General features: G+C 36.4%; 2 protein-coding genes across 2 annotated transcripts; both read right to left on the bottom strand.

Moving 5' to 3' along the window:
- Positions 1 to 758: 758 nt before the first annotated feature.
- LOC100454057 (DDB1- and CUL4-associated factor 12-like protein 2) lies at positions 759 to 2902 on the bottom strand. The gene is made up of 2 exons (XM_024240935.2): positions 1780 to 2902; positions 759 to 1699 (listed from the first exon to the last, which is right to left on the bottom strand). The coding sequence occupies exon 1, from the start codon at positions 2794 to 2796 to the stop codon at positions 1810 to 1812; it is 987 nt and encodes a 328-aa protein (XP_024096703.1). The 5' UTR covers positions 2797 to 2902; the 3' UTR covers positions 759 to 1699; positions 1780 to 1809.
- On the bottom strand, positions 759 to 56399 carry LOC129052834 (uncharacterized). The gene is made up of 2 exons (XM_054544193.1): positions 56295 to 56399; positions 759 to 3752 (listed from the first exon to the last, which is right to left on the bottom strand). Exons 1-2 carry the CDS (start codon positions 56397 to 56399, stop codon positions 3117 to 3119), a joined length of 741 nt encoding a protein of 246 aa, XP_054400168.1. The 3' UTR covers positions 759 to 3116.
- Positions 56400 to 72089: the final 15690 nt, after the last annotated feature.

The raw sequence follows: 72089 nt of genomic DNA on the forward strand, positions 1-72089 counted from the left end.
CATGCAATAAAATTAAGTAGATAAGTATAAGAAAAAATCACTAAGATTTTGTGATTAAAAAGGCACAGATACGTACAGTATATTATTTGTATAAAAATTCCATACACACATACATGTGTTCTTGTATATATATAGACTAAATCTAAATGTGTATATGCAAAAAATATACTGGTGCTAATCTATGGGCTGGAAACTAGAGACCCTGGGGTTTGAGATTTACTTTTAACTGTATACTTTTTATACTGTATGGTTTTTTGATCATGTGCTTGTATTAAAATTATTTTAAATTGGCATAAAACAAAACACAAATAAAGACCAAGTGGTAAGTCTTAATATATGTAGTTCAATATATAAGAAATAGCTGCACATATAAAATGATATATATCTATGCTTTCTCCTCACATGAGAAGTAACATATACAAACAGATATACAAATATATTGTATATGTAAGTAGTTATAAGTACATGTATATTTGTATAAATGAAAAATGGTTTGTTCAGTTAACTTTAAGAAAACACCTAGCCATCCTAACTTACACCAAGTATATTTTCATAACGTATTCAAGATGTTTAATCTTTTAACTTATAAGCATGTTTCATTTTCAAAAAGAGATGTACAAAGTAATGTCTGCATAGCTAATGCTTCAGATTCAGCTTCTGTCCCGGAAAGTTTTGACTTTGATAAATACGTTCTCAGGAAGACAAATGAAAAAAGAAAGCATATATTTAAGTATTAAGAACTTAAGTCTGCCACTTAATTGCTAAGATGATGAACACATTTTATTTATTTTTCTGCAACACATCACATACTGGATCCAGAATTATCCATGTATACAGTAATAAAAAATCAACAACACCTACTCTGAGCACAACTGCCACAACTGGCTTTTCACTGTAAATAGCTACCTGAATTTAAAGAGCTGTTTACCCCATATACCCCCAAAAATACCTCCCTGATTGCCCTACCACATATATAGACCAGAATTGAGTAGTTCTGAAAATCTGTAGCATAGAAAAGCAGGCCATAATACAGCGGCTTTAAATAAGAACACGGAGGGCCTGAGGATAGTAAAGTTTTACTGAATAACCAAAATTGTTGATTAATAGTATGAACAACATTGTAAGATTTCTAACTAACAGAACATATTTTTAAAGCATTTTACACATCAACACTATACAAACAACAGACATTGAGTTTCCAACATCCAAATGAATCACGCCCTAGAATGGTGTGTGCCACACTCTAGAATGGTGGCAATCTAAAACCTGAACTGCATTTTCTAATTAGAGTAAGGCTATAAATGATGGGTAGTTCCTCAAAACAACCCCAAAGATGCTTTGTAGCTCACATTTCCCCAAAACACCACACATCTAACATGTGTAGAAGATCTGAACACTATTGCAATATTGATAAAACTAACGTACTGAATAGTAGTGAAGACTATGACTACATCAACCTAAAGAAGGAGGGTATGTGAATCACCGAAAGACAGAACACAATTAAGGTTTAGCCAAAACTCTTTGAATAAGAAGGCAAAAACATACTGCTGTTGGGAAACGTGAATGAGAGTTTTAAAGCCAAAGTTTTGACTGCCGAAAGGACCACTTGTGCTCTCTCACTCCCACTGGCTTGCTCCCGCTCTCTCTCTTTCTTTCTCTGCCTAATACACGAAGCACACGTAAGTTGGACTGGTTCCACCTGGAAGACAAAAGCCACACAAAGTTAAAAGCACAAATGCAGCATGAAGAAGGAAAGTCAGGCGGAACTGAAAGGTAAACCTGTGCATTTTGAGAACAAGGCGTCCATCCTTAACTCCAGAGGCCTGCGTAGTTCCCATGGAGGCCTGAAGGGAGAGGCCCCCCAGCCACAAAGAGCTTCATCTCCGGCCAGTTGTAGCAGTGGGTGTAGAGCGCATTGGGGAACTCTTCCATGCCACCAAAGTAGTTCACCCAGACGTCATCCTGGTTGAGCCAGCCTCTGCCACAGGCAAGCTTGAGCTTCCTCCCTGCGGGCCCCGGCATGGAGTCCAGGCTGGCAGAGGCCCTCTCCTCCAGGAACTTCTGGGCGCGGATGTCATAGAAGAGCAGGGAGCCATGGCCGGTGCCCACAGTGATGATGTGCTGGTAGAAGCTCAGCGACCGCACGCCTGTGCCACCCTCTCGAGAGCACAGGGGTCGGATGTTCTGCTGGCGCTGGCGCGGATCCAGGAAGGAGACGTGGGACTGGGAGCCCACAGCGTACAAGGATAACTCATCACAGTAGGTCAGGCACACATTCTCTCGGCAGTAGGGCAGCCTGATGGACAGGAGCCTGGATAGCGTGCTGCGGGCTTTCCACAGGTGGAAGTAGCCGTCCAAGGACACCGCTCCCAGCTCCTGGTTCTTGCCGCTGAAGGCCAGGGCCCGCACCTTGCGGTTGCTGGGGTTGGTGCTGGCCCTGGGGATGGCCTCCACATCCTTCGGACGGATGTGGGCATATACGGGGAGACCCACCTCGCTGTGCCAGGCAATGCTGCCATTAAACATGTCCGGGTCCATCCGCCACAGAGCCACGGTGCCATCGCGGGAGCCGCTCACGGCTACGGTGTCACTCAGCCAGGCGACGGCGAAGATCCAGTCCTTGTGGCCATGGCGGTCGCCCAGGCACAGGGGGTCCAGGGTGGGCAGCTGGTAGATGGCCAGGCTGTTGGGGTTTTCGCCGCCGGTGGCCAGAAGCGTCTTGGAGGGATTCAGCTCAATGGCATGGATGCCGCAGCCCTGTTGGGCCTGGGCCAGCCCGGCCTCCTTGTCCCGCATGAGGGGGATGCGCGTGATGTGGCCTGACTGCACGTCCACCACAAACAGCGTATTACACTTGGTGCCGCACACCACCTGCCTGGCGTTCAGCCACTGTGACGCGAACACCTTGTTGAGGGTGCCCAGGTCCAGCTGGCGCTCCGTCAGCAGCTCGGGCAGCCTCTGGACGGCGTAGCCCCGCAGCTCGCCCTCGAAGCCCTGGAGCCCGGCTGGGCCCCGCGCTCCTACCTCCCGGCCCTTCAGATAGTGCACCAGCCTGCGACGCGTCGCCGGCCGCTTCTGCTTCTTGGGTAGCAGAGGCCCCTCTCCGTCCGCCGCCGCTAAACCCTGCGACGACGAGCTCCCGGCTCCTGCCTCGACCGCGGGCGCTTTCCGTTTCCTGCTACCTGTTTGCTGCTGGGCCGTGGTGGGCGGCGGGCGATCTGCGGCAGCGGCGGCGGCGGCGGCGGCGGCGGCGGCCGCGGCCCGGCGGCGGTGGCGGCGCGTGGCACCCGTGTTGGCCGTGGCGGCGGTGGTGGGGATGGCTGCGCTTCCGCGTCAGCCGAGAGCTCAGGATCTCTAAGACCAAGAAGCTGGTGCGATCGCGGGCGCCCAGACTTCAGTCTGAGGCTCGGCGGCGGCGGCGGCGGCGGCGGCAGCGGTGGACCTGGCCAGAGATGCGCGGCCTGACGTAGCAGAGCCCGGCCGAAGCGCGGCGGCAAGGGCGGCAGTGGCGGTGCAGAGCTAGGCGAGAGCGGGAAGAGTGTCTGTCTGGATGGCTGCGGGAGCGAAGTCAGTGTCGGGGGAGGACGACGCTGGGGCCCGAGTGTGAAGGGCGGAGGCAGTGGGAGGAGCTGCTGGGCTGGCGTGGGGTGCCTGCCGGGTAGCGGAGGCCGCGCGGGGTGGAGGCTGGAAGGGGGCGGAGGGGAGAAGGGGGTAGCGGAGCTGCAGGGGCAGAGTCGCGGAGGGCCAGCACCCTAGGTCCCCAGTATCAGACACGCGTTGTTTCGCTATCCTCAGGACAACGGCTAACTACCCTTCTTAAAATCCCTACTTCAGTAAAATCTGAAACCTAAGATATAATCAAGCACGGGGCTAGAAGGAGGCCGAGCCACGGTCTGCCTGGAGAAACCAGTGTGCTCTTGGTGTAATCTTGGGACACCCTTCGCTTAGATTATACACTGAACTTGGCAAGGGATCGGGTGCGGGGATGGGGGGTGGGGTTCAGCAGCGTCAGGGAGACCTCTACCCTCATGTCAGACCTGCAGCTTCTCCAGTTTCAGCTCGTGGGTTGATGTCTTAAACAGTTTCCACCAAATAATTTTTTTCCCCTTCTCAAACTGGTCTTTGAGCACCTGAATCCCTGAGGGATGCGTTCCAAATGCAGTTCCCTAGGCCCTGCTTTCCACCCGGGTGGTATCAGGGACCCTTTAGTCAGAAAGCAGCCTCAGGAGCATCCAGGGCTGCAGTGATGATAGGGGTGGAGACATGGGGGAGAGGGGTGAAGAGAAGGGTTTTTCTCTAAGGCATTGAGTTCTTTCGAACTCAGCCCAGGGCGGGTGGAGTGAAGGGGAAGAGGTCCAGGAGAGGGGTACCTCCCTCTCTCCTGGGACGGAAAGGTCAGCCCAAACCTTCAGTCATAGGAATCTTGGCAGAGCCCTGTCTTGGTGTGGGGGCCCCCTTGGGCATTGGTATAGTACTCAGAGGAATGCACAGGATTTCCACAGGCACAGATGATAAAGAACTTTGCAAAATGACTAAATGGCAAAATCGTGAGAGTGTGGATATTCAAAGCATGAGTTTGGCAGTCTGAGAAGTTACATGATCCACACCTGCTCTAAAGCTTTAGGGCACTCAATCCTAAAGCAAGCCGCCAATTCCACAGTAATACATTGCACTGAAATGCTGGTGGCTGATACCAGGTCTGCACAGGCCCCAATCGTCCTCCACAAAAAAAGCCTTTGTTAAGCGTGTTTGCAGAAGTCAGGTGGTGAGTTAACTGTCCTTGATCAGAGATCATGAAAACTACTTTGTTGCTGTTTCTCCTCCATTCTCCCTGCTCTTTTTACAAACTCATCTCAAGCCCAGAAACTCCAAGTGCACCATGGATCCTTCACATCACTCCAGTCCAACTGTTGCACCTTAGTGCCCATCCCCCCCTTCTCTGCCTCAATATTCCTATCCGTGTTTAGTGCTGTATCAAGAGGAGGGTGAGGGTGACGGATTGGGAGTAACCTGACAATGAAAAAAATGCTGACGATTTCATAATTGGAAGTGACATTACTAGAGAAAAACTGATCACAAGTTTCTTTAACCTAACCTATCTTAAGGCTTTCTTTTCTTTTCTAAAAAATCTTAACTTAGAAAACTTGATATTATATAAGACTTCATGGCATATTTTTTACTGTTGCGGTAAATAAAATAGGCTCAAAATCTTAGGCTATTATCAGACTAGTTGGTCATATATAACATATGTATAACAAATTGGCTGAAATATGTATGTGTGTGTATATATGGTTTATATATATTATATATATATGTGTATGTATATATGGGTTTTTCTCCACATAAACATTTTTTTAATTTGTGCAAATATATGGAGTACATGAGGAATTTTGTTACATGTATATATGCCTAGTGATCAGGTCAGAGTATTTAGGGTGTCCATCACCAGTGTACAATACATTTCTGTTAAGTATAGTCACCCTTTCCTGCTATCCAACATTGAGTTTATTCCTTCAGTCTTATTGTATGCCTGTACCCTTTAACCCTTTCTCTTCATCCTCCCCTCTCTCCACTACCCTTCCCAGTTTCCATTATCTATCTTTCCACTCTCTACCTGCATATGATCACATTTTTTAGCTCCCATATATAAGTGAAAATATGGAATATTTGTCTTTTTGTGACTAGCTTATTTCACTTAAGATAATGATTTACAGTTTCATCCATGTTGCTGCAAATGACATGATTTCTTTCTTTTATGGTTGAGTAGTATTACATTATGCATAAATGCCACATTTGTAAAAGTAAATAATGCTTATAACAGCTATTATTTATTGAAAACTTATTCATATCATGGGCTGGAGGAATGTGTTAAACGCTTCAAATGCTAAATACTTTATGTACATTTGGCATCACAATAACTTTATAAGGTAGGTTCTATTTTTATTGCCCTGTTTTAAAATGAAGGAAATTGAGGCTCAGTAAAGGTAGTGACTCCCCCATTGTCACACAGCTAGTAAGTGATAAAGTCAAGATGTGAATCTCTGTGTGACTCTAATATTTTCATGACTTAAGACTACTTTATATTATTCAACAAACTTTTTTTGTTTCCTTCTCTTAAAAATCATGTAAACTACCTCTATTGTTGAAATTTTATATGCAATGTCTTCTGCGCTTCTTAAAGATAACTGGAAGTGATAAATAAATAAATACTGAATGCAAATGATGTACAACATTGTCCATATGATATTTAAAGGCAAATATATAATCTCTGGGACCTATTTTTTACACATTTCTTTTAATTAATACTTATGAGGTGCAGTAATATGTATTCACAAGTTTTTTTATGTTTGGTAAAAACATCCACATAAATCTCCACTTTTTGTTAATATAAATATGTAATATTTAAATATAATAATATGTTTGTAGGGAGTGGTCAGATTACTATCATGTATTGATAAATGACTTAGGTTAAGTTCCTCTGGAATATTATACCTGAAACACATTTCTTTTATGCTAGGCTTTCAAATTTCTCTAAGCTCTTTAAAGCTGTACAAACAACTTCCAGACCAAAGGCAAGATATATTGAGAGATGTACAGTTTTGTATATGAACTTGCAATTTTGAACTTCCTTTGCATCTGGTTACTTCCATGTTCAGGAAAATACAATATCTGCTAATATATAACATCATAAATACTGCATTTATTGTTGAAACAGTAGCTGCAATGGCATGTGATAAAAATGTCAGGTATCTGCATAGTTTTCTGAGTGTTGGGATCCCAGTGAGGTACTTCTGTTACCTCTGAGGGCTGCTGTCTATGTGAGTATGAATATCTTGTCAGTCCTTACTGAGATATTGCTGTGTTTATTATAGGTTTTTGCTTTGTATTAGACTAGCCTGTCTCCCTACCCTAGATTCCCCTCCATTGAATAGGGTCTTATATGAATGGCTTCAGTGCACTGTCCCATGCTGTTCTCTAATTACTTAATGTGTTTAAATTTTGTTATCCCAATCAGATTGTAAGCTCCTCAAAAGGTTACATGTTTCCTACTTATTTTGCACCATCACACTGTCCTAGGTAAGTAGTAAATGGTTTATAAAAACTTGGGATTGACTTGTTGATAAGTAAGGAGAACTAAAAGAAAGAAAAGAAATTGAAATATCCAACAAGTAGAAGATATTTTGAAATTAAATTACTTGAAGTGGAGAAAGTGAGGGACTTGAATTGTAATAATGCCACATAACTTGTTTGAATTTACATAGATATCTATGCAGACCTATTTTGACCTACATATCTGTATATACATAATTTCAAACAAGTTATGTTGTCTTATTATCTATATTTATTTATTTACATTTATATTTATATTTATATATGTTTCCTTGAACCATTGGATGATTTCATCAACTGTGTCTGTCCACTTTTCTAATCTATGAATGAAAAAATGAGATGTCTAGCCAATAACCAAAATAGATTACCAATTAAAAATTAAGGCAGAATATTTGTTACTTCCCTGTGGTATCATGAATATAAACTTGTTTCTAAATGTGTTTAAAATTATTTTTAAAGTGTTAGATTTTATGTCCAAAACTAAAATAGTCTCAGGAAAAAGATACGGAAAGTTGAGAAAAAGGTGGGGCAATAGTAAGACGGGTGGATCAGTAACAAGTCTGTTTGAATAAATTCTAAAAGTGGCTTTTATATAATCTACAGAAAAATAGATGTTACAAATAAGGCCTTACAAATTGGAGCATATTTTCAGATATAGAGGCATTTGTGTTCAGAAATGTGATCATATAGTCATTTCCAATATGTTGTATATAGATATGAAACAAAGATGCCCTTAAAAGTATATTGTGACATCTTTCTCACATTTGTATGTATAGCCTTTGCATTTTCTTTATCAGCAAGTATAAATATAAGACACTGAAAAAAGAAATATAGTTAATTAAGCTTGTTTTAAAATAACATGCGATAATGTTATGGTTACTTATACCAGACACAAGACAAAATATTCTTGAATTATTAAATTGAATAAATTTTCCCTTAATCTCTAATTATAACACAGTCATAACATTTTCAAGTTGTGACCTTCTCAAGTCTCTTAAGATAAGCAGCTATGAACCTGGTTTGTAGTCAGATTATTCTTCCAAACTTCATGATGCAGAAAGTGATATAGATGACTCAGCAAGTTGTTTCGCCCTATGATGGCACAATTAAAGGCATATGCTGTCAGATGGGGTAAGATAGGAAAGACTTATCACATTATTACATTTACTATAAACAGAATTAGAGGAAAGGAGGCAATTTTGACCACATGACCTCTTCTATGCCCTACTCCTCTCCATATTTTCTAAGAGGAAGGAGTGTGTCAGAGTCCAAGCTTGGGCTTTGTTTTATGAGAGGGTATATTCAATGCTAGTTATATGTTTTGTGGGAGACACTACAGTATAGTGGTTACGTGAATCGGCTCTGGAGCCAGATAACATATTTTGAATTCTGGTTCTAGGGCTTGCTGGCCTTGGAACTGGGCCAGTTATAATATTCCCTTTGCAATTATTCCCAGATTTTTTAAATGGGGATAATAATAGCACTTATTCCATGGGGTTTTGTTTTGATGGCTAAATGAGTTAATACATATATAACAATAAGTTGGATTCCTAGGTATTTTATTCTCTTTGAAGCAATTGTGAATGGGAGTTCACTCATGATTTGGCTCTCTGTTTGTCTGTTGTTGGTGTATAAGAATGCTTGTGATTTTTGTACTGGAGAGGATGTGGAGAAATAGGAACACTTTTACACTGTTGGTGGGACTGTAAACTAGTTCAACCCTTGTGGAAGTCAGTGTGGCGATTCCTCAGGGATCTAGAACTAGAAATTCCATTTGACCCAGCCATCCCATTACTGGGTATATACCCAAAGGACTATAAATCATGCTGCTATAAAGACACATGCACACGTATGTTTATTGCGGCATTATTCACAATAGCAAAGACTTGGAACCAACCCAAATGTCCAACAATGATAGACTGGATTAAGAAAATGTGGCACATATACACCATGGAATACTATGCAGCCATAAAAAATGATGAGTTCATGTCCTTTGTAGGGACATGGATGAAATTGGAAATCATCATTCTCAGTAAACTATCGCAAGAACAAAAAACCAAACACCGCATATTCTCACTCATAGGTGGGAATTGAACAATGAGAACACATGGACACAGGAAGGGGAACATCACACTCTGGGGACTGTTGTGGGGTGGGAGGAGCGGGGAGGGATAGCATTGGGAGATACACCTAATGCTAGATGACGAGTTAGTGGGTGCAGCGCACCAGCATGGCACATGTATACATATGTAACTAACCTGCACATTGTGCACATGTACCCTAAAACCTAAAGTATAATAATAATAATAAATAAATAAATAAAAACAATAAGAATAGTGCCTGGCAGATTATAAAGCACTTAATACATTTCTTAAAACTACCTTCCCTCCTTTCCACTACTTAACTTTACAAAGACAACTTGGTAGCAATGCTAATAGGGTTTTGTGAGTGTCCACTGTATTGTGAAACACATATAAACACCATTATGAAAACTGGCACACATGGGGATAAATTATTTGTAGTAAGAGCTACTTGTCTATTCACATACAGCTCATCAATGTCTATTTTGTTGCCAACCTAAAGATGAATATTAGTATGGGAAGAATGTATTGTAAGAATAACTTTACCGCATGCTAGTAGATCACCAAGTGGAAGTTGTAAGGTTTATTTTTTGAAGCAGCCAGACTTGTGTTCCTTTTGCAAATAATTGTCGATATAAATATGTACCCAAAACAAAGAACTGATATTTTCTTAGATTTAGAGCATTTCTTATCAGTTGATACTTGTGAAATTGGATAGACTGAAAATAGGCCATAGATAATGCTCCGATATTAGCTAGGTACATAAAAGAAGACCTGGAGGGAGATTATGTCCATAAAATTGATTGAGAAATCATTCTATTCCATGCTCTGAAATGTTTTAACCAGATATATATGCCTAGTTGCTATTTTCCCAACTTTCAATACCATCTTACTCCTAGCTTTAAATGCATAATATATGCCAAGCCATCTCAATTTTGTATCTCTATCCCAAACCTGTTTGTTCAGCTTCCTACCTTGACATCTTGGCTACAAAAACAGAACTTCAAATTCAGACTGTATAAGCTCAAGTTATTGATTTCAGCCCCCATATACTTGAGCTTATATAGTTCCCTGTTTTAATGAATAGTATCGCCATCCATCCAGCTGTACAAACTGGAGTCCTAGCAAGTATCCTTGACACACATTTCTTATCTTCAGGTTCAATATTCCATCTTCTACCATTTCTCAAATTCATTTAATTCTCAGTATTTCCACAGTTACTATCCTCTCCCAAGCCACCTTCATAAGTGATTTTCCTAAAACTACTCTTTTCCTCCTCCATTCAATTATCCAGGCTGTACCCAGAGTAATGCTTACAAAATACAGATCTGCCCATGTCACTAAAATGATTTTAAAAAGATAATGTTTTCCTGTTGTCTTAGGATAAAGACCAAAATCCTCAATGCAGCCTACCAGGCCCAGCATGATATGTGACTTATGTTCTACAGCCACATGTCAATTTTTTCTCGTTACTTTTTTGATCCAGCCACACTGGCCCTTTTTCATTTCCTCACTGATGTGAAGTAACTTCATGCCTCAAATCCCTTTTGCATGCTGTTCTCTCTGCATGAAATGCTTTCTCCCTGTAGGTGTTTCCACCTTTTGCCCCCACAACCTCCCGCCACCCACAGATATCTTAGCTTGTTAACTCCTTATCCTTCAGATTTTAGGTCAAGTATCACTTTCTTAGGGAAACACTTCTTGACCACCCAGAATACATCAGATCTCTGTTCCCCCTATTATGCATGGGAGGATTCTCATAATGTTATTTAATGGCATTTATCAGAAAGGAAATTTCACAGTTATTCCTGTGATTCTTTGTTTAATGTCTATATCCACCAAACGTTTGAACAAACACTCCCTGAGGGCAAAAGTGATGTCCATTGTGCCCACTACTTATCTCCAGTGTCTAGCATGCCATAGAAATACTCAATTGATATTTGCTGAATAATTACTGAATGAAATTTTAAGGACCCTGATTTTTTGTTCAAGTGGTACATCAAAACTCTTTACACTATTTGACAAACAACTCTTAATTTAACACCGGTTGAAAAGGATAATTTTGCTCCCTTACATTTTAAAGTTTGTTAAATTGTTTACTCTTCAATTGTGATTTTCGTTGGATATATTCAAAATATAATATGCCCCATTTTTCCAAAAGGTTAACCCTGTATTCCTGCAAAAGTATGGATTGATTGATATGACAGACAGTTCCAGAAAAGATTTTGCAATTAGATTACAAGTACAATACTCTACTATCAACCACTGCTGTGTTATCTTTTAGCTATGGAAACATCTGCTCCAAATGACAGAAAGTTGCTTCCAGCTTTGGTCTATGGTTATTGTTCTAAGGAAAAGCATCAGCCAAGACAGGGTAATATACGTTTAAAGTAGAACCTCAACATTTAATGCTTATCTAAAATGGGCATTTTGATTTCATGTAATAATGAGAAGACTGCAACAGTCCCCCCAAAAAAACATTGTTTCAAGTAGCACCAAATAGTTATATCTTAGCCATCCTTGTCTTTAATATAAAACTTAATGGTTTGATATTACTTTCTGATAGATTGAATCTTCCTGTGCTGTTACTATGTACAAAAAGTTTAGTGGCTATGCATATGTTGATGGCATGGTTTTACTGTCAAGAACTAGAGTAGCTTCATTAACAAACTAGTGTCAAGAATGGCTCAATATTTTTATGTGAAATCCCGAAGTCAGTGTTTTCGCCAATTATCTTCCAAAATTCAGCTGGCCAATTCTAAATTACTTCTAGCAACATGGTAACTTACTTAGTTATTTTCACAGGGTGAGAACATTTTGTAACTAATGCATCATAGGAAAAACAGTGGGAATCTACTGTTTTGTATCAAACTTCACATGGGTTTTCCACCTTCATGGAATGATCAATGATCATTTTGGGGGGCCAAATTCATCTATCCCATATTCTGTAAGAGCTCAGGGGCCTGAGGGGAGCATTTGTCCAAGTACACAACAAGTAATCTAAATATGCTTCTTAAACCACAACTGGTTTTGCCTGCAGGTATTGCCACATACTACACTGGTGAGAAAGCAGGATGCTGTTTCAGCTGGATGAGAATAATGGTCAAGCTTCCAGGCTTTCATAATGTAGAACCTTACCACATTATAGAACAGTAGTTGATAATGTGGGCTTTAAAAATAAATAAATAAGTATGTGTTCTCAGTTCTCAGGCAGTCTTTGTCTCACTTAACCTACTGAAAAATTAGCTTTTTAATCTATTACAATTTTATACAAGCTTAGTAAATGATAGCTATTATTAGTATCTGGATTTTCCAAGCCTATAGACCTGCTCATAATTAACAACGTAGACTACCCTTCATTCTCATCAGAGAATGTAACCAAAGTGCCTCTATCTGGGCCTCTCTTTCCCCAGATTGTCCATCATCTCCTTGTTTGCCCAGCAAAGACATCCTCATCCTTCAAGTCTTATCTCAAACACTGCCTCCACTATGATAACTTATTTGACTCTGTCAGATAGGTGTAAGGGCATCTTGTTTTGTACAGTCTGTATATACTTCCCTTATAGCAATTAATATACTTCATTACAGTCACTGGCTTGTCTTATTTTAAACTAACTGCAAGCCCTTTTGAGGCAGAAATATTTTAAAAAATATATTTGGATCCTCAGACCTAACACAGTGCCTGACATACACATAGCCCATACACATTGAGTGAATGAACACTCAGTGAATGAATAAATGAATTTGGCTTCTTTCAAAACCCCTGTTAATAAAATATAATATTTAGCATTTTGAAAGTTAATTCACATACTCTCAGTTTTATTATTGAATCACCTGAGGTCACCAGAAGACTTGATCGTAGGATCAGATAATATTAGCACTTGCTGAATCAGTTTCACTCACTTGCACCTTCATTTTATGCTTTAAGCAGTTATCAAAGGTCATTAAAAATACCCCAACAGCTATATGAATATTTCTTCTGCATTTATTGTAAATGTGTTATGAAGGGCACTGATCATCATATTGCTCAATGTCCCTTTTATACAATGTCACTCAGCAAATTAATTTTATAATCTAATTCCAAAAAGCTTTTATCTCTTGTAATTATTATATTTCCTCCTTTCTGACTATGAGCTCTATATAGAAGTGCAGGCTATGAAGCTAGAAAGTCTTTGATTTGAACTTTGGCTCCACTTAGAGCTTCAGTTTTGTGACCCTGGACAAGACATTTTTTGAAACCTCAGTAACTTCATCTGTAAAATGAGGATTATAACTCCTACTCTCCATGGATATATTGAAGATAGATATAATATCAAAGTGATCACAAAGTTCTGGCACATAATATATGCTGAGTATACAGTAAAAATAATTTCTTTTTTCGACTTGGCTGCTGGGAAGCACGAAGACAAATATAGTAATAATAGCAACTGTGTCAACTTTTACAATTTTTCTCTTTCTTCATTCTAGTTTTCATTATTTTGAATTTTATTCTTAAAAGCCCCTTTAAGTAGTTGTGGAAATAAGACATATAAAATTTGCAAATAGATTATTATCTGTGAAATCTCTACAAAAATGATCACCTTAGAAAGCCTGAAGTCCTAATTATCATATGCAGGTGTAAAGTAGTAGGGAATACTGAGATATAAGGCACAGAGAAAAACATGTAATATTTCGGTAAGTTTATCTCTCTTTTGTCCCATAATATCATAAATACCACCATTAGAGATCGTTGTAGGGATTCCTCTCCCATCTGGATTATTGGGGTGTAAATACACAGATATATATTAAAATATTATGTTAACTTTTTATCATCAAAATAAATGGGATCAAAGATAGGAAATGTTTCCTAGAGGACAAAGACCTGAAGAAGAGAGTAAAAGAAGGGAAGAAAATAGTTAAAATATTTTAGAAGGAAAATGGAGAGGAACAGAGAACACTGACTTTGCCTGTATCTCAATTTGTTTTAGGGAGACTTTATTATACTATTCTCTGAAATGTAACTTAAAGAAGAAACAGCTGCTTTGCAATATGTGCTCTAACTAAAAAGACCAACTATGGAACATGTATTTGAATTGCTCACGGATATGATTACAAACAAAATGAAGAAAGGTGGGCTAGATGCTAAGACAAGTAGGTAGATGAGAATTCAGATGATTAATGATTGTATTTTCTCAACAAAGACTTATTAAATGCCTGTGATGTATTATGTAGGCATTAGAAAAAAGGAAATACAAAGATTAATGATACTTAAAGTCTTTGCCTTCAATGAATTGTCATTCTCTTATGACAAAAAGACAAAATGGAAAGACATAGAGAGTAGGCCAAACTTATTCACCATACACTTATTAAATAAGTTCTATATGTCAGGACCTTTGCTAGCACCTGTGGGCATATTACATGATTATATATTTTCTAAGTACATACTACATTATATATTATGCACATATAGTTGCATATATTTATGTTTATTATATATGATGTACATTTTATATTTTTAGTTATAACCTCCATTTGTTGATAACTTGTGCTGCACTACAGGTTTTACATATAGTATCTCTACTCTAAACAATAAACCTCCATAATAGGGGGCATTCTTTTAACTTTACAGATTAATACATTGAGATTTAATAAACTGAAATGTCTAGTGAGTGGCAGGGCTCATATTCAAACCCAGGCCAGTGCCCTTTCCCCCATGACACTGTATCCACTACAATATTTTTTTCTCAGACTTTTGCCAATACTTAGATAGGGGATGAGCAGGACATGAGGATGGGATCAAATAAGCCAATATGCTATAGTCTCAATGCCTGACCGCTGAATGATTTGAATAGCTCCCCCAAATCTGAATGAGTGAATGAAAACCTCAGCCAAGACATGGTTTCCAGCCTTGTCCTGCCAGCATCTTGCTAGATGTGGTTGGCAGCCTCTACGATGGTCTCCAATGATCCCTGCCTTCTGGTGTTAATGCCCTTCTTTAAGTAATCTCCTTCCCTTTTGTGTAGGTTAGACTAGTGACTTTATTCTAATCAATAGGATATGAACAAAGTGATGGGATGTCACTTCTATGAGTAGGTTACAAAAGACTGTGACATCCATCGTGCTTTCTCTCTCTTGTTTTCTCACTGGCTTACTCTGAGATAAACTATCTTCCATGTTATAAGTTGCCTTACGTAGAGACTCAGATGGTAAAGAAATGATGTCAGCCAGTAGTCAGCAAGGACCCCAGGCCCGCCTGTGGTCACATCAGTGAGCTTGGAAGCCCCAGCTGATATCTTGGTTGCAGCCTGATGAAAGACCTTGAGCCGCATTTTCCCATGTAAGCTGTGCCCCAATTTTCTGATCAACAAAACTGTGAGATAATAAATATTTGTTTTTGTCAGCCACTATGTTTTGGGGTAATTTGCTCCACAACAATAAATAACATATACACCAGGAAAAAAATATTTCCCAGATTTGTACAGAGTTGATTGTACCAAAATGATGACTAGAATGATGATGCAACACAGAGCAACAGCTACATGGATTGAGCTCTTGAGACATAAAACATTTACAGAGCATTTAATCAAGCACCAGACCTGGTGCATTTAATCAAGCACCATGCATGACAATTTGCAAGTTTTTGCAGCCAGTGAAGTAGCAAAATTTTGATTTGAATTCAACGGTGTGACTCTAGAGTGAACATTCTAAAACAGCCGTGTCTCTACTGTGCTATACAGTCTCAGTTTATTGCCTATAGATTTGAGAAGGAATTCTCTCCTAGTCTTTTAAAAATTGGGTTATTAAAATAATTTTTATCAAGTTTATAGATAAAATTAAACTGTGAATTATAATGAATATGAAACATAACAGAAATATCAATAGATTGGGGCAATGTTCACAGTTTAGCATGGTTACATTTAATGCAAATATGTGTTGTATCTGCATATTTAAAAAATTTAAGAATAAAATAGAAGTGACATGGCTTTGCACTTAGAAACCCATGTGGTCAAGTACTATGTGCTTGAATGGCTAGTATAAATGAGGTAGTCGATGAATATATGTTGAGTAAATGAATAAATCTCACATAGGAGATTCAAACATCAGATGGGTCATTTGAGTTATATAAATTGTAAAGCTCTTTTTTACTTTGAAAGTCTGTGATTAAGAGTGTAACTGAAAAATGCAGGTATGTTACATATAATTGTAAATCCTGCATTTAAGAATGTGAAGGCTACATTTGTAGCAGTAAAAAGAAAAAGGCATATCTTATCTAACTATTATCATATTACAAAACAGATGATGACTATTAATCAACACAGTATACAAAATCAAAAATCATCAAAGTATGTTTTAATAAAGCATAAATTACTAGCTCAATTTTGGTAGTTTTGCAAATGGGCAGGCTATATAAAATAAGGAAACATTTTGTTCTGTTAAATAAAATGATAGAAGAAGGTATAGATGAAAAGTTTTCTTATTTTTACTGGGTAGATGGTCTAGAAGCAGACAGAAAAAAAATCAGAATGAGATTTAACTTATTTAACTCTCATCAGTAAATATTGATGAACTCTGTCAAGATATTCAGAATCTATTAAGTGTGTAGTAATATGCTAATTGTGTAGAGCATGTGAAAGAGTAACAAATAATGGCCTATGCTGTCAAAGAGCTTCTAATTACATCAGGATGATATGATGAAGTATGTTAACATTAAAAATAATTTTTAAAATTTATGATTATAATATTAAGTGCCAATATGTGGAGATATAAAGGAGACATAAAGTGTCTTATATGTGTAGGAGAGTTGAGAAGGTGATTACTTACTGCAGCCTGTGGCATGGAGAGAAGAATTCATCGAGGATATGTGACCTTTTTGAACTTTGAAGTTTATTTGGATAATATGGGAAGCACAGTGGAGGAAAATATTCTAGTTGAAGCAGAGTAATTGTGTTGTGGAAAAGTAGAAAATTGACTTGAAACTCAATAAATGTAAATGATAATACTAATGATTTACTAACATTTAAAATTTTTCAACCTATTGAGTTGGTAAGTATTAATAACTAAAGACTTATTCTGTGGTTGTAAAAAGATTTCCTAGGCAACTAGACTGACAGCTCTGACAGATTATACTGGTTATTTCAAAACCTTAACACCCTGCCCCTTTTTTGAACTGTGTATAAAGTTCTAGTTCACACAGTGAATTGGAAAAGAACTATTAAGTGTTTAAAATTTGGTTCTGCCTCTTCTCTTTGCACAAATTGGCATGTACAAGAATAGAAAAAATGAACAAGATAATAGTTGGAAACATATCATTGGTAACAAGAGACAAATCGAATTTTTTAATTTAAAATACTCTAAACTTTGAAACTGCAAAATCTTATGCACTTAAATGAGCTATTTTTGCTCTCTGGCATACAATTTCCCTCTTCTGTTCCTGCTGAGCTTCAGAGACAGGTCAAAATAAATTTACAGTGATAAAATTAAGGGCTTAAACATGCTGTTCTTGTGTATGTTCATAAAAGCTTTTCTTCTACCTACTTTATTTGCTATGGAGTTTCTAATACTCTTGACTTCGTTGGTAGCAAAGCCATTCTATCACATAAGGTACAAAATTGTCATTTTGAAAGCCTTATAACTTTCTAAAGTATTACATCACAGACGATGGAGAATGAAATAATTTGTGGTTGTTAATGTCACTGAACATACGGAGTTAACCTATGCAGACGGAAACAACCCTCCTTTCTTTAACTTTCCAATCAAATAAAAACTTTTGCAAATTTTAGATGAAATCATGTTCTGAAATTTAAATCATATGCTTTCATTGGCATGGGAAAAACTACTGACCTCTTTTAAGTACATAAAGAAGGGTGCCTCATGTTATTTGAAGATATTTTGGGTTTGTTTTTTAATGTGAGCCCTATGTGAACAAGGAACCTTGCCTGAGTTGTTTTGAAAGTGGAGAGGGGTGCCAGATTCCAATTCTCCATTGGAGAGCTGGCAGGTTGCCCAACTCAATATTCATCCACTGAGCAGAAAAATATTGATGTTCACAGAAGAAAACAAATATGCATTTTAAGGTGTAAATAAAATGTGTCACTTTGTAAGCATTTAAGGAGTAAGAGGAATGAGATATTCCAACTTATATTGACACATTGACACCAGCCATGGTCAAAAAGAAGATAGAATGTCATAAGGTTTACTTACCATGTTTTGAATGTTATTACTGGAAGTATATAAAGACAAGTATTATTTAATTTTGCAAACAAAAGTGTATATACCAACAAAACAGTCAAGTAAGGTTAAAATATTTTATATTTACATTATATATATACATATTATGTGTATATTACATTGTATATGTGTGTGTGAATATATATGAGAGAGAGAAGACTTTTATTTGTCTTTTATAGCTTTGTATTTTTTTATTATGGATTAATTTCATCCCCTCTGAAGTACTGACTCAGTGATTTGCAAAACTCAGAAAATAAAGATAGGCAATTTCACAGAGTATTTTGTTTGCCTGACCAGATACACAGAGATGATTGGAACAAGTTAAAACTGTTGCATACATATACTATCATTAAGTCTCAATTATATTTCCTGCAATGTGTAAATTAGCCCAAGATGCCACATTGAAGTTCAACTATCCACAAACCCTTTAGACCTTGGCAATTAACAGTCTTGACAACACTGTGTCATTAAGCAAAACTGGGGCAGATGGTGACTCTCAGTATACATTCAATATGCAGCATGAATGAGTGAAAATATTGTAGCTCTTTGGGAGCATCTTTTACAGTCATATTGAGCTTTACTTTTCCATGAAGTTATTGTTTTTTCTTTTCATTTAATATTTTTAATTGATGTGTAATAATTGCACATATTTATGGGGTACAAAGTGATATTTTAATGTGTATACAATGTATATGATCAATTTAGGGTAATTAACATATCCATCATCTCGAACATTTATCATTTCTCTGTGTTGAGCACATTTCAAATCCTCTCTTTTAGATGTTTAAAAATATACAATAAATTATTTTTAACTATAGTCAGTGTTATAGAACACTTAACTTATTTCTACTATCTAAACTATAATTTAGTATTTGTTAACCAACCTCTCAATATCTCCCCTTTCCATTCCCCTTTCCATCTTTTAACAATAAGTACTCTACTCGCTACATCTATAGGCACTTTTTTTTTTTTTTTTGCTACTACCTATAAATGCATGTCTTTCTGTGTCTGGCTTATTTCATTCAACATAATGTCCTCCAGGCTTATCAATGTTTGCCCCAAATATCATTGTATTTGTATATCTTCTTTTGAGAAATGTCTCTTCAGATCATTTGCTCATTTTAAATCAGATTATTTTTATTATTATTTTTGCTGTTGAGTTCCTTGTATATTCTGGATATTAAACCTTTGTCAGATGTATAGTTTGTAGATATTTTCTTCCATTCTATGGGTTGTCTCCTCACTCTGTTGATTTGAGAGCATTGAAGTGATTCTATTAACAAATATTTTTAAGTTGACATGGAACTTTAAAAATGATGCAGTCATTAGAGAATCCATAAAGTAAGTCCCTTCTCCTGTCTCATGAATGATTGAGCTAATTCAGCAGGCATGCACCTTTTTTTCTGTGTACCCACCATTCTATTTGATGCTCAATAAATACTTCTTGAATAATGAATGAATGGATATTCTATTAGCTTCTTAAAGGAAGGAACCATGTCTTAAACATCTTTTGATCCTCAGAGACCAGAAGAATATTTGATACAAAGTAGACCATCAGCAAATGTTTAATCCACATGTATTCCAAAACAGAGAATAAATGTAAGAATATAACTTAAGCTTATCCTCCCTTATAAGCAAACCTCACACTCTGCAAAATACCTATTATCTTGAATTATCAAATATCTGAGAAACTTCAATTAGAGTTTAGCTATATGGTTAACATAACATTTCTATGTGAAATACAAAAATCGTAGCAAAGAAAGCTTATAATACCCGAATAACTTATTTATTTATCTATCTATTTTTTTATGTAGCTAGGGAAAAAAGCAAAGCCTTGGAGGGCAAGCGGACATTAGTTTAAATCCTGGCTACATCCACCAAGCCATAAACTGCAATCTGAGGTAAATTATTAAACTTTTCTGAATCTCTTCCCTTACATATAAAATGTGGCTAATAATATCCATCTCAGATAATTAAATAAAAGGTATAAAATTTCATTGTGTTATAAACAATTGGATAGAAGGCAGATAAAACAGAGTTTCTCAAATATTTTTTCTGAGTGCTTTGCTTGATACTATCCATAATTTTGTGAGTATTGCTAAGATGTGCTTAACTAAAATTCAATTATCTGGAAAATGGATTTTGCTTTTCTGTAAGAATGCCTATACCATTGTCTAGAGACAAATTATAAGTTCTGGGATGGCACTATGTTTTAGTATTAAGATTATTGTGTTTGGAGGCAAAAGATCCATGTTAGAATCCTGGTTCTTCTACATCCTAGCTCTGTGACTTTGGATAAGTAACTTCATCTCTCTGAGTTTTACATTCCACACCTTTAAAATAAGGGTAATAATACCTGCCTTACCTGCTTGTAAGGTTGTTCTGAGAAACAAATGAGATAATGGATGTGAAAATACTTTGTAAAGTTCAAGCATCATGAGTCTGCTAAGTATTTTTATTATTGCTTTCTCTATGTTAGATTTGTCTTGGTAGTTATGTTAATTGATTTGTCAGAACTAAGGGTGGTTAAGATAATTTATTGAGAATAATGACAAAAATTGCTTAGGAAACACATCATCAACAATGATAAATTTTTATTTCAGTCTCTACTACAGAAATGATACATGCCCTTAAAAATTATATATATTTTTTATTTCCAAAGTCTCAAGATAGGAACAAAAACAACTTCAATTACTGCAGGTTAATATGCATACTGCAAGGGTGGTAACACATAGTGAGATACTGGATTAAGAGAAACACTGTAACTGCAAATGTATCAGAGTGTTTCCCATTGACAATAAGGATTTTTCATGATCTTATCTGTTTCTTAGGCTAAGAAAGGCACTGAGTCAGATTTTCCCCTGCCATTAAACTTCTGTGTTAATATTTTATTAAATAGAATTGTAGTAGTTCCAAAATGTCAATATAAATAGCTTACTCTCAGGGAGCAGACTTTCTACTGGGAGAATCTGGCTTGTTCATTCACAATAAGAATACTTCAAGAATTAACCATTAAAATTTTGCATGAAGCAGTTATGCACATGTATAACCATTGAGAAATGTCATACATAATGTCTTCAAACTTCAGTTATTTGTAAAAAAATCAAAGTATTAGTTCAAAATAGTTGTCGAACCAAAGAACCTTAATTTTGCGTATTGTTTGACAGAAATTGCTAGCACAAAGCCTCAGTTCATACTAAAATTTGAAATAATGTTTTGTTGCCAAGTAACATTATTTTTCTGATGACAGTTGTGTAAATGGTGGTGGTGGGGAGAAATGGAGTTTGCAAAGGGATGGAACATGGTTAGTAATAGAGACATTTAATCAGTAAAGTCTTACAATGAATAATTGAAAAATAAATCTTCATCTGTTGTAATAAGACTCTATATGTAGATGTGGGATTTGTGTGGGTGACAGAAAGATTGAAATCACTGGAAGCTTTCAGCCATGAAGGAGTTGTACATTGTAAACATTTAAATCAAGATCTTTCATCCACGGCAGAATGGCTTGTTACTTTGCACAAAGAACAATAAACTGGCTCATAAGCAAAGTGAGTAATTTTTTAAAAATACACTACTGCATGTATAACAATCATCGCAACATATCTGTCAAGCACATCATGTATAAATACAAAGGGGATTTAAAAATAAATCTTTAAGCCAGAAAAGCAGGAGAAAACTATGTTGGTGATTCAGTGGTCTTTGCCTTATACTTGGGAAGTCAAATGGGTCCAAGAAATAGGTAATAAGAAAGACTGAAAAAATTACCTTGTACAAATTACTGTCCTTGTGGTGAATATGCAAAATGAAAAATATTACTGAAAGATGACTGCATTTATTTACTGAGAGGAACAAATAATTTGGGAGCTAGAATTTTTGAAAATCATTTTTCATCTTAATGAAGAGGCCTTGCTGATAATCAATATGTGACACGCATACATTTTATTTTCTGTGTCTCTAAGTGACTCACAGCTAATGGTACAAACAAAAATATATTTGATAAAACATGAGAATTTTCTTACCACAATTTTGAATGCAGCTATATCTTTAGTTTTCCAATCGCAAGAACAAAAAACCAAACACTGCATATTCTCACTCATAGGTGGGAATTGAACAATGAGAACACATGGACACAGGAAGGGGAACATCACACTTCGGGGACTGTTGTGGGGTGGGGGGAGGGGGGAGGGATAGCATTGGGAGATATACCTAATGCTAGATGACGAGTTGGTGGGTGCAGCGCACCAGCATGGCACATGTATACATATGTAACTTACCTGCACATTGCGCACATGTACCATAGAGCCTAAAGTATAATAATAATAATAATAATATAATAATAATAATAAAAAGAAAAAAAAAAGGAAGTTAATGTTCTTTTGCCTTTGCTAGGATGCTGCAGAAGAATCTTTAGCTAAGTCAAAATGATGATGACAATAATAATAATATAATGGAGGCCCAAAGAAGGGTTTTTTAATGGAATGAAAGGTCAGGATTTACAAAAATGGACTTGTGCTTTTAAAGACTCAAATATTTTTTACGTAAATTATATCAAAGACAGTTGCCAAAAGTTTTTCGTATTTGAGGAATTCAATTATTCTTGAAAGAAACTAAGCCTTTAATAGGTCAGTATATTTAATGTTTAATGGGTACGAAAGAAAATTTACTAGATAAATTTATTCAAACCTGGCCTCGAATTAAAATTTAACAAAGTGTCATTAAATTATTCCTGGGAAATCATGCTCACAATGAACAATTTTCATATAGTTTTAGTATACCTCACTTTCTTGAATTCTCTTTTTAATGAAAGTTAACGTGAATGTGCTCTCTCTCTCCCTCGTCAAGCATGCTGACATACACACATTCACTCATACACATAGGTACAATAAACACAGTCAGGGACATACATAGACACAACACACACACATGCCCCCCACACACATCTGGTGTCAAGAAAACCAATTACTGTGAGGATAATGCTTACAGCCTACATAATCCTTTTTCTATCCCAGTTCAAAAAGTTTCATATGCAAATTTAATAATCACTGGCAGAATAACTTAGGAAGGTTATTATAAAATGATACATAAGAAAATTAAATAATCATAAATAGTAAACAGAAAATTAGATGTCAGTAGACTGCTTTTAAATGGATGACTGACTTCTAATATGAAAAGACACACTGAAAATGCTTAAAAATAAAACACTTTGAGCATAAAGGACATAGTAAAAGTTCAATTAATAAGAACACTTGGGGAAAGAGGTAGTAATGAAGGTTTTGGTTTTTGTTTGTTGCTGTTTTTTGGTTTTTTTTGGTTGTTTGCTTTATTTCGTCTTGATTAGAATAAACTTCTTGTTTCAATCTCAGATGTTGAAGACTTTTCTAAATCCAATTGTCTATGTTCTTGTCTTGGTAAGGTATTATGGGCATAAAGTCACAAAATAATCATGTCATAAATGTAAATTTTTGCCTGATTATGTAATTATTTCATTATATAGAGAAGTATATTTTTATGTCTTAGTTCTCATAGTACAAGAGTGTGGAGAAAATTTAGTTTTATATATTAGTTTTAAATTACTTTTACATATTAGTTTTTTATAAAGCAATAGATTTGTATATTAGTTCTCATAGAATACTGTGGATAGAGAAAATATACTTTACAGAACTCTAGCTGGCACTTGAAAGCAGGTTTCTAAAACAAATTTCGATAGTGACTGGTTTCCTTTTCAATTCATTCTAAAAGAAAAAAAAAAAAGAAAATGCAAAGGAATTGACAAATTCTGATCCCTAAAGAACATGATCTAATCTTATGGCTTAGGATTGACTTGGCAATGCGGGCTCGTTTTTGGTTCCATATGAACTTTAAAGTAGTTTTTTTCAATTCTGTGAAGAAAGTCATTGGTAGCTTGATGGGGTTGGCATTGAATCTATAAATTACCTTGGGCAGTATGGCCATTTTCATGATATTGATTCTTCCTACCCATGAGCATGGAATGTTCTTCCATTTGTTTGTATCCTCTTTTATTTCATTGAGCAGTGGTTTGTAGTTCTCCTTGAAGAGCTCCTTCACGTCCCTTGTAAGTTGGATTCCTAGGTATTTTATTCTCTTTGAAGCAATTGTGAATGGGAGTTCACTCATGATTTGGCTCTCTGTTTGTCTGTTATTGGTGTATAAGAATGCTTGTGATTTTTGCACATTGATTTTGTATCCTGAGACTTTGCTGAAGTTGCCTATCAGCTCAAAGAGATTTTGGGCTGAGACGATGGGGTTTTCTAGATATACAATCATGTCATCTGCAAACAGGGACAAAGCTGGAGGCATCATGCTACCTGACTTCAAACTATACTACAAGTCTGCAGTAACCAAAACAGCATGGTACTGGTACCAAAACAGACATATAGACCAATGGAACAGAACAGAGCCCTCAGAAATAATGCTGCATATCTACAACTATCTGATCTTTGACAAACCTGACAAAAACAAGAAATGGGGAAAGGATTCCCTATTTAATAAATGGTGCTGGGAAAACTGGCTAGCCATATGTAGAAAGCTGAAACTGGATCCCTTCCTTACACCTTATACAAAAATTAATTCAAGATGGATTAAAGACTTACATGTTAGACCTAAAACCATAAAAACCCTAGAAGAAAACCTAGGCAATACCATTCAGGACATAGGCATGGGCAAGGACTTCATGTCTAAAACACCAAAAGCAATGGCAACAAAAGCCAAAATTGACAAATGGGATCTAATTAAACTAAAGCGCTTCTGCACAGCAAAAGAAACCTACCTTCAGAGTGAACAGGCAACCTACAGAATGGGAGAAAATTTTTGCAATCTACTCATCTGACAAAGGGCTAATATCCAGAATCTACAATGAACTCAAACAAATTTACAAGAAAAAAACAAACAACCCCATCAAAAAGTGGGCAAAGGATATGAACAGACACTTCTCAAAAGAAGACATTTATGCAGCCAAGAGACACATGAATAAATGCTCATCATCACTGGCCATCAGAGAAATGCAAATCAAAACCACAATGAGATGCCATCTCACACCAGTTAGAATGGCGATCTTTAAAAAGTCAGGAAACAACAGGTGCTGGAGAGGATGTGGAGAAATAGGAACACTTTTACACTGTTGGCGGGACTCTAAACTAGTTCAACCATTGTGGAAGTCAGTGTGGCGATTCCTCAGGGATCTAGAACTAGAAATACCATTTGATCCAGCCGACCCATTACCAGATATATATCCAAAGGATTATAAATCATGCTGCTATAAAGACACATGCACACGTGTGTTTATTGCAGCACTATTCACAATAGCAAAGACTTGGAACCAACCCAAATATCCATCAATGATAGACTGGATTAAGAAAATGTGGCACATATACACCATGGAATACTATGCAGCCATTAAAAAGGATGAATGCATGTTCTTTGTAGGGACATGGATGAAGCTGGAAACCATCATTCTCAGCAAACTATCGCAAGGACAAAAAAGGAAACACTGCATGTTCTCACTCATAGGTGGGAATTGAACAATGAGAACACATGGACACAGGAAGGGGAACATCACACACCGGGGCCTGTTGTGGGGTTTGGGGAGGGGGGCGGGATAGCATTAGGAGATATACGTAATGTTAAATGACGAGTTACTGGGTTCAGCCCACCAACATGGCACATGTATACATATGTAACAAACCTGCACATTGTGCACATGTACCCTAAAACTTAAAGTATAATAAAAAAAAAAGATGTCCTTAAAGTTTGTTTTATCAAATGAACAAACTCATCATCCATTTGACATGTAGGGTAATACTGATACTTGTTTCCAAGAGTAGAATAATTACATCACTTTGCTTTCAGATTTAATCTGTTGTGGTGTTTGAATAATAGGGTTTTTGGAACATAAGACTGGGATCTGATACGATGTCACACAGCCATTTCTATATCCTTATACAATAAACAGATGTTTTTGGACAATTTTGCTTAAAGTAGTAATTTTTTTACATTTAAAATTATTAGGTAGATTTCCAATTCTTAATCTAGTATCCCTTAGCTAGTATTTCATGTTACTTAATTTGTAAAAATTTACTGTTTTCCATTAATGATGACAATTAAGAAATAATATAATTTTGATACTGTGCATGTGGCAGTTCTAAAACATTATAGACCTTTGTTGGATGCAGTTTGTGAATATTTTCTCTCATTCTTCAAGTTGTTTGTTTACTCGGTTTATAGTTTATTTGGCTGTGCACAAGCTCTTTAGTGTGTAACTAGGTCTCACTCATCAATTTTTGTTTTTGTTGCAATTGCTTTTGGGGACTTAGCCAAAATTTCTTTGCCAAGGCCTATGTTAAGAAAGGTATATCCTAGGCTTTCTTCTACAGCTTTTTACAGTTTAAAATCATATATTTAAATCTTTAATGCATTTTGAGTTAATTTTTGCGTATGGTGAAAAGTAAGGGTCCAGTTTCATTGCTTTCGTCATTGCTTGTTTTTGTCGACTTCACTGAAGATCAGATGGTTGTAGTTGTGCAGCTTTATTTCTGAATGTTTTATTCTGTTCCATTGGTCTAGGTGTCTGTTTTGTACCAGTACCATGCTACTTTGGTCACTATCACCTTACAATATAGCTTGAAGTTGGGTAATGTGATGTCTCTGGCTTTTTTTCTTTTAGCTTAAGATTGCTTTGGTTATTCGGGCTCTTTTGGGGTTACATATGAATTTTAGAATAGTTTATTCTAATTCTGTGAAGAATGACATTGGCAGTTTGATAGGAATAAAATTGAATCTTCAAATTGCTTTGTGCAGTATGGCCATTTTAATGATATTGATGCTTCTAATCCATGAGCACGGAATGTTTTTGCATTTATTTGTGTCACATCTGATTTCTTTCAGCCGTGTTTTGTAATTCTCATTGTAGAGATCTTTCACCTCCTTGGTTAGCTGTATTCCTAGACATTACATTTTTTGTGGATATTGTAAGTGGGATTATGTATATCCAGAATCAATAAGAAACTTAAACAAATCAACAAGCAAAAACCAAAGAACCACAATAAAAAATGGGCAAAGGACATGAACAGACACTTCCCAAAAGAAGACAACAAACATATGAAAAGAAGATCACCATCCTAATCATCAGAGTAATGCAAATCAAAACCACAATGAGATACCATCTCACATCAGTCACAAGGGCTATTATTAAAAAGTCAAAAAAACAACAGATGTTGACACGTTGCAGAGAAAGAATGCTTATATAATGTTGGAGGCAATGTAAATTAGTTTAGCCACTGTGGAAAATAGTTTGGAGATTTCTCAGAGAACTTAAAACACAGCTACTATTTGACCTGGCAATCCTATTAGTAGTCATACTCCCAAAAGGAAAGAGATAATTATACCAAAAAGACACATGCATGTTCATCGCAGCACTATTCACAGTCACAAAGATGTGCAATCACTCTAGGTGCCCAACAATGGTAGATTGGATAAATAAAATATGGTACATATACATGTTGGAATACAAAAAGTAATGAAATCTTTTCCTTTGCAGCAACATGGATGGAACTGGAGGCCATAATCCTAAACAAATAAATGTAGAAACAGAAAATCAAATACTGCATGTTTTCACTTAAAAGTGGGAGCTGAACATTGAACACGTGGCAACATAAACATGGGAACAATAGGCACCGCAGACTACTAGTGAGGGGAGTTAGGGAAGGGGGTGTGGGTTGAAAAACTACCTATTGGTTTCTATGTAGATATGGTTTGGATGTCCCACCCAAATATCATGTCGAAATGTAATCCCCAGTGTTGGAGGTGGGGCCTGTTGGGAGATGACTGGATCATGGAGGAGGATTTCTCATGAATAGTTTAGCATCATTCATTTAGCAACAGCACCCCAATGGTACTGTATTCATGATAGTGAGTGAGTTCTCATGAGATCTGGTCCTTTAAAAGAGTATAGCACCTCCCTCTACTCTCTCCTGCTCCTGCTCTAGCCACGTGACATGCCTGTTCCCCCTTTGCCTTCTACCATAATTGTAAGTTTTTTTAAATACCTCCCCAGAAGCTGAGCAGATGCCATCATGCTTCCTGTGCAGCCTGCCTACAGAACCAGGAGCCAATTAAACCCCTTTCCTTTATAAATTACCCACTCTTGGGTATTTATTTATAGCAATGTCAGAATGGACTAATACATATGCTCATTAGATCGGTGAAATATATCCATATAACAAACCTGCCCATGTACCCTTGTATCTAAAATGGAAGTAGAAATTAAGAAAAAAAATAAATCAAAAAGGTTTTGATTAAATTGGTGATGTGGTAGGCATTGTAACATATTCTAAAAAAATTGGACAGTGGAATCATTTGCAAGATTATCCACACCATAGTCTATGCACATATGTTAATATTTGACTACCTAAATACAGATAATAATAGCACATTTATAGAGTGCTTACTATGTGCTAAGCATTGATCTAAGCATTTTACATTATTAACTATCGCTTTATTGATGGGGAATCTAAAGCAAAAACATTATATCACTTGCCTAAAGTCACTTGGCAACTAAGTGGTGAAAAGCAGATATTTCGACTTTAGAACCAGCACTGTTAACCGTATACTGTACTGCTGTAATGGCTATCCACTTGAATTGAAGGAAGGAATATTAAAATGCTTCAGTTTTCAAGTATTCCAGCTGATACAAAGGATATTGGATCTTATCAAGGCTGTACAAATAACAAATGGCTTACCATTTGTTATTTGTTGAACAAGTTGCCTCAACCCTTTGAGCTTCAGTTTCATCATCCAGAAAATGGGGATATGAATATGGTAGTAAGTAAATTTCCTTCACTTTTACAATTTTATGTTTCTATGACTTTCCCAGAGTATAAAGAAGTGGGAATAAATGCATCATCTACTTACAGTGTAGAGAAAAGGAAAAAAGACCATTGATTCTTAAATTCATTTTGATTTATGCCTTGCAAATGGATGTCCAGCAAGGTTATAAACACTAGTTTTGAATGTTATGTTTTCCACTTAGAAAACATTCTTTCCTACATCTTTATTTGGGTCACTCATACTGATGCTTTAAGACTTCTATCAACTTTTAACTCATTCAGGAAACCTTCCTTTTTCTTCAGGAAGTATTCTTGTTTTATTGCCATATCACACACCAAGGGAGATGACCTTCATTTTAATTATATCTGTGCCTTTGTACTCTTCTTCCTGCTGTTCTATAAAACTCTGCATCTTTTTTTTTTTTTTTGGCCTGGCTGTCTTTCACTCATTTTTGATAGCTTAGGCATTATCTTTTCAAGTGTCTTTTCATTGGCTTAACCTCCCTGCCAAGGTGGGTTGAATCTCCCTCTTTAAGTTTCCAATACCATGTTGCAAAGATCTCTTTCAGAATGCTCAACAGATCGTATTCAAATGGTATACATGCTTGGCTTCCTCAATAATTGTATGATCCAAGATGACAAAAGTCATGTTTTATTCATCCTATATCCCCAAACCTAGAGGCATTTCCCAGAATGAAATAAGTAATCAATACAAATTTGATAAACTTAACTTAAATGGTGATCCATGGAAGACATAGACTCGGCGTAGTTCTTTACTTCATCCTAAAGAAAGGGCAATGACATTGTATTTGTTTTTACCTGATAGAAAGATATGAGAATTAGTAAGACAAAATACTAGTTTGAAGTCTTAAGACTAGGTGATATGCAAAGAAGCAACACATAAACCAGCTGCCATTATACCTCATAAACATCTGAGCAGTGATAACATTTCTGATAATAGTAAATTATATTGTATGAAGATGGATTTATTTTATGATAGAACAACTAAAAAGGTTACAGTGAACTTACAAGGTGAATCTCATTTAAGTTAACTTTTCAAAATAGAATAAAATAAATGTTTATTTAAATAGAAATTAGCATGGAATGCTGTTTGTTAAACTTTTCCCATTGGTGCTCTCAGTAGCTGTGATCTGGGGCTTAAATGAGGGTTAAATACACGAAAGAAGATGCTGATAAATTGATGATGAACATGGGCATAGCTCATTAACAGCCTCTTAAGTGGAAAGTAGCATAAGAAAGAAAATTTAAACTTGAAAACATTTTATTGAAATCCTTAATTCCTATAAATATACAGTAAATCTTTTTTAAACAGGACAATGGAACAGTTCCTTGGCCCCTGTGAAGCATAATTATTCTCTCCCTTGCTCCCTCACTCCCTCCTTTCCATAATTTAAGAAGCACAGGCACTTTGATAGACCCTAAAGGGAGGGTTAAGATATAGAAATGAATAATATGTAGTCTTTGAATCTTCTTGCACATGACGGGACTTATAGAGAGATCCAAAAGTATAGTTCACTCTGAAACTAACAGGTTCAAAAAAATTAATAACCTTACCATTGCTATAGACAAAGCTGTACTTTTTTATACATTGGCAATTCAGAATTAATAAGGTATTTTTATTCTTTCATAAGTCAGTCCCAGTTGGTATGAATATAAGCATTTCATATCAGTTCATTTGGGAGTGATCTTTTGTTGCAAATAATTATGTATTCAAGTTTTTACTTTAATGAAAACATCCTTATTATTAGAGACTACAAGGTAAAAGCATAGATACTTTTATGCTTTCCTTTCAAATGTATATGTTTCATTGTGTTTGGATTTACACACTGATATTGTATCTGTAAATGACATCTCTGATTATATCATTCCTCTGATATAGGCAGTTTTACTTAGTGAGACACAACACTCGAAAGAACTGTCAGACTAAGTATTTCAAAAGGGATGGATTAACAAGAGAGTTAAAGGACATTGTGATGGATTGGACAGAAAGCTGTTAAGTATGACCACATGGTATAAGCAAATGTGGACATGGTATTTTATGAGAATAACAATAAAATTGTGCACATTTTTAAAGAATAGCGTTTTAGAATGTTGATTATACTCATCATTTCAGCACCAGAGGATCATAGAATCTCCATTAGTTAAAGAAGAAGATTCATTTTGCAATTCACATTACTATTTGAGATATATCAGTAACATCAATAATAGTTACCTTAGGCTACTGCAACAGCAAAGAAGGAAAAAAAAAAGTCTACGTGGTTCATTTCATAAGAGAAGACACAGAGTCCTTGGAATTGAGATGCCACACTTGAACACATTTAGTGTTCAGCAAATAATTTCTGAATGTCACTGATCCTAGATCGTTTTTAAAAAGCTACTTCCCCTTACTTTGAATGATTTGTTATGCTGCATTTCATTACTTTTCTCCTTACTTTGTTCCTCTTTTGTTTTAAAATAAGTGACGAGATTTTCGGTGAAGATTAAGCACTAGCAGGGAGTAATGCAATGGCCCAAACACAGTTTTAATTGGAACCTCAAATCCTGTGAAAAAATAAGAAATTAAATCATTAATAAAATGCATTTCCCAAACGACACTATGTTGATATATGTTAAGAAGCCTCCATTATTTTATCCCATAAGATTCCTATAGACATAATTGCAAAATGTAAAATTCACTAGTTGTGCCATATTAAGGTTATTTAATGAAATTCAGGCCCTTACAAAGTTTCAAGTATCAAAGAATTAATAAAAAATCTATAGGAATTTTCCTTTTACAAAACATTAGCATTGTTTAGTCAACATTAATCCTCATGTTTCCTTACAATGTTAACAGTACATATTTAGTACGTTGCTTAATGCAATCCTGGAAGTACTACAGAGATATTTCAATGTGACCCAAGCAAAACTAAGGCACAATGTTAAACGATTCAAGCTGCCACATAGCTGAAGGTTTAGAAAGAAATGTCATATCTCTGGAAACTTGAAAAACTCTAATTATAAATGCTACCATTAAAGAAAATCATGAACACAACCTTCTAGTGAGTTATAGGCTATACCAGGCACATGACTAAAGTGCACTATAAAACAAATGGAAGACACATTGAGGAGGATAAAAGATTTATGATCCTATCTAAAAGACCGCTTCATTATGCATTTGGTCAACTAACAATTATCAAGCAGCTCTGGACCCAGTTTTGCTTAAGAGTAATGCAAAAGTAGTATCTTGAAGAGCTTAAATCTAATGGTGGGGATCAACTGCAAATTTAACAACTACGGATGAATCCATACATATTAATGAAGCTAGCAATGATTAACTGAGAAAGTAGCATTTTATTTTCCTTTATAATTGCTCTACAATTGCAATTTCATATGTACTAAAGTATGCATATATTAGATATATTTCATAATATGTTATATAAATACATGCCACTTTTATGTGTCTCTTTTTACTATTCTGTAGTGAACATAAATGATGAAAAATGATATAGAGTATAAACACTTAAAAATTGTCTTTATTTCCCCTTGCCACACTGATTTAAAATGGTTATTTACCGGTAAACATTTAAGCAGAGAAATCTAAAGCCTATACTAATGGCATTTAAAAGGTTACATATTTCTTCAAGTGTATTCTATCAGTTATAATCTGCTGTTGTATTGCATATATTCTGTCATATGTGAATGAGTAGATGTATATAAAAGATTATCAACATGATTGCAACTCTCCTCTGCTTCTAGCTGGTCTCTCTAACATATTATCTTAATATTATAACAGTATTTTGCATTTTGATAAACACATTCAGATTTACTTTCAACCAATACTTATTGATCATTCAAAATATTATAGGTGTCATGTAAAATAAAAATAAAAACATAAAATCAGACATGAATTCTCCCATCAAGGTGCTTACAGTCAAGCAAGGGAGATGGCAATTCATTACTAAAAGAGAAGGTAGAATATGATGAGTATAATAAGAAGCATAGTGAGGAAAACGTTACAATAGTTTAGAAGAAAAAAAGTTTGCTTACGACTGTGAGGATCAAGGAAGGTTCTGTGAAAGATGTAGAATTTCTGCAGGTCTTTAAAGCTTTGGGCAATTAAAGACCAAACGACATATGTGGCAGACAGAAAACTGCATGGGAAAAGATGAAAAGGTACAGGAATAAAGGAAAGTGCAGGGCATATTTGGAAACTAGTAGGAAGCATTATTTAGCTAAATTATTTGATACATGTATTGTTGTAGTTGAGGTAGGTCCTGAAGGATAGACAGTGGAGACCCTTAAGTATAAGCCTAAGGAAATAGAACTCCTTACCCTAGGTAATAAGACTCACTGAAGTTTTCCAGCAGGGAGTGATGTGATAGCATTTTGCTTTAGAAAAAATAATCTTTCAGAAGTATAAATGATAGATTTGAGAGTTTGAAATAGAAGCAGAAGGGAGGGTGTGGTGGCAATTAGGGAGCTTTTGTGATGGTCCATATGAGAGATATTACGGGTGTGAATTCAAGCAAAAGCAACATAAATGAAAAAGATAGAACAAATGTGAAAAATGCTTTCTGTAGGTACATCATGCTGACAACATGCTTCTAAAATGCTGAACCTGGAGAACTGGGAGTATAGCAGTACCATTAATAGTGATGGAAAATACAGAAATAAACTAGTAGTTTTGGTAAATAAGAGAATATGAGGTAAATTTGGTTTATTTTAAATTTGTAGTGCTGGCAAAAGATGACCTGCAAGCATGTGGAAAGGTATAAGTGGTGTCCAGAGAGTTTTAGGCTGCATAAATAGATGTCAAAAGCATCTGTATTTATTCACACAATTAACATTTAATGAATACCTAATATATATGGGGTAGTGAAAGTATAAAGGTAAATACTACACAGTCTCCTGCCTCAGGTAATTTTCTTATAGGAGAGAGAGACTAATCAAGAATTATAATTAAATACGGAAAGTTCAATAATCGTAGTTTGTATTAATGTAATTATACAAACAGGGAACCTGATATATCTTGACAGAGTCAAAGAACAAGTCTGAGAAGAAGCTGACACATGGCCTGAGTTTTAAAGAATGAGGAAATATTTGCCAGATGGAGGCACAATATTTTAAATGGAAGTAACAAAAAGAGAAAAGATATGAAGGCAGTTAACAGTGTGGTGTGTATGAAAATCTTACCAGTGTTTGCTGGAACAAAAAGGAAAATGTGGGAGGTGCAAAAACAAATGTAGTTTAGGAATAATAAGTACACATTTTTGAAAACCAAAATAAGACACGGATTTATTTAAAAGTCAATGGAGAACAAATGAAAGTTTTTGTATACAAGGGTGATTTGATTAGATTTGTTTTAAAAAATTAATACTGTAGAGGAATGTAGGATTAATTAGAGTGGGGGGGGATTGTAGATGGAGAAAATAGGAGTATACTTCCAAATTCCAAATAAAAATGAGGAGGACCTTAAACGAAGATATTAATGGTATAAATAATGAAAATAGGGGACAGGTCAAAATTATAGAGTGGGGATTGACTAGAGTTGATTGCTATGATGTGGTGGGAAATCACAATCATACAGTTTATAACCACATTGTTTAAATTACTTTTTTCTATACATCTTCCATGTAGGTTACACAACACATCTGACTACCAATTGACCTGAATCAGCGTCTCTTGCTAAAAAAATACTGTATTAGGTCTAAAAATAATTCCTCACCATAGTTATTGTCGACATGTATATAGCTGTGACAGAATCATAGTTTACTTAGAATTCATGAAAAAATGTTTGTAAGTACAAAGTACTTTTTTCTTATTTCTTCTTTTGGTTTACTGTCATTTGCAGAACTTAGGAGAGTTGGCTTTAAGCAACATTGTGCTTAATTCCCCTATTGTTCCATAGACTGAGTCTAAATGGAATTCACTTTCAAATTTACTTGTTTTATCCAAGTCATACTTGCTTGACCTGTGAATCAAAAAAGTTGGCTGTGATATACAATTAATGATTTCATCTTGTGTTTATGTGTATTTCTTTCGAAAGACCATTTAAAATAGTAAAATAGTGTACATGATCATTCAATCTCCATCTCCCTCTCAATATGTACATATATAATGAATAATAGACTCACAGTAGCACACAATTTATCCATATTTATTGGGAATCACTGGAAATTAAGGCATTTTTCCCTGTTGAAGTTTTTCATGTTTTCTCTTTTTTTAAAAAAAATTAATTGGTACATAATAATTGCGCATATATATGGGGTAGAGTGTAATGTTGCAATACATGTATAAACTCTGTAATAATAAAATGAGGATGATTAGCATATTTATATCCTTAAACGTTAATTATTTCTTTGTGTTGGGAATATCCCATATCCTCTCATCTAGCTATTTAAAAATATAAACTACATTATAGTTAACTATATTCACCTGACTGTTTCATGCAATGAAACTCCAGAATTTATTCCTCCTATCTAACTGTGACATCGTGCTCATTGACCAGCCTTTCCCCATCCCTCTCCCTATGATATGGTTTGGCTCTGTGTCCCCATCCAAATCTCACGTCGAATTGTAATCCCCACGTGTTGGGGGACAGACCCAGTGGGAGGTGATTAATCATAGGGGCGGTTTCCCCCTAGCTGTTTTCGTGATAGTGAATGAGTTCTCATGAGATCTGATTGTTTAAAAGTGTGTAGCAGTTCCCCCTTTGCTCTCTCCTGCTCCGTCACAGTAAGACGTGTTTGCTTCAGTTTCTCCTTCTGCCGTGATTGTAAGTTTCCTGAGGTCTCCCAGCCATGCTTCACATACAGCCTGTGGAATTGTGAGTCAATTAAACCTTTTTCTTCATAAATTACCCAGTCTCATGTATGTCATAGCAGTGTGAATACAGACTAATACACCCTACCTTCTCTAACCACTATTCTAATTTCTATTTGTATAAGATAAACTTTTTAAGATTCTACATATGAATGAGATCATGTGGTATTTGTCCTCCTGTGCAAGGTTTATTTCACTTAACATAATGTTCTCCAGGTTTATCCATGTTGTTACAAATGACAGGATTTTGTTCTTTTGTATAGCTGAATAGTATTCTAATATATATATTATATATATATCACATTTTCTTTGTCCATTTATATGTTGATGGACACTTAGGTTGGTTCCATATCTTAGCTATGTGAATAGTGCTGCAATAAACATAGCCTCACCACAGTTAGAATACTTATTATCAGAAAGTCAGAAAATAATAAATGCTGGCAAGGATGTGAAGAAAGGGGAACTCTTACACACTGTTGGTGGGAAGGTAAATTAGTACAGCCACTAGGGAGAACAATATGAAAGTTCCTCAGAAAACTACAAATTGAACTCCCATATGATCCAGCAATCCCACTACTGGATATATATCCAAAGCAAAAGAAATTAGTATGTTGAAAATATACCCAAGTGAATTTTATCGTTTATAGCTGAAGCAGTCTTTCAGTTTGCTTATTTATTTTAACCATTTGGGGCTTCTTAAACCTATTTTATGCTCTTGGGCTTGCTGTATAGAGGAAAAAAGGTACATAATTCAATGCTTTCCTAATGGCCTCAAATCATTGCTTTAACATTAATTATTACAGTATTTATGAGACTCAAAGGAACTACTGAAAAATGAGATGTTTGTTGGAGCTGGACCTTACTAAATGGATAAATTTTTAAAACGATGCATTTGATTTAGTTTCAGTTTTTCCGGTTTCCTTTCCTAACAAGGTGTTAATCATTATTTATCCACTTAATAAGGTCCAGCTTTACATTTAACTCTTTAATCCATCTTGAGCTACTTCTTGTATATGGTATAAGGAAGGGGTCTGGTTTCAGTTTTCTTCATATGGTTAGCCAGTTATCTCAGAGCCACTTATCAAATAGAGAATCCTTTCACTATTGCTTGTTTTTGTCAGGTTTGTTGAGGATCAGATGGTTGGAGATGTGCGGTCTTATTTCTGGGTTGTCTAGTCTGCTCCGTCAGTTTGTATGTCTGTTTTTGTACCAGTACCATGTTGTTTTGGTTACTGTGTCCTGTAGTATAAAGTCAGGTACTGTAATGTCTCCAGCTTTGTTCTTTTTGCTTAGTTAGTGGGTGCAGCGCACCAGCATGGCACATGTATACATATGTAACTTACCTGCACATTGCGCACATGTACCATAAAACCTAAAGTATAATAATAATAATAATAATAATAATAAAAAAATAAAAAAATAAAAAAAATAAAGGATTGCCTTGGCTATTCTGGCTCTTCTTTGCTTCCATATGAACTTTGAAATTTTTTTTTCTAGTTCTGTGAAGAATGTCAATGGTAGTTTCATAGGAATAGCATTGAATCTATAAATTGCTTTGGGCAGTATGGCCATTTTAATGATATTGATTCTTCCTGTCCATGAGCATGGAATGTCTTTCCATTTGTTTGTGTCATCTCTGATTTCTTGAGCAGTTGTTTGTAGTTCTTCCCATTTTACCTGTATTCCTATGTATTTTATTATTTCTGTGGCAAATGTGAATGGAAGTTTGTTCCTGATTTGGCTCATGGTTTGACTGTCGTTAGTGTATAGGAATCCTAGTGATTTTTCTACATTGATTTTTTTATCTTGAGACTTTGCCGAGGTTGTTTATTAGCTTAAGAAGCTTTTGGGCTGAGACTATGGGGTTTTCTAGATATAGGATCATGTTGTCTGCAGACAGGGATAGTTTGACTTCCTCTCTTCCTATTTGAATGCCCTTTATTTCATTGTCTTCCCAGATTGCCCTGGCCAAAAAATTCAACCCTATTTTGAATATGAGTGGTGAGAGAGGGCATCCTTGTCTTGTGCCAGTTTTTAAGGGGAATGCTTCCAGCTTTTTTCAGTATGATGTTGGCTGTGGGTTTGTCTTACATGGCTTTTATTATTTTTTGTTTTCATTCAATGCTTAGTATATTGAGAGTTTTTTAACATGAATAGATGTTGAATTTTATCAATAGCCTTTTCTACCTCTATTGAGATAATTATGTGGTTTTTGTCTTTAGTTCTGTTTATGTGATGAGTCACATTTTTTTGATCTGCATATGTTGGACCAACCTTGCATCCCAGAGACAAAGCCTAGTTGACCATGATGGGTAAGCTTTTTAATGTGCTGCTGGGTTTGGTGTGCTAGTATTTTGTTGAGTACTTTTGCACCGATATTCATCAAGGATATTGGCCCAAAGTTTTTTTTGTTGTTGTTGTTGGATGTCTGCCAGGTATTGGTGTCAGAGTGATGCTGACCTCATAGAATGATTTAGGGAGGAGTCCCTCTTCCTCTATTTTTGGAATAGTTTCAGTAGGAATGGTAAGAGCTCTTCTTTGTACATCTGGTAGAATTTGTCTGTGAATCTGTCTGGTCTCGGGCTTGTTTTCATTAGTAGGCTATTTATTACTGCCTCAATTTCAGATCTTATTTTTGGTCTGTTCAGGGATTTAATTTCTTCCTGGTTCAGTCTTGGAAGGGTGTATATGTTCAGGAATTTACCCATTTCCTCTAGAATTTCTAGTTTATGTGCATAGAGATGTTCATAAGATTTTCCGATGGAACTCTATTAAAAACTGAGCAAAGGACATTAGTGGACACTTTTCAAAAGAAGACATACACGTGGCCAATGATCATATGTAAAAAAGCTCAACATCACTGATCACAAGAGAAATGCAAATCAAAACCACAATGACATATCATCTCACACCAGTCAGAATGGCTATGATTAAAAAGTAAAATAATTATAATAATGATAATAATAGATGCTGGCAAGGTTGTGGGATAAAAAGAATGCATATAGCCTGTTAGTGGAAGTGTAAATTTGTTCAACCATTGTGGAAGACAGTGTGGCAATTCCTCAGAGACCTAAAGACAGAAATACTAATCGACCCAGAAATCCCATTACTGGGTGTATACCCAAAGGAATATAAATACTTCTATTATAAAGACACATGCACACATATGTTCATTGTAGGACTATTCACAATAGCAAAGACATGGAATCAACCTAAATGTCCATCAATGATAGGCTAGATAAAGGAAATGTGGTACATATACACCATGGAACACTATGCAGCCATAAAAAGGAATGAGATAATGTCCTTTGCAGGGAAACTTATTGAGCTGGAGACCATTACCCCAAGCAAACTAATGCAGGAACAGAAAACTAAATATCACATATTCTCACTTATATATGGGAGCTAAATGATGAGAATACATGGACACATAGAGAGGAGAAACACACATTGGACCTATAGGAGGGAGAAGGCTCTGAGGAGGGAGATGATCAGGACAAATAACTAATGGGTGCTGGGCTTAATACCTGGGTGATGAAATAAACAGTATAACAAACTCCAATGACACAGCTTTACCTGTGTAACAAACCTGCACATGTACCCCTGAACTTAAAATAAAAGTTAAAAAAAAACAAAATACCTTTGCTTTGTGTCTAAAGTGAAAGTTAATCTGATCCAAGTAAGGGCCAAAAGGGCTTGCTTATATGTAAAGCACAATAATCATAGTGCTTGGATTCTGGCTTATGTGCACCAGTGGGCCCACACCTAGACTAGGTGGGTGCAGAATGGGGTTTCAGTCCTTCTGTGGTGTACTGGAGCTGAAGCTTCTGTTATTCTAACCCCATTAGTGATATAATTATAAAAACGTCAAGACTGAGACTGAGGGATCTAATACAGAGACCCTCATTGCATTAGGAGCCAACTGATTTAGGCACTAGATTATTTGTTATTCTATATTTCTAACCCCATTGGTGACATAATTATAAAAACGTCAAGTCTAGGAATGAAGGATCTAATACAGAGACCCTCATTGCATTGTGAGCCAATGGATTTAGGCACTAGATAGTCATAAGCCTTTTATAAATCTATAAAATAATTATGAAGACAAAACAGACGCACCTGTGCACACCCTCACATATGCATGTTTTCCAGCTTCTTAATAAAAGTACTAATAAAAGGTAGAGACTTAAAATAATTGGGACTTAAGAGACATAGATTTTTCTCTAGACCTTTTTCTTGTCTTCTGTAGATCTCAATATTCCAAAATATAAATAAGAGGGTTAGGCTAGATAAGCCCTAAGCTGCTTCTGGCTCTAACATTCTGAGTGTCTGTAGTTGTATAAAGACTTATAGAAATGCGCAATCCTTTTTTTTTTTTTTTTTTTTTTTTTTCTGAAACAGAGTCTCACTCTGTTGCCCCAGGCTGGGGTGCAGTGGCGTGATCTCTGCTCACTGCAACCTTGACTTCCTGGGCTGCAGAGATCCTCCTGCCTCAGCCTCCTGAATAGCTGGGACTACAGGTGTGCACCACTACCCCTGGCTAATTTTCGTATTTTTTTTTTAGAAACTGGGTTTCACCATGTTTCCCAGGCTGGTATTTGACTCCTGGGATCAGACAATCTGCCTACCTTGGCCTTCTAAAGCATTAGGATTACAGGAATGAGCCACCATGCCTGGTCATAAATGCCCAATCTTTGAACCCAAAACACATTTTGCATTATCAAGTTTGATGTTTTGATTTGAATTTTGCTCCTTTTAAACTGAATGACTAAAACATAAAAAGAAAAATAACCTTTCAGAAACCAGCTTTAGATCAGTGTGGCTTAATTAACCTATCAAAGAAACTTGTCCATTACTTTAATTTGCTTTGAAGGCCAAAGGTACTAACTAGACTGATTGTGGAAAACATTTGAGTGGAACCAATGAAGAATGTGGTCCAGTTTGATTGGCAGTAAAACAAAATTCATATGGTGGCCTGCAAAATTGAGATATTTGGTCAAATGTCTTATTTGCATTATAAGCAACTGGAGGATAAGGCAATCCTAATTTTATAAACCGATATACCATATATCAAAGAAAACACTAGAAGAAAAACCTAGGAAAATAGAAGCCTTTGCAGTTTTTCAATATTCCTTGGATTGAAAACGTTTCTAAAATAACTCTAAAGAAATTTGACCAAATGATTTTGAAAATATATGTTCTCCATTCTCTGGGCAGAACTAAAACTCAAATTAAGATAATGCATCATTTAGTCTCAAGCGATTGCAAAATAACTACAAATAGTGGTTAGTATTTATTGAGCACTTACTATTCATCGGTTATTGTCCTAAGTGCTTCAAATCTATTTATTTATCCTAATGGCCCAGTATGGAAGGTGGTAGTATTTTCCTGACTTTAGAAGTAAGGCAATGGAAGCACAATAGGGTCAGTAAATTGCCCAAGATCAAATGCCTAGTGAGTGGTAAAGGCAACACTTGAGCTCTTCAATATTTCTTACTGAGAAAGCTGATGCTTTTATTTATCACTCTACACTGTCATAGTTAGATTAACTAAATTTAACATTGTGTTTAGATAATTAATATTCTGTTTAAGCAAACTAGAAGTGTAAATGAGACAGAAAGAAGAATATTTATCTTACTTAAAAGTAAGCTGTCCAAGTGTTCTCATTGTTCAATTCCCACCTATGAGTGAGAACATGTGGTGTTTGGTTTTTTGTTCTTGCGATAGTTTGCTGAGAATGATGGTTTCCAGTTTCATCCATGTCCCTACAAAGGACATGAATTCATCCTTTGTAATGGCTGCATAGTATTCCATGGTGTGTATGTGCCACATTTTCTTTTTTTTTTTTTTTTTTTAGAGATAATATACTTTTATTACAGATTTTTATAGCAGAAATGAATATAACAGTTATGTGGCTCTCCAGATCATAAGATACTGAATTGTGCATTGTTGTCTTGTGCGTATTTTTCTTTTTTTTTTTTTCTTTTATTATTATTATTATTATTATTATACTTTAGGTTTTATGGTACATGTGCGCAATGTGCAGGTAAGTTACATATGTATACATGTGCCATGCTGGTGCGCTGCACCCACCAACTCGTCATCTCGCATTAGGTATATCTCCGAATGCTATCCCTCCCCCCTCCCCCCACCCCACAACAGTCCCCAGAGTGTGATGTTCCCCTTCCTGTGTCCATGTGTTCTCATTGTTCAATTCCCACCTATGAGTGAGAATATGCGGTGTTTGGTTTTTTGTTCTTGTGATAGTTTACTGAGAATGATGATTTCCAATTTCATCCATGTCCCTACAAAGGACATGAACTCATCATTTTTTATGGCTGCATAGTATTCCATGGTGTATATGTGCCACATTTTCTTAATCCAGTCTATCATTGTTGGACATTTGGGTTGGTTCCAAGTCTTTGCTATTGTGAATAATGCCGCAATAAACATACGTGTGCATGTGTCTTTATAGCAGCATGATTTATAGTCCTTTACATTTTCTTAATCCAGTCTATCATTGATGGGGGGAGGGGGGAGGGAAAGCATTAGGAGATATACCTAATGTAAATGATGAGTTAATGGGTGCAGCACACCAACATGGCACATGTATACATATGTAACAAACCTGCACGTTGTGCATATGTACCCTAGAACTTAAAAGTATAATAATAATAATAATAAAAAGAAAAAAAAATAAATAAATAAAAAGTGAAAAAAAAAGTAAGTAAGCTGTCTTAAATGTATCATTTATTTGCAAGTCATCAATTAGGTCAATCATAACTGTCTTATCTGTTTCTTGAACTAGGATTTTGTAGAACTTATACATAAAATTTTTAAATAAAAATGCCATTATGTATATGTATGTATACATATATATCTGAAAGCTATATGCATATTACTATGTCTTTCTATTTGTCTGTCTACCTAGCTATCTGTTTCATTTCAAATTGCTATAATTTAGTCTTTCTTACTAATTCAAATTGGTTTTAGCTTGAATTACCCAGCATTGGTAGTTTCTAATATGCATTATCCTTTATTAAAATGGGATATTTTTCTTATTGAGAATATTTTTCCTTCCACTCTGTTGAAGCAAATTTGGATACAATAAATTCATCTATTTTAAGAATACAGTTAGAATTCAGGCAGAGTAAATTATTGGCAATATTGTAGCACCAAAACAGGATACAGTCAGGAGCCCTTCTTAGTAATAAATAAAATTGTGTTTCTATTATTTGTGTATCAATAAAAACTATCAATCACACAATAACGACCAAGAATTTCAAGGATCTCTAGTCTCCACAAGAGATGATCTTGTTCAAATTTTTTGGTGCTATGCTCTGGATAGAGTATATGCGGTATCCTTCCGGAAGAGAAGAGGGATCACTAGTGTATCACAAGAGCCTCAGTGTCTGACATATAGTAGGCTATCAATAAGAAGTAGTTCTTGGATGAATTAATGGAATGAGTTACTAATAATAAAAATAATGTAAAAAAAACAGTGTATAAACAAAGACACATTTCCGCAGAAGGGTTTTTGAGAATGAAGCCCAATGACTAGAGATTAATGATAGATTTTCCATAAAAGTTACCTACAGAGACATCTAAATTGGAAAGGAAGAAGTAAAATTATCTCTGTTTGCAGATGACATTATTTTATATATAGAAAACTACAAAGATTCTACCCTGAAAAAACTGGTAAAACTAACACAAATTCAACAAAATAGCAGGATATAAATATAGCACCCAGAAATCAGTTCCATTTTGGTACAGTAACAATGAGGAATTCAAATCTGAATTAAAGAAATAATTCCATTTAAAATATCATCAAAAATAATAACATACTTAAGAATAAACTTAACCAAGAAATCAAAATCTTATAAACTGAAAACTACAAAACATTGCCAAAATAAATTGTCAAATACAGAAATAAATGGAAAAAAATATGTATTAATGGGTTGCAAGACTTAATATTGTTGATATGTCAATACTACCCAAAGCTATCTACAGATTTAATACAATTCCTATCAATGTCTCAATGAAGTTTTTTGAATAAATACGAAAATCCATCCTAAAAAATCAAAATCTCAAGGGATTCCAAATAACCAAAAAACCTTGAGAAAGAACAAAGTTGGATGTCTCACATTTTCTGATTTAAAAACATACATCATAGCTATAGTAATCAAAATAGTGTACTACCAGTATAGAGACACACATAGATGAATTGAATAGAATAGAGAGTCCAGAAATACACCCTTGCATATATGTTCAAATGATTTTTTAAAAATCATGTTTGAGACTATCAAAAAGATAGTCTCTTCAAAAAATGGTGTTGGGAAAACTGTTATACACAACAGAATACCAGTCAGCAATAAAAAGAAATCCTTCCATTCATGGCATCACCGATGGTCTGGAGTACATTAGGTTAAGTTAAATAAGACAGTAACAGAAAGTTAAACACTATGTATGTTCTTATATCTGAAAGCTAAAAAAAAAGTTGATCTCAGAGATGTAAACAGTAGAAAAGAGTTAACTAGAGGCTGGTACCTCCTAGAGGTAGAAGGATATTGAATGTTTCCAACACAAAGAAATGATAAATGTTTGAGATGATGGATATGCTAATTACTCAGATTTTTCACTATACATTATATGTATCAAAACTTCACTGTGTACCTCATAAATATGCACAATTATTAGATGTCAGTTAAAAATAAAATAAAGATGATGAACATATTCATGGCCCCCAAGAAGTTTCCTCATGCCCCTTTATAATAAATTATTTGTTTATTACCCTTTCTCCCATCACTCTATCCCTAGGTGACTCATAATCTGCTTTCTGTCAACATGAATTAGTATGCATTTTCTAGAATTTTTTATGAATGTAATCATGTAGTATGTATTTCTTTTGTCCGGCTTCCTTTTCTCAGAACAGTTGTTTTACAATTCATTCATTTCATTGAATGAATCAATATTTTATTCCTTCTTTACAGCTGAGAGAATTTCATTGAATGGAAATGCCTCGATTTATTTATTCATTAATTTGCTGATGGACATCTGGATTGTTTTCAATTGTCATCCATTACAAATAAAGCTGCTATGAACATTTGTGTACAAGTATTTGTATGAGCATATATTTTTATTTATCTTGGGTAACTATAGTAAATACCTAGGAGTGGAATGGCTGGGTTATAGAGTAGGCACATGTTTATCATTTTAAGAAACCATACAACTGTTTTCAAACTGTTTCATTTCACATTACTGTCTTCACTAATAAAATGACTTTTTTAAATGTAAAAAGGAATGAAGTTTGACCCTCATCTTATACCATATACAAAAATTAGCTGAAGCTTGATCAAAGACCTAAATGTAACAGCTGAAATTATAAAACTGTTTAAATAAAACACAGTGTGAATGTTTTATGACATTGGGTTCAGAAATAACTCCTTGGATATATCAAAAAATGCACAAACAACAAAAGGAAAAATAAAGGAGCTGGACCTCATCAAAATTAAAACCTTTTTTTTTGCATAAAATGGCACTATCACCAGAATGAAACAGCAATTCATGGAATCAGAGAAAATATTTTCAAATCATATATCTGAAAAGGGATAGATATCCAGAATACATGAAGAATGCCTATAACTCAGCAACAAGAAAACAATCCTGTTGAAAAATAGACAAAATAATTGAATAGACATTTGTCCAAATACTGTATACAAATGGAGAATGAACTCATGAAAAAAATGTTTAATATCATTAATCATTAGAGAAATGCAAAATAAAACCTCATTAGTAATTTACAACCATTAGAATGGCTATTATAACAATTAATAAATCAATAACAGAAAATACAAAGTATTGGCAAGAATGTGGAGAAATTGGAATCCTTGTGCATTGCTGGCAGGAATGTAAAATGATGCTACTGCTGTGAAAAACAGCATGGCTATTCCTCAAAAAATTAAACATAGAATTACTATATGATTTAGCAATTTATCTTTTGAGTATATGTCCAAAAGAAATGGAAGCAGAAAGTCAAATACATACTTATATACCTGTGTTCATAAAAGCATTATTGACAATAGCAAAAAATGGAAGCAATCCAAGTTTCTATACAAGAATGAACAGACTAAGATGTGGTATATATAATATCCACATCTTAATATATGTAATATATATGAATATTATATATATTATATATATGAATATTATTCAACCTTATAAAGGAAGGAAATCCTCACAAATACTACAAAATGGATGAGGCTGAAAGACAGTATACTAAGTGAAATCAGATAGTCACATAATAACTGGCAGTATTCTCCAAGTCAATATAGAAGTACATGCATATATGTGTTTGTATCTATATGGATATGGAGATATATATATATGTGTGTGTGTGTGTGTGTATATATATATATATATATATAGAGAGAGAGAGAGAGAGAGAGAGATGTGTAATATCATTTTATCTTATGTGAACTCCACATTCTACCATCACTCCATCCCCTGGCAACCACCATTCTACCGTCTCTATGAATTAAAGAGTAGTGTTGAACAGGTATAGAGTTTCAGTCAGGAAAGATGAAAAGGTTCTGGAGATGGATGATGGTGATGGTTGCACAACAGTGTGAATGTACTTAATGGGCCATAGAATCGAAGTCTTAAAATGATAAATTTTATGTTACATATATTTTATCACTTTAAAAAATATATTTTTAAAAAGTTACCTGAAGACAAGCAGAGAGTGGCACAGAAATCACTTCCAAGCTCTGTAACCTATAAACCTATATGATCACAGCTCAAGCACTTACTATCCTTTGTAAAGCCTTATTTTGTTGGTGCTTTGCATTTTGATGTTGCTTTTAGCTTTGTGTGACATCCTGAAACTGGGTGAAAATTCTCATACTAACAATCTCCAATCGTAACAAATGCTCCTACTACCTGAGTTTGTATGACTGCGTTTTTTAACAGTATTTTCATTGTACCCCGATTTGTTTTATTTCTGACCTCCTACAAAGTCCCCAGAAGATAATTTGTCAATACCCACTGCTTTCTATTTATGATGACAATCAAACTAGCCTAAGAAACACAATTTGTGACTTAGTAAATGATCCATGATGTACTTAAGATGTAGTCTGCCACTTTGTACAAAAAATGGTCTAATTTTTGTGAAGAGGAACATAAGCTAACATATTATACATCTCTCCATATATATATATATATATATATATATATATATATATATATAGACTTGGAGAATACTGCCAGAACTTTAGAGCATTCATGAAAAACTATCACTGACTTTGTTTATATAATTTTTACTGTGATATTATCCACAAGCATATTAAGTGTTACCACTTTTAAATGTCCAAAATTTATATTTTAGAAATAACAAAGATAAAAAATACCTGTTCAGAAAAAGAAAAAACCTATGTGATCTTAGGCAATTCACTTTCACAAGCTATTTTGTCTCTCTGAATTTATTTCTTTATTTTTGAAATTAGAATCATTTTAGCACCTAATTTATACACTGTTTTGAGAATTAAATGAAATAATACAAGTAAAGTGTTTAGCACAACATTTGGCACATGGATGCTTGATAATGTGGTTTTTTCTTCCTGTTGTCATTGCTGTTGATGGTGTTATCAAGGGCAAGAGGGCTTCCTACCATGTGTATACTTCCGTAAGGCTGTTTTGAGGGGAATGGAATATTCTTCAATATTTGGAACATTAAAAATACTTTAGTCAATGTATTCTGAAGACCCTAAGTTGTCTTTTGCCAATAGCCAGAGGAAAAAATTGTCGGGTTTTGTTGACTAAATGTATATTGGAAGTATTAAAGAGATGATGCCTACATCTGTTGTTGAAGAAAATGCTAAATTCTGATTAAAGATCGGTGAAAATAAATACTATTTCCCTTTCTGTGGCCATAGGCTCTTTGATTTCAGGTTAAGAACCCTCAGGTGAAATAAAGAAACAATGATGTCTATATATAGAAAGTAGAAAAAATAAAATAAGCTAAAGTAATTTGAAGCTTTGTTCCCTAGTACTTAGCAGATTTAGTTAGTTCTATGTAGACAGAGATATAGATTTTTTAGGAGGACTGCTAAATGTGGGGGTTAAAAGATAATACATGAAAACTTCCCATGGGACAGAAATATGAAACTGTAGTGCTTGGAAAAGACAGGATAGAGATGAAGGTCATAAAGTAATTTTCATATATATCTATATGTAAATTGGAGAATCTGAATGGTTAACATCCATTCACAAAGAAGAAGTAGAGTTGTGCAGCATAATTTAGTTTAGAATCTGCAATAAAGGAAATAGTTTCTGCTATTTGACAGCTGGGAAAGTTATTTCTCTGTTATAAGGAGATTGGAGAAGATGAACTCTTAAGTTTTCTACCATATTTTATTTTATAATATTATGAGTTTTAAAGAAAATTGAGGATGGAACTCGTCAATACTCATATTTGGGGGTGTAAAGAGAAATAAGAGGCAACAAGGCAAACACGAATGATGTGGTCAAAGGAGTGGGAAGACATTCAAAATAGTTTACAGTTTAAGAAGAAAGGAGAAGGGAGAGAATTTGGTGAAGGGTATGGTTAGCTGTAAATAATTCAAGAAAACACAGAAGATACTTTACAATCTTCAATCACACATATCCAGCAGAGTTGTAAGGGGCAAGGGACAGTTTGTAAGCAATTAAGAAGCTATAATGTGGTGAATATAATGAGGCGAGAAATGTAGATTATTTTTAACAAGTTTGCTGTCTGTAATACTAACAAAGATCTGGCTCTTGACAGTCTCCCCAGTCTTAGTTTTTGTTTATCTTACCCTCTCCTCACATATTAAAAGCTGCTTCCTTGCTTGTATTTTAGAATATTTTGTTCATAGTTACCATGCTACTTTTGTTTTCTTTTACAATAAGGAGGTCCAAAACAGGTAACACAGTGACTGGAACATATAGATGCCTTATAGATGTTTGTGGGATGGATACAGTGATAAATGGGTAATAATAGAGTAAGATGAATTTGTACTGCTCCTCAAAATTGCTGATCAAGGGATCAGTGGCGATCTATGGGGAGATCTCCTGATATGTTGCCTGGTTCTGGATTTGGACCTACCCTGATCAACATTTGTATCAATAATGTAAATAAGCACAAAATTTCCAGGTTATCTAATCTGCAGGTTATACAAAGCTGGAGTGGTAACTAGATGTTAGACCATAGAGTCAACATTTACAAATCTCTAGCCTCTCTGATTAGGAGACGAAAGCACATACTTTTATACACAAAATAGTTGCATATAATTTCAGGGGCTAGAGTGATGGACTAAAAATTAAAGACTAAAAAGTAGTAATAAAAGGGAATTTGGCAGGTAAAAGGTAAAATCATATGTTTATATTAAAATATTCAACATTATGTATTTTGCTTGGGGGTGACCTGGCTTTACAGTAAAGTCTGTGCAAAAGGCCTGGGGTTCAAGACCATAAACTGATAAAGAGAAAAAGTCAGTGCCATTCTTGGCTCTACTGAGGAATATTTAGTGTCCAAAGTAAAGATAAGAGGTATCAGTCCACTGTCTTCTGCATGAATTGGACTTCACTTAAAGTGGCTTGTTCAGTCACAGAGACACCATGCTCTAGGAGGATCATTTGATAAGGGTGGCTAGGATGGTGAAGAGGACAGGATCATGCCATTTATTATGGGTTGAATTGTGTCCCCCCTCAAACAAAAAAAAAATATGTTGAAGTCTAACCTCCAGTACCTCAGAATGTGACCTTATTTAAATATAGGGTCTTTACAGAGCCAATCAAGTTAAAATGAGGTCATTAGGGTGGGTCTTACTCCAATATTACTGACCTCCTTATTAAAAAAAAAAAAAAAGGAAATTTGGACACAGGCATGCGTAGAGGAAAGATGATGTGAAGAGGTGCAGGGAGAATGTCATGTGACGATGAAGGCAGAGGTTGAAATTATGCTGCCATTAGCCAAGGGAAGTCTGGGGCTACCAGTAGCTGGAAGAAGAAAGGAGGATCCTTTGTCTACAGAATTTGGAAGGAGCATGGTTCTACTGACACATTGATTTCAAACTTCTAGCCTCCAGATTTACAAAATAATAAATTTCTGTCTTTATAAGCCACATAGTCTTGTCATACTTTGTTATAGCAAGGCTAGCAAACTAATAAACCACTGAAGAGCAGTTAAGGAACCAAGGGAAGAGTAGCTTAGTGGACAGGATGGTTATGATGGTTAATTTTCCATGTTTTTATTCAATGATTCTTAGTGGTAGTTCTGGCCCAGAAAAAAAATTACAGCTTCAGAAAAATCAAGAAAACAGTCAAATCTTTAGCTTCCTGCACTTGGAGTTGTTTTTGGCTCGAGGGAACAAGAAGAATTGAATTTAAGAACTGATTGCCAGAAAGCAAAAATAATGATTAATTTGTTTTGTTTTTAATCTTCACCCACTTTTCTGTATACTCTTTTTTATTAGATGTCCTGTATTTGTACCACTGACATGTTAATATTAACGTATATATGCACCATAATAATTTTAAGAACTATTTTACATTCTTTCCCAGAGGTTTATGTGTTTATTTTCTACTTCTATAATAAAAATGTAAATATATTCTCACAGTTCTGATTTTAGAGAACAACACACAAACAAAAGTTTCTCTGTACATAGCTGGAAACCTGTGGCAGCATTAAACATGTCCAGTAGTTCTACACATTTTAGTAGTTACAACTTAGGTCTGTTTAGCTCTGTCTGATGGATTTTTTAAAAAAACTTCCTAGGTGAATAACGAATCCAAGGGGAAAGCAGGCAGGCAGCCAGTCAGCAAGCCAATGACATCTATGAAATATTTGTTCATCTTGGCAGTCATCCTGGCACTGTGTTTGTCTTCTTGGAATAAGTGTCTGATTGACAGATACTTTTTAAATGTGACCGGTGAATAAGATGCCTTTGGTAGCCACTAAGCCACTAGTTCTTGACTAATTAATATACTCAACCAATTATTGAGCCCTGTGAGAAAATATATGCTCTATAGATATGGAGGTAGAATAGGTAGAGATAATATAATTAGTATGGTTTTCTTAGAGAACCCTCCAGAATTCAAACACATAAGTAGTCGTTAACCCATTCAGAATAGTTAACATGGAAGACTCATCTAAATATTTCATATAAAAATATCCATATATTTTTTGGAGATTGACAAGGTAAGACAAAAGGAAACAAATCCTGTGAAGAACAATTCCAGTATACAACTTATTTTAGAAGACCTGAGAGATGCAAATTACAATTGTTTTGCCTCAGTGCCTTTCTAGGGCCACAGTGTGGTAAAAAACTGAACGTCTTCCAACAGAAATAGTCTCTAAAGTGGTTTGCAGGCATTTGAAGTCCTGGTCAAGAAGATCCATCAAAGTGTGGGAATAAAATATTAGAATTTATCTTTAATTTTAATATTCCCCTCTTTTGATTAATATTTGTGTTGGGTTTTATGATGCACTTAATAATTAGTATACTAGTACATGCATATAATTTATAAATGAATAAAATGTATCTGTTTAGATACATGCTCATTTTTTAAATGTGGAAAATATTAGTACCTAATTCCTAGGATTGTGCCAAGATTAAATGAGTTAGTATACGTCACATACTTATAACAGCACCTGGAAAATAGAGAGCACTATATAAGGGTCAGTTATTACTATTACAGTGTACAGTTGTAGGAGATTTAATGAACTCCCCTCCTAGGAATATACGTGGAGAGTGGTACTCAGTAAGTGTTAGCTATTATTATTAAAATAGTAGCTAAATATTCTATATACCCAAATCTCACCAAAATGATAGCATAAATAGAAAAAAATATGTATAAATCAGTAACAACCTTGGAAAACTGAGTAGGTGACATTAGTGAGTCAGGAACTATGAGAAATATCTACATATTATCATGTAAATGAGACCAGTATGACATGAAAACCCACAGGACTGAGAAACTACAGTGCAATACAGGTGGAAAAAGACACTGAAGGAAACTGAGTTTTCACATGAAATCATGGAGAAACCCCAACATTAGAAACGTAAGAGATTAGGCATAGATGATAGGTAGCTGATGGGGATGGCCAAAGGGATAGTTAATTTTAATTAATTTTAAATTAGGGTATCTTACCTACAGAATATGTCACAATGGGCACAGAAACACGATATCCTTGGGACAAGGTCTTTGGCACACTAAAGGCCTGCACAGCAGTCTATTCCTTTAGCATCAGTCCAATTCACTACCAGTGAAAGAGTTAATGTCAAAAATACTAGAAAAACTCACCCCACCTCCTAATTCTGATTAATAAGGCCCTCATTTGTGAAAATTTTCAGAAAACCAAGATTCATTAGACTTTTGAAGGAACACAGTGGAAAGCATACATTGATCAGTGAAATCAGTCCCTAAGCAAAACACATTAATGGTTCCCCAGTAATTTGTTTTCTAACTTATGAGAACTTATAGAACCATTTCATCTATACTTAAAGTCAAGAGGGCATTGTGACTTTAAAAACAAAAATGGGCTTCTACGATAGAGAAACAAGCAGAAAGATCTAATTATGGGAGATTAAAACATGATAGCTGGTATTTTAAATAAATCAGTTGGAAGGGCTGAAATGGTAGAATTGGCATACCTAACTACAAAATTTTATCATTTAGAAGACTGTAGAAAAGGATTCTCTTGAAATATATTGCAAAAAGATAACAATGAAAACTATAAGAGAACACTTTTAAGACATGGAAAAGGCATATTAGACCAAAACAATCAATAAGAAGAAAATGGAGGTGAGAGAAGAAACAAGCTTTTTTTTGAAAGACTTTCTTCTCTCGGTTTCTGAAAAATACTATTTCCTGGATTTGCACTTACTTTAATGGCTATTTCTCTTCCTCCTGAGCTAGGCACTCATTCTCTTTCTAAACCTTGGCTATTAGAGTATCCCAGGGCTCAATTCTCAATCTTCTTTTCTCCATTTAAACTCATTACTTAGATGACTTTATTCAGTTGCAAGAATTTAAATACCATATATATGTGGATAATTTCAAAATTTATATATCAACTTCCATCTGTTACCTGAACTCACATACAGTCATGTGCCATTTTATGACAAGGATATATTTTGAGAAGTGCATTAAGTAATTTTGTCTTTGTGTGAACCTCATAAAGTGTACTTACACAAAACGAGATAGTGTAGCCTACTACACAGCTAGGCTATATGGTATAGCCTATTGCTCTTAGGCTACAAATCTGTACAGCATATTACTATACCGAATATGGGAGGTAATTGTAACACAAAGGTGAGTATTTGTATATCTAAACATAGAAAAGGTACAGTAAAATTAGAGCGTAAAATATCAAAAACATTAAAGCTACATAGGGCCCTTACTATGAATTGAGCACACAGGACTGGAAGTTGCTCTGGGTGTCAGTGAGTGAGTGGTAAGGGAATGTGCAGGCCCAAGACATTACTGTGTACTACTGTACACTTTGTAAACATTATATACTTATGCTGTATTCACTTTATGAAAATGTATTTTTCCTTTATTCCATGATAAACTAACCTTATCTTAAGGTAACATTTTTACTTTACAAACCTTCAACTTGTTTTTAACTTTCTGACTCTTCAGTAATAACACTTAAACCACAAAACGTTGTACAGTTATACAGAAGTATTCTCTGTTTATATCCCTTTTCAACAGGCTCTTTTCTATTTTTAAAATTTTCTATATTTTTTATTTTTTAAACTTTTTGCTTAAAAACTAAGACACAAACACATGTATTAGCCTAGGCCTACCCAGGGTCAAGATGGTCAATATCACTATCTGCTACCTCCACATCTTATCCCACTGGAAAGTCTTCAGGGGCAATAACACGTGGAGCTATTATCTCTCATAACAGTTCCTTCTTCTGGAATATCTTCTGAAGGACCCGCCTGTGGCTGTTTTACAGTCAATTTTTTTCATATAATTAGAAGGAGTACACTCTAAGGTAATGATAAAAAGTATAGCAAATAGATACACCAATAACGTTGCTTTTTATTGCCATTATCAAGTATTGTGTACTATACATAATTGTATGTGCTACACTCTTTTATTTTATTTTATTTTTGAGACAGAGTTTCGCTGTTTTTGCCCAGGCTAGAGTGCAATGGCACCATCTTGGCTCACTGCAACCTCCGCCTCCTGGGTTCAAGTGATTCTACTGCCTCAGCCTCCCAAGTAGCTGGGATTACAGGCACCCACCACCAAGCTCGACTAATTTTTGTATTTTCAGTAGAGACGGAGTTTCACCATGTTGGCCAGCCTGGTCTCAAACTCCTGACCTCAGGTGATCCGCCCAACTCAGCCTTCCAAAGTGCTGGGATTACAGGTGTGATCCACTGCGCCCGGCCTGTATGTGCTATACTTTTATATGACTGGCAATGCATTAGGTTTGTCTACACCAGCATTACCACAAACACGTGAGTCATGTGTTGTACTATGATATTTATGATGGCTTCCACATTACTGGGCTATAAGAATTTTTCAGTTCCATTACAATCTTATGGAACCACCACCATATTTGTGGTCCTTCATTTATGGAAACATTGTTATGTGATGCATGACGGAATTTAATTTCCCACACATCATGCGTTCATGAAGCTATAATTGGCATATAATATTAATGTGGCCAAACTAAATGTTTGTATTCCCCAACCCAATATGCTCCTCTTGTGGTGTTCCTTAAACTCAGTAAATGCCCAAACCTGAAGTCATTATTGACTTTTTTTTTTTACCTCCTCCAAACTAAACTTTCTGTAAATCTAGTGAACTCAAGCTTCAAAACATATCCAGAACCGTATACTTTCTCTGCCTCAAACCTGGATCCAAACATTTCTTCAGGAAATCCTGCTTCCTTTTAGTGGAGAATATAAGTTAGGCACTAAGATCTTGTTACTAGATATACTGATTGCTACTGGGGTGTCACTGATTTTAGACTTCTTCAGTGGTCAGTGCTAAAGCTACCACAGGGTTCTTCCTAACCTGCCCCCATTCAATATTTGTATTTCCTTTATTCCACTGTGAGAACCCTGCCTTCAAATAATATTCATATTTGTTCTATCCTAGAATATACAATTTCAGAATATGAAGCCAATATGAGTTCCAAAAGACAAACATAATGAGTAAAGTTCAAGATTTCTTTCTGTTTTAAGTGTATTTAGAGTATATCCTTGCCAGAGTACAATTTCAAATGTTACTTGAATTAAGTTTTTTTTCCTCCATGTGCTTAAGTTATTTACTTGAGAACTGTTGTGACCTTTGGGTTTGTTTTTAATTTTAGAGTCTCATTTATTAATCTTCTTGATTTATTTTATTGCTTGAATTAAAAAATTTACATGGTGCAAAAATCAAAACTTTTATACTCAGAAAATTTTCCTTTCTATTCCTCCACTCTTCACCCTAATCCTATATGTTATCATTTTAATTGGTTTCTGGTTTATCCTTTCTGTATTTCTTTTTTGGGAAAAACAAAAAACAAAACAAAACAAAACAAACAAAATAAAAACCTTATAACCAAAAGTAAATACTGAAAACCTAAAAGTGTCATGCCAAATGGACATAGGAGCCAGTTTGAGGTGGTTCCCACAGGTTACAGTTGAGATAATTTGGGCATAAAAAAGAATAACAATGACAATAAATTGAATTTTTAAATATTGAGTTCCTAGTGAACGCTATGTGGATATTTTTTCCAATAACTCTTTAGAGTTCCATATTTCTAAAACATAGAATAAAATTATATATCCAGAATCCAAGAACTCTCACTGCCTCCACTGCCATCATCTTAGTCCAAGCCGCAATCTTTCAGCATATAGATTATTGCAATAGCCTCCTAACTAGTCCTTCTGCTTCCACCTAACCTTCTCCAGAGAGGACTCATTAGTGGTCCACTCGAAATGTAAGTCACATAATGTGAACGTGCTGCTCAAAACCCTCCAGTGGCTTTCCAGGAATAGGCGTCAACGTCATTAAAATACACCCCCTAGTACTTTCTGTATTTTTAAAATAATGTTCCTGCTATAGACTGAATATTTGTCTTCCCTCCAGATTGATATGTTGAAATCCCAACCCTTATGTGGTTATGTTATGATGGTATTAGAAGGTAATGCCTTAGGAAGTGATTGGGTCATAGGATGAATGGGATTAATGCCCTTACATAAATGACTGAAGAAGCTTCCTCATCACTTTTTCCATGTGAGGATAAAATGAGAAGATAGCCATCTTCAAAACTGGAAGACTGACCTCGCCAGAACCTAGTCATTGTGACGTCATGATCTTGAGCTTCCAGACTGCCCAGAACAGTGAAAAATAAAATTCTGTTGTTTATAATCCACCCACTTTATGCTATTTTGTTATAGAAGCCTGAATATTCGGATAACTTTAAACATCACTTTGTTTTATGTGTGTGTGTGTGTGTGTGTGTGTTTATATTGATGATGCAGAGATGTGCTACGTAAATCCACAACTTTTTGATAAGATCCACAATAATTTTAGCACAATTTAGGGGAAGGCAGGGGCGATGTGAAAGCAGCAATCTATAAATTTCCATAACGACAAGCGATGACCATGTTATTTCTGATTTCCAAATGGTGAGCCGACTGATTTGAACTTAGTAATCTTCATTGAGAATTATAGATTATAAAGGCAGAGATAAACTGATTAGCAGCATGCCTACACTCTCCTTAATTCTTCTTCCAACCACAAAATATCATTTCCACTTTTAGACCTCCGAAGGAATCATGAGTAGAGATGGGAATGTTGTATGGAAGCTATTAAAAGCAATTCCCTCTTCTCCTCACCAAGGCCCAGTTTACTTTAGGTACATTCCACCAGTTTGCCCTTTATTTAGCCTCAGAGTTATTACACAGCTGTTATAGGTTATCAAACTTTCCCCTTATCTAAAATACATTTGTGCAACAGTGCTAGTGGTCACACAGAATTTTCTGGCTAATAAATATTGTTCATCATCTTCTTTTTCATTAAGAAACCTAACTTCTAGAATCACACACACCTGATTACAGCTATTACTTAATAGTTGGCTTTGTAGAGTCTTTGTCTACAAAAAAGAATTAACATATTGCCTACTTTGTAGTCTTCTTGGGTTGTATTCCAGCTCCACCATTTTACCATCTATCAGCTATGCCATCTTTGAAGTTACTTGCTCTTTCTGTGTAGTAGTTTTCCTATAAAATAGAATAAGACTTACTTCATAAGATTTTATGATTATTAACTATTAATAACTAAAAAATAATAAAATACAGAAGTTATTTATTGGGATCTCACTACAAGTTGGATTCTGTGCTAAGGGCTTTACATGTATTAACATATTGAATATCATAGACAAAGGCCTAGGTTGGTATATTAGAGAAAATTTTAAAATGCTAGAGTTGCCGTGGCTGCTGTGTAGTGAGTAAGGGAGAAAGTGGCACAAGATTAGGTGTTTAACATAAGAAAGAGCTACATCATGCCCGTTATAGGCTATGTAAACGATTTTGAATGTTATTTTAAACATCATGTAAGGCCTTTGAATTATATTAAGCCAGAAATACAGTAAGTTTCTAGAGTGTATCTAATCATGTGAAAGACTTAAACAGATCTCATTGTGAGAACTTAAAAAAATACATTAAATTTGTCTAACATGGTGGCAATAGTTGATCTTGACAAGAGTAGTTTTATGAGGATTTCTATGGTGAAACTCCAGTGTATTGTTTGCATCTGTGTCCCCATCCAAATCACATGTGGATTTGTAATTCCCAATGTTGGAGGTGGGGCCTGGTGGGAGGTGATTGGAACATGAGGGAGAATTTCTCATGAATAGTTTAGCGCCATCCTTTTTGTGCTATACTCCTGCTAGTGAGTGATTCCTCGTGAGATCTGGTAGTTTAAAAGTGTGTAGCACCTCCCACCCTTGATCCTGCTCCTGCCATGTAAGAAGTGCCTGCTCCCACGTCAAGTTCTGCCATGACTGTAAGTTTCCTGAGGCCTCTCCAGAAGTCCAGCAGATGCCAGCATCATGCTTCCTGTACAAACTGCAGAATTGGGAGCCAATTAAACCTCTTTTCTTTATAAATTACCCAGTCTCAGGTATTTCTTTATAGCAATGCAAGAATGGACTCATACACACTAGTGTATCTCTGATTGTAATGTCTGTAGTAACACCTAAAAAAATTAAATTGTTTGGGTTGTTTTTGAGGTTGTACACTCCAGAAAGGCAATGCATTATATGACTTCTATAAATCCCTTACAGTTCTCTGATTCCAAGATGTTCACTCTTTTCTGCATGGAATTTCTTAAACGAAAGTGAAATCTGAATCATAGACAACATTGCTATTGTTGGTTTTAAAGCAAGTTTTATTTCCACTTACCAACATGTACCTGGATATTTGATGAAAATTTCATCAATTCTTTTCTTGTATATTTGTATTTCAGAGAACTGATAGACAGAACCAAACTCGTAGCATATCCAATTTTTTTTTACCACATAATACCCGTCCAAATGATAATAATTCTCAGTTATCTATCTTCCATTTTTTTGTAATTTATCCATGACTTATTTTTCTATTCTGCTACTGTTAACTCTTCAACAATTTTGCTCTTCATTAGCACATCTCTCAGACAGTGAACAAGGAAAGCAACAAAAATAAGTTGAATCAAATCAGGTTGTTTTATTATACATCACCAGATCTCAAAAAGAAGCTGTAGGAAGAGAATGAAAATTAATTTCTGAATGGATATTTTGGATTATCTCAGTCTTAGCTAGTGCCCATGTATCAGAAAAATAATCAACTTTGTTATTGACAAAACTAAATCTAGTGTTTTTGATTTTATATAATTGCTAGATGGCTCTTACAATAATACAAATAACAGAAAATTCACAGACGGTTCTGAACGATATTCAGGAACCATTCAAAAGTGAAAAGATGCAGAACTACAACCCCTTTCTAGGACATCCCTGAAGGAGAGCGGTGAAGGGAAATCTTCCCAGTGAGCAGAACTTCGAGGAGTGCACATAGTTGTGCACTTTGCATGGAAGGAGAAATGGCCAGATGTGCGATTAGATACTGATTCATGGTCTGTAGCCACTGGTTTGACTGGATGGTCAGGGATATGGAAGAAGCCTGATTGAAAAATTAGTAACAGAGAAATCTGGGGAAGAGCTCTGTGGATGGACCTCTCTGAGTGGTCAAAAATTGTGAAGATATTTATTTCCAATGTGAGTGCTCACCAACTGGCGACCTTAGCAAAGGAGGATATTAAAAATCATGTGGATAAGATGACCATTCTGTGGACACCATGCAGCCTCTTTCCCCAGCCATCCCTGTCATCGCCCAATGGGCCCATGAAAAAAGTGGCCATAGTGGCAGGGATGGAGGTTATGCATGGGCTCAGCAACACAGACTTCCACTCACCAAGGCTGACCCGGCTATAACCAGTGCTGAGTGCCCAATTTGCCAGCAGCAGAGACCAACACTGAGCTCTTGATATGGCACCATTCTTCAGGGTGATCAGCCTGCTGCCTGGTGGCAGGTTGATTATACTGGACCTCTTTTATCATGGAAAAGGCAGAGGTTTGTCCTTGCTGAAATAGACACTTACTGTGGATATGGGTTTACCTATCCTACACACTATGCTTCTGCCATGACTACAATCCGTGGCTCACGGAATGCCTTATCCTTCACCCTGGTACTCCACACAGCATTGTCTCTGACCAAGGCACCCCCTTTATGGTTACAGAAGTGTGGCAGTGGGCTCATGCTCATGGAAATCACTGGTTTTACTATGTTCCCCATCATCCTGAAGTAGCTGGATTGATATAATGGTGAAATGGCCTCTTGAAGTCACAATTACAGTGCTATCTAGGCAACAATACTTTGCAGGGCTGCAGCAAAGTTCTCCAGAAGGCCCTGTATGCTCTGAGTCAGCATCCAATATATGGTACTGTTTCTCCCATAGCCAGGTTTCATGGGTCCAGAAATCAAGAGGTGGAAGTGGAAGTGGCACCACTCACCATCCCCCCCAGTGATCCACTGGTAAAATTTTTGCTTCCTGTTCCCACAACAATACATGCTGCTGGCGTAGAGGTCTTAGTTCCAGAGCAAGGAACGCTCCCACCAGGAGACACAACAATGATTCCATTAAACTGGAAGTTAAGATTGCCACCTGGACACTTTGGGCTCCTCCTACCTTTAAGTCAACAGGCTAAGACGGGAGTTACAGTGTTGGCTGGGATGATAGACCCAGACTATCAAGATGAAATCAGTCTACTGCTCCACAACGGAGGTAAGGAAGTATATATATATGGAATTCAGGAGATCCATTAGAGTGTCTCTTAGTATTACCATGACCTGTGATTAAGGTCACTGGGAAACTACAGTAGCCAAATCCAGGCAGGACTACAAATGACTCAGACCCTTCAGGAATGAAGTTTTGGGTCACTCCACCAGGAAAAAACCAGACAAACAAACAAACAACAACAACAAAATCAACGTGCTGAAGTGCTTGCTGAAGGCAAAGGGCATACAGAATGGGTAGTAGAAGTAGGTAGTCCTCAATACCAGCTATGACCACGTGACCAGCTGCAGAAACAAGGACTGTAATTGTCATGAGTATTTCCTCCTTCTATTGGTAAAAACATGTTTGTGTATGTATACACTTGTACCAAGGAAATATCTTCATTTCATATCCTTTCTACTTTAACATGTGACATAAGATTTATTGACTTCACATCAACATTTAAGTGTTGTTAACTTTATGTAATAGTATTTGGGTTGGGGATTGGTGCACTTCTGGTTGTATGAAGGACAATTGTATTATGTTACATGTAATTATAACCTTATTATTTTCTTTATTGAAGATTATGTGTTATTTCATAAGATGTGTATGGGTCCACGTTGACAAGCATGGACTGGTGATGGTTAATACTGTGTGTCAACTTGATTGGGTTGAAGGATATAAAGTATTGATCCTGGTGGTGTCTGTGAGGGTGTTGCCAAAGGAGGTTAACATTCGAGTCAGTGGGCTGGGAAAGGCAGACCCACCTTTAATCTGGGTGGGTACACTCTAGTCAGCTGCCAGCCCAGCTAGAATATGAGCAGGCAGATAAATGTAAAAAGAGAGACTGGCCTATCCTCCCAGCCTACATCTTTCTTCTGTGCTGGATGCTTCCTGCCCTCGAACATCGGACTCCACGTTCTTCAGTTTTGGAAGTCGGACTGGCTCTCCTTGCTCCTCAGCCTGCAGATGGCCCACTGTGGTACCTTGTGATCATGTGAGTTAATACTTAATAAACTTCCCATTATATAAATATAAATATAAATATATTTTTCCATTAATTCTGTCCCTATAGAGAACCCTAATACATCTAGCTTACACACTTAAAAGAGATGATAAGATAAAACAGTAAACCATTGTTTAACATTTGTACTAATCTGTACGAATAAGTAATTGTGTAGAAATAAAGGAAATATGCGGTGTTTGGTTTTTTGTTCTTGCGATAGTTTACTGAGAATGATGATTTCCAATTTCATCCATGTCCCTACAAAGGACATGAACTCATCATTTTTTATGGCTGCATAGTATTCCATGGTGTATATGTGCCACATTTTCTTAATCCAGTCTATCATTGTTGGACATTTGGGTTGGTTCCAAGTCTTTGCTATTGTGAATAATGCCGCAATAAACATACGTGTGCATGTGTCTTTATAGCAGCACGATTTATAGTCCTTTGGGTATATACCCAGTAATGGGATGGCTGGGTCAAATGGAATTTCTAGTTCTAGATCCCTGAGGAATCACCACACTGACTTCCACAAGGGTTGAACTAGTTTACAGTCCCACCAACAGTGTAAAAGTGTTCCTATTTCTCCACATCCTCTCCAGCACCTGTTGTTTCCTGACTTTTGAATGATTGCCATTCTAACTGGTGTGAGATGGTATCTCATTGTGGTTTTGATTTGCATTTCTCTGATGGCCAGTGATGGTGAGCATTTTTTCATGTGTTTTTTGGCTGCATAAATGTCTTCTTTTGAGAAGTGTCTGTTCATGTCCTTCGCCCACTTTTTGATGGGGTTGTTTGTTTTTTTCTTGTAAATTTGTTGGAGTTCATTGTAGATTCTGGATATTAGCCCTTTGTCAGATGAGTAGGCGCATATTCTCACTCATAGGTGGGACTTGAACAATGAGAACACATGGACACAGGAAGGGGAACATCACACTTCGGGGACTGTTGTGGGGTGGGGGGAGGGGGGAGGGATAGCACTGGGAGATATACCTAATGCTAGATGACGAGTTAGTGGGTGCAGCGCACCAGCGTGGCACATGTATACATATGTAACTTACCTGCACATTGCGCACATGTACCATAAAACCTAAAGTATAATAATAATAAAATAAAATTTAAAAAAAAGAAATAAAGGAAATAAGAACTTATGAAAGACTTCTTTGACACAGTATATATATCTGTATTCTGAAATTAGTCATTATGGTACTTCTATTCCAATGATGAGTCCATTAGTAACAGACTAAATGGATTAGAGATAGTTTCTTTGTCTTTATTAAGGATGGAGTTAACTGAGGCTTAACAAAATGGTTCAAGTCATTTTTTATTATAGAAAATATCATTGGTTTGACAGGTTTGATATGTTTAGGTTTTTAATGGAATTAGGTGCTCTGAACTATTTTTTCCTCTGAGACAGAAACCTCTTTAAACAAAACAAGAACAAATAAAGCATCATTAATATGCCCCCAAATATTTATTTTCCTTTTAATTTTTCTTTTCTTGACTATAACATTTTTATCTGGCTTGGGGCAAGGTCCCTTCATTGGGCCTCTATCAGTATGTTGGTGTAATATGATTTACATTAATTTTTTTGATAAATTATTTGGTTAATAGGTCACATTATTTTGACAAAATGTTGAATAGTTAATAAATTTAGCAAGTATTTAGCATATGCCTTCTATAAGAAACAGATTCTGTGTATTACATACACTTCCCATTTCTCCTCTTTTCAATGAAAACAGACTAATCTAAAAGTGATACAATTTTCTGTGAGAAAGCAATGAGAAAATGCCCAGCATTTATAAAACACTATAGCAAAATTATAATTTCATATCAAATACAAAAATTTCATATGCTGTCTAATGTCAGACATATCTGAATTTTGACACATATAATTGCATCTTATTTTTTAAGGTTGACTTTCTCCCTTTTACTGTGAGTGTTTACATAAGATGATAATGAGGTTCAAGTGATCAATTCTGTCCAAGTATTTGATTGTAACAAAGGAAGGCATCTGAATACCTAGAAGAATATAATTTTCTGCTTTTTAACATTCCTCAGGAAGTATGAACAGGTTGGTTGAAATTTTTTCCAACCCCTTCCTCCAGGAAAAAGAAGTCATGTTTCATGGCATTGCCAATATTAAAAATAAAACTTAAAAAAAACCAGATAAAATATTAGCACAACAATAATCACTTATCTATTATTATTTATATTATGTAATTTCCTTTAACTTTCTATTAAAATCACTGGTTAGTTTAAATGATCATGCTTCATATCACTCAACTAAAAACAAAACTTAAATATGTTTTGTACTGCTTCTAAGTAAGTCTATGCAAAGTCTACACAACTCACAGCAAAAATGAAAAAGTTCAATCAACCCTCTGTTTAGGCTACATGATGCCAAATTATGTTTGATTTTTCCCCATAGGATTGGCCAGATGTTTTAGCATTTTGCACACACAGCCTAAGAATGTATTCAACTACTTACTATCAAATGATTGTATCAGAGGATGGAAATTCATATGCCTACCTGCACCCATACTGGCAGGAATATACCCTTTCCATAAAGTGAAGCACACTTGTATAATTTTATGATGGTGTGTCGGTAGCAATATTTTATCTTGCATGGGAATTATGAGGACATACTGCATCTACATAAAACAGAAACTTGTTTTATCTAACCTCTGATAAATTAAGGTAATTTATTGTGCATAGTTTTTGCATGTGTTTAAAATGTCTAGAGCAGGTAATTATATATGCTTTTTTGAATATGTTGTAATATAAAGATTTTCTTCAATGATAGAATTGTGATCTCTAGGCCGAAATTTTAAAAGTAAATATGATGATAGATTTACAATTCAAAGGAACATAAATGAACAGACATACCCTTAAAAAAACAGCTGTCTACCTGACTGATCCAAGAAAATGAATATTGAAAACAAACATCTGCCCTGTGGTAGACAATATGGTAAAACTAATCACACTGAGCATAATGAATTTATTTTCTTTTCTGCTTACTATAAACTTGGCAAACTTTTTCTGGTATAAATATTTAAATGTAACAATGAGGTGAAACAACAATGTTCCAACATCCAAGATAGAGCCAGGAACATTTCTGGGAATTTTGAGGCCTCTGAGAAAGCTTACTCACAATCCTTTCAGAATTAGGCACCTCTTTGTCCTTAATTTTCTAATGAGCCTAATTGAATAATATACGTGATGACAGTGGTGGGCCGCCTGATGCAGCTGCTGCCATCACTCTGGCCACTGCAGGGAGGGTGCAGGGAGGAGGCAGCCCCTCCTACAGCCTTCTGCTCTGGGGGCTGCCATGATGAGGCCAGGCCACGTCGCCCACTGGTGGGGGAGCAGTGCATCAGGGAGCAGCCATTGAGCAGAGAGGGGCGCCAATGCGGACCTGGGATCATGCTTGGGGGGCTGGGGTGGGAAGAGGGAGAGGTGCCCTGGCCAGCAGGGAAGCCATTGTGCCCACCCCGCCTAGGGTGCCGGATTCCTGAGCCTCAGGAGGAGGCTCTGCACAGGGTCACTTGGGGCTTCATCCCCGGGGTCTGCCCCATGTCGTGGTGACCACCAAACCTGCCACTTCCAATGGCAGGGCTGGGGCCATGATTTGCACCATCCAGGGCTGCCCCTGAGCACTGGGGTAATAGAGGTAGCTCGTGGCATGTTGTCCTTGCCCTGCATGCCGGCCTGGGTCCAGCGAAGATCACAAGACTCTGCTCCAAGCTGTGAGGGGGCACAGCCAGAGCTGCATGCTCCACAAAGCAGTGGCAGCCAGGAGAAGGCAGCAGCCCCACCCCCTTGGGCACAGCTGAAGCCACCCAACTCTGGATGGTAGACTCAGGCTTCCCTGTGCTCTTGGGGGCTGGGAGCAGGCAGGAGCCCTATCCCCCAGGCATAGCTGCAGCCATCCAAGTAGGGGTGGTAGACTCGGGCCACCCTGTTCTCTTGGGGACCAGGAGTGGGCAGGAACCATGCCCTCCTTCCCCCATGCAACTGCAGTGCCCACATCAGGGTTATATAACCAGGCCTCCATGTGCTCTTGGGGGCCCTTACCCTTGTAGGTTCGGAGGTGCCTTGTCCTGCTGTAAGACCTCTGCCCACTCCTAGTGCCTGCTCCAATCTCAGAACACGGTTGGAGCCGAGCCTGGGCACTGTCACAGCCCAGCCAGTAATGCCCATGCTCAGGCCCTACCACCTTGCCCCCCTCTAGACATTGGGAGCCTGACAAGCACAGGGGGAAGGGAGGGTTGCTGAGGGCAGTTTAATGCTGGTCTGCAGGTGCCCCTTGGCATGAGTGGCCTGCACACCATGGTAGGTGGCAGGAGGCAGGCAGGCTCCTGGGTGGAAGGGTGTGGGTCCCCAGTGAAGGCCCCACATTTAGGCCATGGGACTGGGTTGCCAGACCCGCCAACCAGAGTGGGGACTTGTGGTGCCTTTTCCAATTTGTCCATGGTCTCCCATGGACCTATTGGCACCCTTGGCACACACTTCCTCTCCTCTGAGAAGCTACCCTCTCCAAGGCCTCCTCTCTGCTGAGAGCTGCAGTTGGTGGAATGACCAGCTGCAGAGAGGAGCTATCCTCTCTGCTGAAAGCTGAACACTTGTTCAGACCACCTGCCTGCAGAGAGGATCCACCCTCTCCAAAGCCTCCTCTCTCCTAAGAGCTGAACACTTGATGGGACGACCTGCCTACAGAGAGGAGCTACCCACTGCAGGTCTCCTCTGAGCTGTTGTAACCCTCAATAAAGCTTCTCTTCATGTTGCTCACCCTCCATTTGTCTGTGTACCTCATTTTTCCTGGATGCAGGAAATGGAATAAATGCTCCAATTAAAAGACACAGACTGGCAAACTGGATAAAGACTCAAGACCCATCAGTGTGCTGTATTCAGGAAACCCATCTCACGTGCAGAGACACACATAGGCTCAAAATAAAAGGATGGAGGAAGATCTACCAAGCAAATGGGAAACAAAAAAAGGCAGGGGTTGCAATCCTAGTCTCTGATAAAACAGACTTTAAACCAACAAAGATCAAAAGAGACAAAGAAGGCCATTACATAATGGTAAAGGGATTAATTCAACAAGAAGAGCTAACTATCCTAAATATATATGCACCCAATACAGGAGCACCCAGATTCATAAAGCAAGTCCTGAGTGACCTACAAAGAGACTTAGACTCCCACACATTAATAATGGGAGACTTTAACACCCCACTATCAACATTAGACAGATCAACGAGACAGAAAGTCAACAAGGATACCCAGGAATTGAACTCAGCTCTGCACCAAGCGGACCTAATAGACATCTACAGAACTCTCCACCCCAAATCAACAGAATATACATTTTTTTCAGCACCACACCACACCTATTCCAAAATTGACCATATACTTGGAAGTAAAGCTCTCCTCAATAAATGTAAAAGAACAGAAATTGTAACAAACTGTCTCTCAGATCACAGTGCAATCAAGCTAGAACTCAGGATTAAGAATCTCACTCAAAACCGCTCAACTACGTGGAAACTGAACAACCTGCTCCTGAATGACTACTGGGTACATAACGAAATGAAGGCAGAAATAAAGATGTTCTTTGAAACCAACGAGAACCAAGACACAACATACCAGAATCTCTGGGATGCATTCAAAGCAGTGTGTAGAGGGAAATTTATAGCACTAAATGCCCACAAGAGAAAGCAGGAAAGATCTAAAATTGACACCCTAACATCACAATTAAAAGAACTAGAAAAGCAAGAGCAAACACATTCAAAAGCTAGCAGAAGGCAAGAAATAACTAAAATCAGAGCAGAACTGAAGGAAATAGAGACACAAAAAACCCTTCAAAAAATAAATGAATCCAGGAGCTGGTTTTTTGAAAGGATCAACAAAATTGATAGACCGCTGGCAAGATTAATAAAGAAAAAAAGAGAGAAGAATCAAATAGATGCAATAAAAAATGATAAAGGGGATATTACCACCGATCCCACAGAAATACAAACTACCATCAGAGAATATTACAAACACCTCTATGCAAATAAACTAGAAAATCTAGAAGAAATGGATAAATTCCTCAACACATACACCCTCCCAAGACTAAACCAGGAAGAAGTTGAATCTCTGAATAGACCAATAACAGGAGCTGAAATTGTGGCAATAATCAATAGCTTACCAACCAAAAAAAGTCCAGGTCCAGATGGATTCACAGCCGAATTCTACCAGAGGTACAAGGAGGAGCTGGTACCATTCCTTCTGAAACTATTCCAATCAATAGAAAAAGAGGGAATCCTCCCTAACTCATTTTATGAGGCCAGCATCATCCTGATACCAAAGCCTGGCAGAGACACAACAAAAAAAGAGAATTTTAGACCAATATCCTTGATGAACATTGATGCAAAAATCCTCAATCAAATACTGGCAAACAGAATCCAGCAGCACATCAAAAAGCTTATCCACCATGATCAAGTGGGCTTCATCCCTGGGATGCAAGGCTGGTTCAATATACGCAAATCAATAAATGTAATCCAGCATATAAACAGAACCAAAGACAAAAACCACATGATTATCTCAATAGATGCAGAAAAGGCCTTTGACAAAATTCAACAACCCTTCATGCTAAAAACTCTCAATAAATTAGGAATTGATGGGACGTATCTCAAAATAATAAGAGCTATTTATGACAAACCCACAGCCAATATCATACTGAATGGGCAAAAACTGGAAGCATTCCCTTTGAAAACTGGCACAAGACAGGGATGCCCTCTCTCACCACTTCTATTCAACATAGTGTTGGAAGTTCTGGCCAGGGCAATTAGGCAGGAGAAGGAAATCAAGGGTATTCAATTAGGAAAAGAGGAAGTCAAATTGTCCCTGTTTGCAGATGACATGATAGTATATCTAGAAAACCCCATTGTCTCAGCCCAAAATCTCCTTAAGCTGATAAGCAACTTCAGCAAAGTCTCAGGATACAAAATCAATGTGCAAAAATCACAAGCATTCTTATACATCAATAACAGACAAACAGAGAGCCAAATCATGAGTGAACTCCCATTCACAATTGCTTCAAAGAGAATAAAATACCTAGGAATCCAACTTACAAGGGATGTGAAAGACTTCTTCAAGGAGAACTACAAACCACTGCTCAAGGAAATAAAAGAGGATACAAACAAATGGAAGAACATTCCATGCTCATGGGTAGGAAGAATCAATATCATGAAAATGGCCATCCTTCCCAAGGTAATTTACAGATTCAATGCCATCCCCATCAAGCTACCAATGACTTTCTTAACAGAATTGGAAAAAACGACTTTAAAGTTCATATGGAACCAAAAAAGAGCCCGCATCGCCAAGTCAATCCTAAGCCAAAAGAACAAAGCTGGAGGCATCACACTACCTGACTTCAAACTATACTACAAGGCTACAGTAACCAAAACAGCATGGTACTGGTACCAAAACAGAGATATAGATCTATGGAACAGAACAGAGCCGTCAGAAATAATGCCACATATCTACAAGTATCTGATCTTTGACAAACCTGACAAAAACAAGAAATGGGGAAAGGATTCCCTGTCTGATAAATGGTGCTGGGAAAACTGGCTAGCCATATGTAGAAAGCTGAAACTGGATCCCTTCCTTACACCTTATACAAAAATCAATTCAAGATGGATTAAAGACTTAAATGTTAGACCTAAAACCATAAAAACCCTAGAAGAAAACCTAGGCATTACCATTCAGGACATAGGCATGGGCAAGGACTTCGTGTCTAAAACACCAAAAGCAATGGCAACAAAAGCCAAAATTGACAAATGGGATCTAATTAAACTCAAGAGCTTCTGCACAGCAAAAGAAACTACCATCAGAGTGAACAGGCAACCTACAAAATGGGAGAAAATTTTCGCAACCTACTCATCTGACAAAGGGCTGATATCCAGAATCTACAATGAACTCCAACAAATTTACAAGAAAAAAACAAACAACCCCATCAAAAAGTGGGCGAAGGACATGAACAGACACTTCTCAAAAGAAGACATTTATGCAGCCAAAAAACACATGAAAAAATGCTCACCATCACTGGCCATCAGAGAAATGCAAATCAAAACCACAATGAGATACCATCTCACACCAGTTAGAATGGCAATCATTCAAAAGTCAGGAAACAACAGGTGCTGGAGAGGATGTGGAGAAATAGGAACACTTTTACACTGTTGGTGGGACTGTAAACTAGTTCAACCCTTGTGGAAGTCAGTGTGGCGATTCCTCAGGGATCTAGAACTAGAAATTCCATTCGACCCAGCCATCCCATTACTGGGTATATACCCAAAGGACTATAAATCATGCTGCTATAAAGACACATGCACACGTATGTTTATTGCGGCATTATTCACAATAGCAAAGACTTGGAACCAACACAAATGTCCAACAATGATAGACTGGATTAAGAAAATGTGGCACATATACACCATGGAATACTATGCAGCCATAAAAAATGATGAGTTCACGTCCTTTGTAGGGACATGGATGAAATTGGAAATCATCATTCTCAGTAAACTATCGCAAGAACAAAAAAACAAACACCGCATATTCTCACTCATAGGTGGGAATTGAACAATGAGAACACATGGACACAGGAAGGGGAACATCACACTCTGGGGACTGTTGTGGGGTGAGGGGAGGGGGGAGGGATAGCATTGGGAGATATACCTAATGCTAGATGACGAGTTGGTTGGTGCAGCGCACCAGCATGGCACATGTATACATATGTAACTTACCTGCACATTGCGCACATGTACCATAAAACCTAAAGTATAATAATAATAATAATAATAATAAAAGAAAAAAAAAAAAAGAACTCAGGCAAAGACACCACTAGCCACAGAGGTTTCCAGCCAGAAAAGCAACACCCCAAAGATCCTGTAACAGAAATATTATTATGGAATATAAAGAAAAAAGAAGAGACAAACAAGCATCATAAAGTAACAAGAGAAAAATGGTGATGGGGAAAAAGTGAGAAGAGAGAACAGGAGAAGAGAGGAAGGAAAGGCATTAACATGGGCTAGTAGAGTAGCATTGACGTTCTTGAAGTGTGGTGTAACAAGTAGTTATGGCCTAAGCTGTCAAATGAAATCCCCATTATCCTTCTCAAGCCAGTTAAGGAGTATTGGATATAAAGCAAGATTAAATGACTTCCTGTGATTTCACATGCAAAGGTACTCAACTTGCCAATATTCCTTCTTGAATTTACCCCTGCTTCCCAAAACTATCTGATTACATACTTGCTAGCACCATAATATACTAAACAACTTCTTTAAGTAAGTTTTAAAGTTCTATTTTTTAAGAGCAAAAGAAATTAGGGTATAATTAAACATGTGAGTGTTCTACAAGACTCTGGTATCAGAAAATTTCATTAGGGCATCTGTTTATAAGCAGCCTATGTGGAAAATGAGTGAAGCATTAAAAAGTCAATACTGGGGCATGCGTTTACAGAGAAAATTTTAGCTAGTGAGGTTCGTGGTGCTTAGGAGTACCAATGCATTACATTTATATTTTGTTTCTGTCACATTTTCTTTCTAAAATAGTTTTTAGCTAGATGACTTTTAACAAGAGTTATAGATGTATTAAAATTATTAAAGCAGGGGAAATACATAACAGCCAATAATAGATGGGGGTTAGTATGGAGGTAGCAGAGAGGTATTTAGCTTACTGGCAATTAAAGAAATAAAAATAATAATGCATTAACTCTAATTCTCTAATAAAAGAAGAACAGATTTTCAGATAAGGCAACCTCTCTGACTAGGTCCTTATCTTTGAGATAAATATTAGTGTAATACTTCATATAAGAAGTATTAGGCACCAGGCATGATGGCTCATGCCTGTAATTTCAGCACTTTGGGAGACCAAGGTGGGTGGATCATTTCAGGCCAGGAGTTTGAGACCAGCCTGGCCAACATAGTGAAACCCTATCTCTCCTAAAATTAAAAAAAACTAGCTAGATGCATGGTGGCACACGACTATAATCCTAGCTGCTCAGGAGATTGAGGCACAACAATCTCTTGAATCCAGAAGGCGGATGTTACAGTAAGCCAAGATCGCACCACTGCACTCCAACCTGGGTGACAGAGTGAAACTCTGTCTCAAGAAACAAACAAACAAAAAAGAAGTATTAGGCAACAAATCAGTGTCTTGGATAATTTTACCAAATAAAGATATAAGGGCAGAATTTATAAACTTTTCAATTAATAGTGACCATGGAAAAAAGTAGATAGAAAGTATGAAACTTTGCATTTATCTAGGCATTTCTACAGGGAAACTATAATATTATTTAAATATGCAGCAGTCTGACAATCTGATTTGATAAGAGCACTATAGCACAGACATTCTGTATGTCTCTTATTTCAGTGACTTCTAACCAAGCCAGTCTTCAAAATAATCAGGAGGTCTTTAAAAATACATATGTCCAATTCTGATTCTTCAATATACTGTTTCAATATGTTTGGGATGGGGCTAGGGAATCCATATTTTTAAAAATCCTTTTGGGTTCTTTTGACTATTTGACATCCTTATTTGCTTTTTCCTCAGAATGCAACCAGTATGTTTGCTCCTGATGAAATTATTACGTTTACCTGATATTATTTTATCTTTTTTTCTGGATTACAAGATGTATTA

Source organism: Pongo abelii, chromosome X (assembly GCF_028885655.2).
Source record: "Pongo abelii isolate AG06213 chromosome X, NHGRI_mPonAbe1-v2.0_pri, whole genome shotgun sequence".
Lineage (NCBI taxonomy): Eukaryota > Metazoa > Chordata > Mammalia > Primates > Hominidae > Pongo > Pongo abelii.

Bases quoted from the DNA above. Each gene is read 5' to 3' on its own strand.
- LOC129052834 (XM_054544193.1), bottom strand. From the start codon at position 56,399: ATGACTAGGTTCTGGCGAGGTCAGTCTTCCAGTTTTGAAGATGGCTAT. The intron at 3,753-56,294 runs GTAAGGGCATTA...CTGGGGACCTAG, and splicing joins AAGCTTCTTCAGTCATTTAT to GGTGCTGGCCCTCCGCGACT.
- LOC100454057 (XM_024240935.2), bottom strand. From the start codon at position 2,796: ATGCGGGACAAGGAGGCCGGGCTGGCCCAGGCCCAACAGGGCTGCGGC.